This window comes from Acomys russatus, chromosome 13 (genome assembly GCF_903995435.1).
Source record: "Acomys russatus chromosome 13, mAcoRus1.1, whole genome shotgun sequence".
Lineage (NCBI taxonomy): Eukaryota > Metazoa > Chordata > Mammalia > Rodentia > Muridae > Acomys > Acomys russatus.
The window spans coordinates 699625-760572 of NC_067149.1; the positions used below are offsets into that span (position 1 = coordinate 699625).

The 60948-nt window shown below is 44.6% G+C and overlaps 2 protein-coding genes across 3 annotated transcripts; one reads left to right on the top strand and one right to left on the bottom strand.

Annotated features, from left to right (window-relative positions):
* Positions 1–652: 652 nt before the first annotated feature.
* Cd8a (CD8 subunit alpha) lies at positions 653–6052 on the top strand. Its single transcript, XM_051154646.1, has 5 exons — positions 653–768; positions 858–1217; positions 1727–1834; positions 2019–2220; positions 5935–6052. The coding sequence occupies exons 1-5, from the start codon at positions 723–725 to the stop codon at positions 6050–6052; spliced, it is 834 nt and encodes a 277-aa protein (XP_051010603.1). The 5' UTR covers positions 653–722.
* A 4286-nt stretch (positions 6053–10338) lies between these two features.
* On the bottom strand, positions 10339–58319 carry Rmnd5a (required for meiotic nuclear division 5 homolog A). 2 transcript variants are annotated; one of them, XM_051154694.1, is made up of 10 exons: positions 58056–58319; positions 43541–43683; positions 29617–29751; positions 28136–28236; positions 17619–17785; positions 16870–17035; positions 15451–15553; positions 13333–13487; positions 11659–11745; positions 10339–10560 (listed from the first exon to the last, which is right to left on the bottom strand). In XM_051154694.1, exons 1-9 carry the CDS (start codon positions 58195–58197, stop codon positions 11682–11684), a joined length of 1176 nt encoding a protein of 391 aa, XP_051010651.1. In that variant the 5' UTR covers positions 58198–58319; the 3' UTR covers positions 10339–10560; positions 11659–11681. The 2 variants fall into 2 exon arrangements, with proteins under 2 accessions (XP_051010651.1, XP_051010650.1); XM_051154693.1 differs by lacking the exon at positions 10339–10560 and having other exon boundaries at positions 11408–11745.
* Between the last annotated feature and the right edge of the window lie 2629 nt (positions 58320–60948).

The following is a 60948-nucleotide window of genomic DNA, read 5'->3' on the forward strand; positions in this document are numbered from 1 at the left end:
GCGACTGCACGGTGAGTTTTGCCCCTGGGAAGGAGGCAGGGAAGGGTACTGTCAGCAGCTAAGACTGCCGTCTGAGGTTCCAGGTGAACCGCCCCCTTGTCAGGCCCCTTGATGGTCCTTCTGGTTAGTGTCCAGTCTGCTTTTCTGGAATTGCTGTAAAGTCTTTTCCCACGCAACCTCCAGTCCTCATTGTACAGGCAAAAAAAGCACAACGGAGTATAAGAGACACTATTATGAGCAGACGTGGGAGAGCAGGAGGGTCTAGAGTTCAAGGCCAGCCTCTGCCACGGAGTGAATTTGAGGCAAACTTGGGCTACCCTAAGACCCTGTCTAAAATAAAAAGAAAAGAGTGGGCACTCCCCTCCCTTCCTGCCCTGTCACTCTCGTTTTATTTTATTAAGACTACTGTTTCTCCTTTCTCGTTTAGCCATTCTCAGCAATAGAGCGATTCCCAGGGACCTGTTCTCAAGCGGTTTTTGCTCCCAGCTGCTGTGCAAGGCTCCATCTCTGAGTTCCCAGGCCCCTGGAGGGTGATAACCTCAAAAGGGGGGCTAGCACCCTTCGGTGGGGCCTTCAAGTGACATCATAGCCTCAAAAGCGAAATCAGCTCTGTGGGAAGACGGCTAAGGGTGCAGTTTCCGCACCCATCACACCCCACTGTTCCTGGGCCCCTCCCCCTAGCGCCCTAGCTTGACCTAAGGTGCTGGTGAGGAGCACACATCATGGACTTACTGGTTACCTGCTTTGTGTTGCTGACCCTGCTGCTGGGTGAGTTGATGATCCCAGGGAGGGGAGGGGCTGGAGCATATTGAGGGAGCCCCCCACCCCACCCCAGCCTCTTTACCTGGCACTTGCAGAAGTCACCGGGATCCAGGAGATGTTCCAAATGTTGCCAACGAAATTGGACGCCCAACTTGGCCAGAAGCTGGAGCTGACATGCGAAGTGCGGCAGTCAACCACCGTGCAAGGATGCTCTTGGCTATTTCAGAGTCGCAGCTCCACCACCCCTAAACCCATCTTCATAGCATATACCTCTACGAGCCGGTTCAAGCTGGGCGAAAAGGTCGATGAGAAATTGTTCTCTGCCCGGAAGAGTGGCAGCAAGTACATCCTCACCCTGAGCAAGTTCAGCACAGAACACGAAGGCTATTACTTCTGCAGTGCCACCAGCAACTCGATGATGTACTTTAGTCCTCTCGTGCCGGTCTTTCTGCCAGGTCTGGACACCGAGGTCCCTTCTCCTTGGGTGATAGGGGTCACATCTGAAATCTTTTACACACAGATGCCCTCCCCTCCTCTTAAATCTCTAGAGGTCCCTTGGGGGCTACTTCCACACCGTCCCCATTTCACAGACCAGAAAACTGGTGCCCGGTGGGATTGGAAGTGACTCTTAATGGCCTGGATCTGGGATAGAGTTTAGATCTGTGTGTGTGTGTGTGTGTGTGTGTGTGTGTGTGTGTGTGTGTTAGCTTAGGGGTTGGAGGGGGGGATAGAGCTCCGGTATTGACTCCAGCTTTGGGTTGGTGGAGGGCCAGGGATGCTAAGCTGCTGTTCCAAGCATACTGACCCAAAGTCACACTTGGCTCCACGTGCGCAAGCAGGGGACTCCTTCCTCTAGCAGAAAACCAGGAAGAGGTTCCCTCTTGGGTAAAAAAGGCTAAGTGGGGAAAGGGCTGGTCCATTCACAACACCGGCCTGACTCGCAGGCACCCTGTTGCTCTTTCAGGGCCGTTCACCACCATACCAGTGAGGCGATCACCCACACCAGTCCCCCCTATCGGGACAACCCGGCCCCTGCGACCAGGAACTTGCCGACCCGTGGCTGGTGGCTCAGGTTAGGTGGCCTCATAGTCTGTGACTAGGGTGGGCAGACAGCCGCGGGGCGGGGGTGGGGGGTGCGGTTACTTGCCAAGGAAAATCCTGATCCTGGAGGGAGACCTGGACAAGGCGAAGTGCTGGGGGCGGGGCGGGGGCTGTCCCAGCGGGCTTCTAAATGTCACCCACTCGGATCTTGGCAGTGGAGTGGAAGGGACTGGATTTCGCCTGTGATATCTACATCTGGGCACCCTTGGCCGGAATCTGCGGGGTCCTTCTGTTATCCCTGGTCACCACTCTCATCTGCTGCCACAGTAAGTTCTGGAGAGTCCCCGCTGAGAGGAGTCTGCCTCATACCGGTGCTGTGTGCTCGCTCCAGATAGCTCTTGTAGAGATGAAGTTCAGGTTTGGGGGGGGGGGGGGGGGGGGCTCCAGCTGCCCTACAGGACCACAGGACCGGTGCAACAGGTTCTTTACTGAAGGCCAGAGACAGGCAGCCCCCCCCCCCCCCCCCCATGCTTTTTCCACCTTCTGGTAACTTCGGAATGCAGAACTCTATTCCAGGACTGCCTGGAGCAGCTAAATCTGTAGCTAGCACAGCCTGAATAGTGTAACCCCACCCCCACCCCCATCTCCAGGGAGAGTGCCCGTGTAGCCCTGAGATCTGATAGGATCCTCTGCCTCTCTCCATTTGTAAGTGCTTGGGAGTGCAGGCCTAGGCCTGGCGACTGTCAGAGGGCATTCACTCTCTCTTCTGCCTTGTCTAGGGAACAGAAGGCGTGTTTGCAAATGCTCCAGGTGAGTAAAGCCTCTGAACGTTAGGCCTGCCCACCCTGGGCAGCCATGGTCCCAGAGGCATGACAGGTGGTTCGGGAATCTTTCCCAGAGAGAGGTCATGGCAGTGAAGTCCTCAGCCAGTCCCTGAACAAGGACAACAGAAAGCTGGTAAGATATTGGAATTCATTCCTGAGAAGAGGAAGGAAGGACCGCGAAGGGTTGGAGGGAGAACAGTGAGCCTGGTGTGTTGTGGGGAATTTGCTCAGGCCATAAAGACAAAGCCTGCCAAGGGGGTTCATTCTTTTTATGCCCTGGGGTGTACTTGGCTGCGTTTGCAAGACAATCACTTAGCCTTACTTTTTCTGCCTCTTGCCCTAAAATCGGGAGGGGGGGCTATGCAAATTAGCTCCCTAGGCATTCCCTGGTCTGAGTCTCAGCTGAAAGGCAGGGGGGTTCTGGAGGAGTCACTTCGGTCTCTTGCCTGGTACTCAAAGAGCACCCACGTTTAGTGTGACTTTGAGGTTCAGCAGTCTGCTTGGCTGAGGGTGTAGCTCACACCCTTCTGGGTCCTCTGTTAGGGGGGTATGGGGATAAGACTCTGCCATTCCTGGGAGTCCCTCCAGGAACCCTAACTGGGCTGAGATCCTGCCTGAGAGTTGTGTGACCTAAGGCAGGTTCTCCAGCTTCTCCTGAGCAGTGCAGCCCCTTTGCATTAGGTGCTGCGAGGGCTGAAGACCAGGGTAGGCGAGATCATTCACCCATTCACGCTGGTACCCTAGGGACAAATTCTCAGAGCCATCAAAAACTGAGGAAGGTGTGTGTGTGTATGTGTGTGTGTGCGTGTGCGCGTGTGTGCGCACCAGCACTACAATAAAGAATCTGTGCTACAGTGATGGTTGGTTTTCTCCTGCCTCTCTTTCAGGCCCGTGGTCAGGCAGGGAGGCAAGCCCAGCCCTTCAGGGAAATTTGTGTAAAGCGGTGGCAGGGAGCGGCAACTACGTGACTTCAGGGATCTCTTCTTGCCAGAAATGGAGCCTTCCTTTTCCAATATCTCCCACCTTCCTGTGCATTGTTCTCTGTGTTGTTTTAGTGGGGGTGAGGTGGGGACAGCCCCTTTTTCTTTATGAATTCACTTTGGTACAAAATAAAACTATATAACGTCTACAGGACACCACAAGGGTGGCAGCACCGTCATTGCATATGCACAGTGAGGTAAAGAGCAGCTAGGAACACCAAAGCTAGCTCAGTCCTCAGGGTCACCCACTTCATGATCTGAATGACCTGGGGGTCTCAGCACCCACTTCATGATCTGGATCCCTGTCTGCCCATCATAGAGAAGAGGCTGAAGGTCAGCAGGAACAGCAGGCGAGAACCCACGCTGGCTGGTGCAGGGATCTTGCTCTCTGTTCTGGGATGTGCCCTTAGTGGCAAGCTTGTGCCTCTAACCACGAGTGAGCAGTGTGCTCCTGTGATCTGCTCAGCGCTGGTCATGAGCATCGGATGTCACACAGCAGTCCCTCCCCTACAGCCCCAGGGAGTGCTAGAATGGCTCCACACCCTGGTGGGCAGCGCACCTAGAATTCTGAGGTGGACACACTCATCTATTATGATTAGAAACGGCAGAGATAGGACCCTACAAACCTTAGTAAAAGACCCCGATATCTTCGCCACCTCCCTTTCTCTCTCCAATACTCAATGGCTACTCAGAAATCATTCCCGATTTGCTGTTAGCTTAATAGGATTTTCAGGACAAACTGATAACCATTACCCTAATGAAAAATGGGTTTCCGTGCCCCCCCCCCATCCCCGCTGCAGTGGCTGCCACTCTGGGTCTGCTTTTTTCCTCAGAGTATCCAGGCACCTGTGCACACTGCACTGGACTAGAGGAAATGAGGCTTAGCCAGTAAAGATGGCTTAGTCAGGACAAACACACTTCTCTGGAGACAGTTTTCATTGAAACAGCTCTTTATTGGGGTGGGGGACAAGTGTTATATAAGCCTTGGGGAGTGGGTGGGGTTTGGGGGGAGAGTGTACATTATTGGTTGGGACAAGGAGCTGGGAATGCTTCATTTGCATCAAGAGGAATTCCAGGTGCTTACTAGACATGCCCTTATAGAGAGGGAATTTAACCTGAAACCTGGCCACTGGCTTACACGGCCATCTCAAGGGCAGTAGAGCTGAGAGCTGAGAGCCTTACACGTGCCAGGACGCGCAGGCCCAGAGCAGGAAGGAAGCACTCTTTACTCCTGTTAGTCCCAGGATGATGTTCAGGGTTTAGACACATCTTGACCTCACTCTTGCTCCCCCCACCCCCACGCCACCTCGGGTTACATGGCTTTCCTGGCTCCACACTACACCACCTGGATGCATAGTACGTGGGAAGGACCTATACTGTTTCTGGCACTGCTACCAGACACAGGCCCCAAGACACATGCCATCATAGGAAACCAAAGTTTAGAGATGAGTGTTGGGCAGAAAGGCCACAGAATAAAGGAGCTTTGTTCATAACTTAGCTTTCCCACTCCTGGGACTTACGGGGGTCACAGATAAACACTAGAATAATAAGGGAGGTGGGCTAAGCAGAGGGGTGGACATTCCTATCTTTTCAGCAAGGAATTCCTGAAGCCAAGTGTCACTTTTTACAAAGACAATTATGAGTGTTCTGCCTGCATGGATGTGCACCACATATGCCTGGTGCCTGAGGTCAGAAGAGGGCATCAGATCTCTTTGAACTAGAGTTTACGGATGGTTGAGAGCCACCCTGTGGTTACTCCTCTGTAAGAGCAGCAAGTGCTCTTAATCATGGAGCCATCTCTCCAGGCTCTTTTCTCCTCACTGCTGCCATGGCCTGTGTTTAGTTACAGTGATTGGTGGATGTCATTAGCCTTCAGTGAGAGTTGGCAGGGGAGAAGAAACTGTCACTCAGTATCCATTTCCCCCATGGGGTAGCCAGGGTCGTTGAATACCAAGCTAGAGGGATAAGTTTGGCCAGGTCGGAGGGGTGTGATGTAGGTCCTTGGTCATTTGGTCATTGTGCAGCCAAAGAACACACACCTGGAAACAGCTTTGGAGAACTGGTCCCGTTTATTGGGGGAGGGGGGGTGGCCACACACACAAACCTTTATAGCAGACAGGGCGGGGTGTTAGAAGAAGATACTTCACCTGTAGACTCTGGGGCGGCAGGGTCTGGGGGGATAGACCTTTAAGGGGTGTCAGGGCAATAAATTCTGAATGGTGGGGGAATGGGTTTTGTGGCGCCAGGTTGGGAGGGGACGGTAGCTAACTCCTGCCATCCTCATGTTGGAGGCTCCCTGGGCTGAAGCTCAACCCTTTCCCCCACAGCCCTGGGCCATTACTGTCCCACAAGAAAACCGGCAAGTCTACCATGCATGAAGGCTGTATTGTAACAGGATCGGGCATTTCTCAAATGACCAACGTGTCGGTGTATGGAGGCAAATAGAGTCTGGCCCAACCCAGAGGCCAACGCGGCCAAAGGAAACAGATACAATACGAAGAAGGTGTTTTAATCAGCTTCAGTCACCGTCAGATGCCTGCAGCTCCAAGGGAAGAGCGTTTCAGCACACGTCCTTCACCTAAAGCAGCCTTGGCTACTGTTATCAACATGGCAAACATTATCTACAGAGTTGTAAGTTGCTAAGACATTGCCTAGACATACATATAACCACCAGTTATAACCAGTTATAACCAGTTCATAACCAGCATAACCAGCAGTTTTTAAGTCAACTAAGGCGTAGAGTTTATTTAGGACTTTTTTTCTCAATGATACTATACTGGTTAGTTCTTGTCAACGTGAAGAGGGAACCTCAATTAAGGTTTGCCTCCAAGAGACTGACCTGCAGGCATGGTGCTTTTGGTCATGGTGTTTGTAACAGCAATAGAAAAAACAAACAAAAAACCTAGGACAGAAACACAAATTATCTAAGGGAAACCAAAATTATGGTGGCACCAAGATTTTGCTCTGAAAGACCACCCAATGGCCGGGCTGCCTCTAGAGGTTTTCAGACTACTTCATGAGACAATTATTTTTCTTTAGTAACAATCTCAGTCTCTTTTTAAACGAGGCTAAATGGCTGGGGGTGGGGGTGGATGGTGGTGGCGCACCTTTATTCCAGTACTCGGCAGGCAGATCCCCGCATCCATGGCCAGCCTAGTCTACAGAGCAAATCCAGGACAGCCAAGGCTACATAGGGAATCCCTGTCTCAAAAAACCAAAACTAGGCAAAATGAACACAAATAAATTCTGTACAGATAGATGGCCTTAGTTTCTGAGGCCAGACGACGCAGCCTCTGCTTGGCCAGCAGTGCTGAGGTGCACCACCCCTTACCCCAGCGACTTGTTCTGCTCTGGACAAAGCACAGGATGGGATGAGGGACAGCAACCTGCAAATACCTCAAGCCCCAGAAGGTGCCCAGCCACCCGCTTTTCTCACACTGCTGGTGCTAAAAGGATGGCAGACATCCTCTTCTGATCCCTCCATGCATGCGGACACTGGGCAGATGCAGACACACGGGCTTTCTCTTCTCAGTGAGCACCTCCACATCCCACCCCTACTTCTGTCACCTGGCAAGTTCACAAACTGGCTCCACAAAACACTTCTTAAATGTGCAATTCTTTAATTTTAAAAAATATACATGGGAGAAGCCAAGTGTTTTACATAGGAATACACACACATTAACAAAGCATTTCTTATAGTTTTCCAAAACTCTTATTATATCAGTCCGAAATTTATAAATTAAACATATCAGAATTTTTAAGTTAAAATGAAATCCCTGAAACTACTGGATATGTTAGACTTCCCCCCTCCCCAGAAATCAAATGAGCAGAGAGTATCAGTCTGATTTGTTAATAAGGTTTATTGTTACCTTTATTGCCTATAATCTAGAAGATGCAATTTTATTGTGCCTTTGCAAACAGGATACATCTCTTAAAAAACTGATCAAAAATTTCCATACATATAGCTCTATATGATAGATTACAGTGCAACACTATTCATAATTATAGAAACACCATAGAACCAGGAGCATGGGGTAAGCCAAAGGAATACAATCCTGAGCCATCTGAGCAAGATGATCTGGTGAATCCTTAGTGTAGGTTAGAAAACATGGTGAAGAGATACATGCACGCTGCAGTCATGAGTACAACACGGCCAACAGCGGGAACTTGCAACCTGTGGGGTGGTGGTCAGTTTCCACACATGCACACTCACGCACACTCCTGTTCCTTCTGCTTCCCTCCCATGCCCGGTACATTCACTCCAGCCCCTTCCTGAAAGAAAAGTTCAGGCACTAAATCCTACAGGACCCCATACCACCTGGCTGTGAGTAGTTTAAGACAGCTACTAGAAAACCAGACCATGGAGCCAAGCACGTGCTGTAAGCGAGTATAGCTGCTTTTGCCTCTTTGGAAGTAAATGAAGCATATGCCTGCTACAGCCTTAAAATGTCTTTAAAAACAAAACTTTCTCTTCCTACATCTTAAAGTAAAATCCAACAGTGGAAAATTCACCCTAAAACTAAATGCCTCATCTGCTACTAAAATACATATGCCACTCTGTTTTTGGTATCTACTCAATTGTAAATCAGTATGGAAAGTTCATGAAGCTTGTACCTGCTTATGGGAAACACTGCAGTACCATGTACCCCATCAGCTGGCAGGCTTACGAGGCACCACGCCTACGGGTATGTGATCCTGGCCACATGTTCCCTGTGTGTTCCCCAAAACCACAGTGTTCTAGTGTTACCAAAGGTAACGTACGGACAGGTCAATGGTGACAAGTATTTGGTTTGTCTACACCACACACATCCTAGAGAAGAACCAGAACAAACCATGTCTCCCCTGAAGATAACCTGAGTCTGCTGACTAAACAGACAGACAGTGCGGCTGTCAGTCCATTGTATGAGGCTGAGCGGGGAAACCAGAGGGCTCTGTGTAGTCTGCCAGCAGCTTGTGTTGTGCAGATAAACCAAGAGCTCCTAGCTTTTGATACCCACTGTCCCAAAGGCTGATACCACTGAGGTGGGAACATACAGCACACAGCTACGGAGTGTGAGCTGTGCAGCCTGTGGGGCTGGCAACCTGCAGAGGAAGATGGGGGGTTCTCAACCCCACATGATTTGGTGTGGGTTTAATGTCTCCCTACATATTAGCTGCTGTGGGAAAAGTAAAAGGAAAAACTTCATAACTTTCTTATTTTCAATTAAATGCTCACACACTCACAAAATACTTACTCTATGAATATGAGGTGGCTCTTTTTCTTCAAATTTTTTAAAAATAAAGAGGCACCAATACCCGTTCATTTATGTATTAAAAGTCTCGTATAATCAATAAAACAGAAATGGCATCTGTGACGATCACACAAGAGAAAAAGATCAACACCAACCCTAGCCACTGTGGAGAGGCTCTGGTGACACCAGCATCTACAGATTGGCTGCTAAGGTTTTATTGGTTTAGCAGAGTCCCAAGGCTGCCTCTGTTCACAACCAGAAAAGGAAACGGCTCTCCAAGAAACTGTTGTGCGACTGTTTTCAATGCCTGCTGCCTGTGTGACTGACAATCGTCGTCTCTAGCATTACCTTCTCTAATAAGGCTCAAAGACACGGACGGCATCCTCCTGCCTGTGAGCATGACACTGGTGACGGCATGATCGGATGCCACTCTGAAGGAAGCTCTTGAGTGTAAGCATCCCAACACTGGACACTTCAGCATCTTTGGTCAAGGTCTGCCCTTTTCAAACCTGCCTCTGCTGCAGTCAGGCTCTCACAGATAAAGTCTACACATTAAAGATGAGCTCAAGACCTCATTCCCACGGTAAACTGTAAGATCAAGGTTCAGTTTTGGGGCCCTTGTCCGGCCTGCTCACAGAGGAAGCTGTAAGGTCAAACGCTTGTTAAAGCTCCTTCTTTTTAAGTTTCATGAGCATCACAACAGACTGCCAATGAGACTCCCAGCACCAGGAGGACCAGGCAAAGCCTTTGTCCTTAAAATGGCCTGAGCCAACTATGTGAAGGGACTTGCTTCCAAAACTATTTTCCACCAGCCTCAGGGGCATGTCTATATGACACAAAGCTTATATGAAGCCTAAATGTCATGTAGACATTTCTGGTGGGAAGGTCAAAATAAGTTATGGGGGGGGGTACCTAAAAACTAAATTTGGCTTAGAAATAACCAAGTTTAGGGGGGGAAAAAAAAGTCTGGCACGCTAGAATTTAATTCAAAGGAAAAAAAAAAAAACCATAGCAAATGAGTTTACACCCTCAATAGGACACTGCCTGGCACTATGCCTTTTCTCCCACAGTCTAGAAGCATCTCTGCTCTTCTTTCACTGCTTCATGGGGCACGAGGGACTTTACATAGCATCCTAACAGTGACGTAGAAGTCACTGTGAGCCAGGCTGAGTTTGAACAAAGCATGCACTCTGACCTGGACCAACCATGACCCCAGCTAACCTACATAGCACACAGGAGCATCCACGTGAAACCGGCCGCATGGTCATGTCACAGGCTTTTCCTGCAATATTACTCTTTCCCTTCACAGGTAAACGCCAGCTCTCCTAGGTAAACGCGTCAGAGAGACTGTCCAGGCTAGTGTGCCACTGTGAATGCTGGCAACTCCTAAACACCCCAGCACCAAAGCTATTTATCCCCATTCCTGTAAACCAACTCCATTTGTAGTTTAAAATAGGAAGAGTCACAGTTCTTGTTGCCTCTGTGTTTACAATTTTTTCATTTTTTTTTTCATGAACGTATTCCTATGTTGATGTTCAGATCTATATCAGATGAAATAAAGTTGTGAGATAGTTGGTGATTTCCGCACAGCACTCTTCAAGATGAAGTATTTTGTGGGTTTAAGTCAGAATTATGTCCATAGAAGTCTTTTCCACGTAGTTCCTCGTATGAGAATAACTCTTACACATGGCTCTTTCTGGGCAGTGCATTAAATGAAGATACCTCACAAAAGAAAAGATCATTATCTGTAGCCATTTGATTAATATACAGATTCACAGTCAGTGAGATGGGACACGGCAGAGGGGAGGCATGAACCGTGTACTAACACAGACAGCAGTAAACGAGATCCACGGACAGGAAGCTGCTAGCGTCCATCCTTAAGACCTGACGTGAGGAGCCTGGCAGCTGCACTGAGAACTGCAACATGCTTCTTCCCTTCCACACACGCACGGTTTTATGCTGGTGCACATATTTATATACACATGCACAACACTGCGTGTGTGTGATAGTAAACTAATGTGATACCCAGCCAAGTTTTACAGGCAGATTTCAAAGGGCAGGGTGCTAAGACTGAGAGCAACACCCTAACTTCAGAACTCCATTTATTTAAAAAAGCACCTCTTGGTAATAAAAGAAAAAACAAAACAAAACAAAACAGTAATATCTCTTTCATTCTCACACCAGCCTGATAAATTCGTGATGGGACTGTACGCAGGCAGCCTGCTGGGTTACAAGTAGAACTTGAATGCACGCGGCTGACTTTGAAGCAGGAGCTGGAGCAGAGAAAAACATCACAAAGCAATGCAAATTTGGAATTTATCACAGCTTTCTTCCTTAAGCCAAAAAAGAGAAACAAAACAAAAAAAGCAAATTTGTTTTATAACCACAATTCAATTTGTCAAACTCCTATGAATAATTTTCATTTAATTATGTATACATAACAAGAAAGAAAGTTCTTTCACAAACACTCTCAAGCTTACAATTATCAAGAAAACGACAGAAGTAAAAGCAGGAGGAATATTAGATACATGTCAGGAAGGTCAACTTCTGTTTCTGCTTTTCAGTTAAAAAAAAAAAAAATCACTATACAGTAAGTACAAAAACCTGCACTGAATGACAACAACTGCTGGTGTATTTACTTGATCAGAAACCAAGACCAAGAGTGGACAGAGCCCTATGTGACACCCTGTGGAGCGCTCCCTCCTGCGCCTAGCGTGCTGGCAGCTCTGGAGCACAGCTCATAACCGGGTCAGTCCGTGGGTAGCTGCAGTCAATGGAACACTCTTGTTTCAAATGTACCCATAATTTTGTTTCACTTACAAATTGCAAACAAACTCATTTCTTCAGAAAAATATCTGTTTGGCATCTCCTGGGCTCTGCTCCATTGGGCAATATGGACATTTTAATCTACACACAAGACAGAAAAGACTGAGTCAAGGAACAGCACCATCACTGAGCACCGCATTCCCACCTAAGTATACAGAGTGCATCTTAATACCCGCACACACAGCTGCCGCGTGGGCAAAAGCACAGCTTACCTGTTTATTTTGCCTGGAGGATTAACTATTAACCAGCCAGGCTTGGAAGGGCCCCAAAAAATAACACCTAAATCAGATCTTAACCCCAAGGCCCCTTCAATACTTAGTAATTGATAAAAAAAAAAAAAAGGTGTGCAGGTTAAATAAAGGCAATTTTTTGAAAACTGGTTCCTGAGTTTCAGAAGTAAATCTAATCTCACTCCACCAAGGTTTACATTGCACCTGACCCTGAGTGAACTTCAAATGTGTGGACTGTATAATCTATTAATGTATAATCACAGCAAGTCTGCTGTGAGCTGCTAAGCACACATTCAGAGCAGCCCACATGCCCTTCAGTGACAATGAACACTGGCTCCATGTGAACAAGGTCACCAGTGGGCTACACTGCCACGGTTTCTGTGTGGTCTGGGAAGGGTATAAACAGTTTCTTTCAGGCAACAGACCTCCCAGGGAAGGGTCTTCTCACAATGGGGCCAGAACCAACATCAGTGAAGACTACGCCAACTGCCAAGGCTAGAATACCTTTGATACCTATTTCTTTAAGTTGGGCTCATTAACTGTTTAAATTACAAATGTCTATGCACTTTGTACCATGATTACACTGGTAGGAATCCATCACATTTGGATAACACATTTTTTTCCTTCCTTCTCAATCTACAATAGCTATTGTTCTAAAAGCCCATTACTGATAGGTGTGGTGGCATACACCTTTAATCCCAGCAGAGAAACGGGATTTGAGTGTGAGGTCAGCACTGTACTTATTAATAGAAAACTGGTTAAGTAATTGTATTTCCATACTGCAAAGCAGTCTACCTTGGGGAGAGGGAGAGTAGGTTGACACAATCTCTCGTGGCTCAGGATCACCCCTCTAACTTGCTATGTAGTTGAGGATGATGTTGAACTCTGAGCTCTCCTGCCTCTCCCACTGAAGTGCTAGGATTATAAGCATGTACCGCCATGCCATGCTACTCTGTAACTTTAACAACAACAATAACAAAGGGCTCTTTTGCAGCATTTAAAAATAACCTCTAAATAAATCCCTAAGTGAGAAAGGGAAAGCACAGAATAGAAGGACATATATACATAGTAGAAAAATCTTAAAACCTTGGAGGGAGGACGTGCACACCCAAAGAATTAGAGCACACTTGTAAATCTAATCATCAAATCCCTGAGCAGGTTAAACTAACCAGAGATTAGATATAAAGCACTTCCTATGAATAGTTAAGAAACTCATTTCTAAATCTAGCTATGGCTGAGCATGGTGGTGCGGACAGACGTCTGAGTTTGAGGTTGGCCCAGTCTACACACCAGCCAGGGCTACACAGAGAAACCTGTTTCAGAAGCCTAAAAATGAATGAATGAACGAACAAACGTTTGATTTTAGCTGTATTCATTTGTCTTTATCTTATCTTCTCACAAGATGATTTATTTCATGTTTAAGAAGTCACATACTTACTTGCTACCATTAAACATTTTATTCAGGGCATCTCTTGATATAATATGACCACAAACCAACTTCATGGGTGGATTGTTATCTGTTGTTTGCTGACGAAGAATGGGACAGGCAAATATGGAGTGATACCAGCACTTTTTACCAAGGTCCACTTCAATCTGTTCCAAAAAGAAAAATGTACAAAAACTAGTTAAATTTCTGGCCTACAAAACTACACTACTACGTTTTTAACAAATTCTGAGGTCTGAGAGAATCAAACATGACACTTCTGAAGTTAATTATCTTTTTTTGGTGGTACCAGGCAGCAAACTAACAGCTTGGACCTTGAGTGGCCACCACTAAGCCACATCCCTGGCCTGAATACCTTGAAAATGTATCAGACAGACACTAAGGGTGAAACACCAGACCTCCAACTGTTCTGTAGGTAGCACCTGCTTAAGTGATAAACCCAGTGCAATAGTCCCTCCATGGGCAAGTCCAATACAGTTATCATCTGTGTGAGCTTCAGATCTGAGTTTCCTATGTAATTTGTGTGAAATGCTCCAGAGAAAACCTGAAGTAGGGAGGTAAACCAAGTCACACACATACACACACCCGCCCCAGCGGTGGGCATCTAATGGACGACTTCGCATATAGCCAGGCAGCCTTCAGGCCAGCACCCCATCCTACCTGCTGACACTCATCCCCTGTGCACGTGCTTTTCTTTCTTCCTTTCCCCTTCCTGCTTCTCTCTCTCTCTCTCTCTCCTCCCCCCTCTCCCGCCCCCTCTGCTTTTTGAGATAGGATCTCAGTAAGTTGCCCAGGCAGGTCTTTAATTTGTGGTCCTCCTGGCTCAGCCTGCCAAGTGCCTGGCATTACAGGCTCTGTCACCAATTCCAATTAAGCCAAATCTCAACAGTATCTTCTGTGATGTGTACATTAAAGTTCATAGCATTGTATCAGTATTGTGTTTTTGCCACAAATACATCATATAAAAGCTTGAAATCATCTAATACAGAGTAGCTGCTGCACACCAGAGCCTCCACAAATACATCTTTTTCCTTCCTTCTCAATCTATAATAGCTATTGTTCTAAAAGCCCATTACTGGTATGTGTGGTGGCACCTGCTTAAGGAATCGAGTTTTCTCATGTGCTCAAACAGAGCAGAGCGCTGCTTATGCCCTGACCGTGTGTGGAGCTGGGAGGCACCTGTGCCTTTAATTACAGACCATCTTCAACAAGCTCTTGAAGTTGGTGAAACCAACTGACAGGCAGGTTTACAGCTGAAAGAACAAGGTGACTGCAAGCAAACCTGTGTGCAGGTGTGAAAGCAGCTTAGTGTAGCCCTCTGGGGTCTGTGACATAATTGTGTCAGAAATGGTAAGTGTAGATTAAAGTTTTGGTGTCCACTGTTAGAGGTGCCAGAGGAAACACACACAATAAACTGTGCACCTCACATCATAACCATCATGGCAGCCATAATGTGTCTGTTACCTCTACACTTCAGGAGCCCACAAAGAAAAAGGGGCCTCCTTTTACAAATAAAGTACTGCCCACAAGTGTGCTCAGAACAGAACTGTGTGCTAACAGAATGCACAACTCTCCCCACATCTGAGGCCTGAGTTCATCAGCTTGCAACTGCAACCTGAAGTCAAAATGTTGGATACAGTCCTCCAGTGTCTCCAAAAGACACCAAGCCCCTCATAGCAACTGTCTTGTTTAGTTTTTTCGTGTTCAGACAGGGTTTTACTATGAGGCCTGACTCCTTGGAACTCACTATACAGGGTAGACTGGCCTCAAACTCACAAAGATCTGCATGCCTCTGCCTTCAGAGTGCTGGAATTAGTATGCACCATCACATCTTACAAATATTTTTATTTTAATTAGTTAACTGACTTGTTTCATTTTTGGAGTGGTGCTGGAGCTGGACCCAAAGCCTCAAGCCTGCTAGGCAAACTGTCTGCCACTGAGCTATACCCTCAACCTTGCTTTTCACCCAGGTTATGTGCATTAAAACAAAAACAAACCCAGCAAAACCTGTTGAATGGCGACAACAGCTAAATGGTATAATGAGCACTTTTAATTCTTCAAACATCCATCTTCTATAACAGGAAAGATAAATAAACTGTCAATAGAACTCACAGGTAATTCGTCTTTCTGGTTCCAAACTCCAGTACACTGCCTCTGCTCAATCACAGCTTTGATGTTAATTAGTGCGGGCAGTGCCACACAACCTGCTGAGAAACTGAGGGCAAAAGAGGAAGCATCAGTGCCAACTCCAAGGATGCTACATGCACAGAGCATGGAAAGTGGACAGGGTGCAGAGCAGCTATTCCTCTAAAAGAAAATAAATGGTTTTTCTCCCCCAGCCCCCAGCTCCCAGCCCTCAGATGTGGTTCCTGTAGTTACTATAATATAGTTCCCTTTACAATCAAAGCCCAAGCCCCTAGTGCTACCACATAACCTAACCTAACCAGTAATGGGAGAAATGAAGAAAAAGAGCAAACTTTTAAAAGATAGTTTTTTGACAGGTGGTTTAATTTCCACTTAATTCCTCAGTAATAACAACAACAACGGGCTTTGCGTGTGAGAAGAGGAGCGCCACCATGATAAGCCGATGACTCTCATCAGCTCCAGGAAGGCTGAGGAGTACGAGGACTACGTGCCGTTGCGCCTCCAGACACGGCGCTCTGTGCCTCCACGTTTAAAGGAGAAGAAATACTTCGGCACCTATCTTCTCTCTGAGCATGATTATGTAAAGTTATATGGATTAAACCTTCCAAAGTTTTTCCTCCAGTTTAAAAACAAACAAACAAACAAACAAAAACCACAAAAAACTACAATCTCATCACCAATCTCATCAGAAAAGCCTTTACAAGCTTAGAACCAAAAAATTTAAATTTTAGTGTGTAAAATCTTGACCTTCATCATTGGGTCAAAAGACACACATACTTGGCATCCCTGGTTTCCTTGAATGTGACAAGCTTACTTCATTCACTTGTAAAAATTAACTGTCAAAACCCAGAATGTGAGTAACTGTGGTTTTTGTTTTTGTGAATTCTGTCACTTAATGTTAGAAATTAAAACGTACTGATTAGTTTATTAAGATCACAATAAACATGCTAGAGTGTCTGTTGCAAATTAGTTCAAGTAAAATCTGTATTATGCAACAAGACAATTCATAACTCAACACACAGGTGCTTTGTCCCAAGACGAGTATCATACTGTGTTGTAAAACTAAATGCTTTATGCAAATGCCTTATTGTATCACAAAGAATGCTAAAAAGATATACAACCAAACATCAACTTAAAACTCACTTCCATTTCTGCATCATTTATGCAAATATCAGCAGTAGAAAAGGGTTTTGGACTCCCTGGTTCTAGGTCACACTTGGAGAACTGCTGGCCTAAAACTGTGTCACTGCCAACTGTGGTAAACCCAAGTGTCAACTATACACATCTCCAGAAAGACAACATAACTATTGGTTTAATCATAGAGGCATTAGGAAAAGCTGCACAAGCAAAGTCCCATTTCAGAGCAACCAGGGCCCGTTACTGCACCTGACACTGAGAGGAGACTCCACAGAGAGCCCCAGCAGGGCACAGGCATCCCGTGTAAAGATGTCACAGATGTCAGCCCACTGGTTTGCATCAAGTAGGTGAACATACGGTGAATTCTCAATGCCTTGTCTCAGGTACACAAGGCTTCCCATCAACACCTGAATGTCTAAAAGAAAAAGCATCCACAAAATGGAAGTGTACACAGTCATATCTGAAACAGCATACTTGTGAATAATGGTTGAGAAAGCTAATGTGTCTTATCCTAAAGTAATGTAAACATCTGGTCCCCAAGCCTAAGTGCAAAGTCTCACCCCCTAAACTAAGGGCACAGCATGGAGAGGGTGAGAAAAAGGAAGCACGGAATGCCATGCTTGCCAAAGAAGTACTCACGCTGACGTGACAGCATCCTTACATTATGGAGTCCCTAATTCTGCAAAGTCTCTGGCTTCAGTGCTGTGCTGCTGCTCAAGTGTTCCCAGTTATCCCAACAGTGTTAGTAACTAGCAAGTGTGTACGATGGACACAAGTGATGGCTATAGGCTCCTTCCAAACACTAACCCAAGCCATGCTAGTGGTGCTCATGTGTATTCCTAACATTCTGGAGGCTGACACAGGAGGATCACACATCTGAGAGCAGCCTGGGCTAGACAGAGGGACTGTACTCTCCCCACCTTCCCCATGCTCCCTCCGAAAAATTACCAAAAAAAAAAAAAAAAAAAAAAAAAAAAGCTGTCTGACTCCAGACTTACCTTTTTGATGATTTAGGGCAAATGGCTGGAAATTTTTCGCATATTGTAAGGCTTCTCGCTGATTTGTAGTTCCACCCATTAACAAGCTAATAAAATACAGTCGGTGTAGCTTAAATTCCAAGGAGCTGTTTTGGGCTATGAGCATTTCTCGGTTTGATACTGCCCACCTAAAAACAGAAAAGGATTTTTAAAGTAGTCAAGGGCATGAACAAGGTTTTTAAAAGCTGGTTGAAATCTACCATGAGAAAAGGGGGTCTGGCCTGCCATCTAGTGGCAGGCTGTGGCAGCATCAACCATTAGATGCATGAACAAAGGAAAACATACTAAGTTAGAATGGTAATTACTTTTTTTTTTTTTTTTTTTAAGATTTAGTATTATGTATACACTGCTCCGCCTGCATGTACACCTGCAGGCCAAAAGAGGGCATCAGATCACATTATAGATGGTTGTGAGCCACCATGTGGAAGTTGGGAATTGAACCTCTGGAAAAGCAGACAGTGCTCTTAACCTTTGAGCCATCTCTCCAGCCCTCTCCAGCCATTAATTACTTCTTTAACAAGGTATTATAGTAAAACTGGCTCTGGTATGTCACATAATACACTTGGATTTGCAGAAGGCCACCAATATTCTGAAGTTTAAGTCTTGAGATTCACCTAGATTGCATAGAGCCACCCCTTTCCCTATTAAACCAGCGTATTTGTAAATTAATCAAAATTCTGAAGGAAGAACCTCTGACTTTTTAAATTATACTCTCCCACTTATTTATGCTTTCATTCTTTACTGGAAGCACTCATCATGACCTTCACGTGGAAGTCAGAAAACAGCACATGAAATCACTTCTTTCCCTCCACCATAGGTGGAGGGCACTGAACCCAGGTGAGGCTTGGTGCAAGCTTTTACCTACTGCCCTACTTCCCCGTGAACCTGGAATCTCTTATGTTTAAACCTTGGTCAGACTTTATGCTAAGTTTAGCATTAAAGCCATCGAACACGGTGATGGCGTGCTTGTTTAACATACACAGAAAAAAGGGTTCAGACCCCAGTACTGCAACAACAGAAACACAGAAAAGCAGCAAACAGATATTATTCAAGGTTCTTGCAGTCTTTTAAAAGATTTATTTCTATTGTAAGTGTGTGTTTTGTCCCCTCAAAGGCCAAAAGAGGGCATTGGATCTCCCAGAACAGGAGTTTCAGACCGTTTTAGTCTGCCATGTGAGTGCTGGGATCTAAGTCCAGGTCTTCTGGAAGATCAACAAATAACCAATACTATGTCCACAAATGTCAAAAAGATTTGTATACGAGACTGGAGAGATGGCTCAGAGGTTAGGAACACTGGCTGCCCTTCCAGAGGTCCTGAGTTCAATTCCCAGCAACCACATGGTGGCTCACAACCATCTATAATGAGATCTGATGCCCTTTTCTGGCCTGCAGGTGTACATGCAGGCAGAACACTGAATCCATAATAATCAATAAATCTTTACATAAAATATTTGTATAGATAGAGTGTTACTAAGGGAAAGAACAGTATTCTGTTCTAAAACTCTGAAGTACCGTGAGAGAGGAGGCACCAGCAGCATTAGCAGGGACTAAGTCAGCTTCAAGTGGAACTACCATGTTGATAAAAACAGACATGTACCACTGCCAGCTGTTAAAACCAAGTCTCACAAACGCGACAAGGAAGCTTCACTGCTCATGTGGACATTTTTCAACTAACCCCATTCACTGAGGACCACTGGAATCTGAACCACATATGGATATAAAATGTGAGTAACTCTGGCTGGGAATGCATTTCTGTGGTAGAGTGCTTGCTCAGGATGCACAGGAACACGGGCTCAGTCTCCAGCACCATAGGGAAGGGAGGACAAAATAAAGGTGACATGAAATCTGAGCAACTCTTATTACACTGCACCTAACAGCCACTTCCTTAACTAACAATTTCCGGCAGCTCTCTTGTCCTTGTCTCAAGCTGCCTAACACTAACCAGTGAATGACAATTTGAGGGGATGAAACAAAAAATCAAAATTAACAAACAGACAAAAAAAAAAAAAAAAAAAAATCGTTCCACCAACTTTTAACATTTAGGGTGCACGTTAGGCAAATTCAAATTTTTTATAAAAGTAAAGGCTTTTAATCCAAAGAAGAAGTAAATGTGCCAACCACATACATTTACCCTTTTGACTTTGTTCATGCTAAACAATCAGCACTGAGGGATAACATGCGTGTGGTTTTTAATGGAATTGGCTGATCATGCTTAACATTACATATTCTAAGTCCATGCATTTTCCTGAAAATTTCGTAACTTCACCTTTCTTTAGAACTGAATAATATTCCATTATATATGTAATGTACTTTCATTATCCATTTATCTGTTAGACAAGGCTGGTCCATTTTCTAGCTACAATGATAAGCATGAAGGTGTACATAAGCCTGTGGGAGCACATAAGCCTGCCGGCGCAGGGCTCTGTGTGTATGCCCAGCTGTGGGATTCAGGCTTTTAGTAAGTTTACAAATTTTGTGTTGGACCATAGTTCTTTTAGGACACACGCAGCCCGAGGACTGTGTCAGCTTTCTGTTCACAGTTCAGGACTGAAGCTACTATGCCTGGGCTTTTACTTTACACCACAGCTTCCTATAGGTTGAGGGTTCATACTAGCATCACTTTGCTTCTGTTAAAGGACATGTAAATGTCACAACCCTTTAGCCATTGCATTCTCCAAATGAGGAAACCTTTGGGCTTCTTTCATAAACACCCCGCCCCCCCAATAATGGTACTTACTGACTACATCAGTGTCCATCCACACTGACTCACCCAGCAAGCTCTAGTCTGCTTAGTCTGTGACAAGGCTTGTAAAGTTAAGGCTCTGTATGAATAATTTCCATCGCCCCATAGATAACAACATGAGTCTGCTCTACTGCTCCCTCTCCTCTCCTGAATTTGCTGCTTGGGATGGGTGTCTATTTCTGGTAACAATGAAAGAAGAACGCCTCTGGCCACGCCTCAAAGCATGCACTCCTACACCCTTTTCCAGCTAAAGACTACAAACACCCTCCCTTTCTAGACTTCCTCAGGACGACTTGTCCACGCTTCCTTTTTTTCCCCTCTTGGGAATGACTAACAAAACTCAGCCCTATACGTAGGTGCTTAATGGGAGCTATTAATAGTACAATAATACAATCCAAGTGCCTTTAAAATTCATAGAACGGCAAACAACACAAAAACTAATTCAGGGGGAAAAAAGCTAGCAGTTTCATAACTTCACTGTGGTATGATCAGCCCTCTCTTGGTGTGGCCCCAGCTTCTCACTGCCCCCCTCGGCTTTTCCTCCTGCCCCATCTGTGTTCTGCCGGCCCAGCCCACAACAGCACTCTCAACCAGGGATCCTCACTGTCACAGCTAACTAGGATCCAAAGCATGAACACCCACCCCAAAGACAAGACTAGTTGGCTACATCAAGAAACACCTCCACTATCCCAGCCCCAAACACATGCATGACCAGCAGAGACAGCAAACAAACAAACAAACCTAAGGCAATCGGCCCTGAGAAATGCAATTTAATTGACAGACAAGCCGGGGCTTCAAAATTCCAACTATGAGTATGTTAAAGAGGGTATGAATAAATGCCTCAACAAAGACCGTGAAAATACAAACAGAATGAAATGAAAACATCAAGACATGTACATAGAAAACAGAATCACTAAAGAAAACTCAAATAATAAGGAAGTCAAACAAAACCCTCAGAGGTAAGCCCCGCCAACAGATTACAAGACATGAAAGAGAAGAGAATTTCAGGTCTTGAGGACAAAGCAGAAGAAATGGATAACTCAGTCAAAAAAAAGAAAAAAATGATAAATCCAAAAAGATTCAGGCACAAAACACCCAGGAAATCTGAGACACTACGAAAACAGCAAATCTATAAACAGTAAGAAGAAGCAGGAGAAGAAACCTGTGTCAAAGGCAAGTAAGATAAGTTTTAACAGAAGAAGAAAATTGGCCCATCTAAAGAAGGAGGCGTCTGTCAAAGTAGAAACACACAAAACACCAAATAGACAGGACCAGAAAAGAATTGCCATGGCACATAAGAAACAAAACACTAAACATAGAGGAAAAACTTTCTCAAAAGAAAGAAAGAAAGAAGCCGGGTGGTGGTGGCACACATCTTTAATCCCAGCACTTGGGAGGAGGCAGAGGCCAGCCTGCTCTACAGAGTGAGTCCAGGACAGCCAAGGCTACACAGAGAAAGAAAAGAACAGAACAGAAAAGAAAAGAAAAAAAAAAGAAAAAGAAAAGAAAGAAAGAGCAAGGAATAAAGAATAAATCACATATACAGGCAGGCGTGACTTCTTAACGGAGACTATGAAAAGCCAAAGGACCTGGGCAGATGGTTCTATAAACTAAGAGACCACAGACACCAACCTAGGCTCCTATACCTATTATAATTATCACTCACAATTGAGAAAGAAAGAAAAAAAACATTCCATAATAAAATTAAATTTAAGCAATTTCTGTCTAATAATCCAGATCTACAGATTGCACTAGAAGGAAAACCTCAGTCTGCTGAGGTTAACTACATTCAAGGAGACCAAAGAATAAATAACCCCAGAAGAAAAGATAAAAAAGAGTGTGTGGGCAAACAACTCACATCACAACAACAAACCAGAGTCAATAAATACTGATTGCTCTCAAAAATCAATGGCCTCAACTACCCCAATAAAAAGACACAGACTAACAGACTGGATTAGAAAACAGGATCGAGGGGCTGGAGAAACGGCTCTGGCTCTGCGGTTAAAATCACTGGTTGCTCTTGTGGAGGACCTGGGTTTGGTTCCCAGCACCCACATGGTGGTCACAACCATCTGTAACTCCATTTCCAGGAGATCCAATGCCCTCTTCTGACTTCCATGGGCACCACCAAACACGCACACAGTGCACAGGCACACAGGCAAGCAAAACACACAAAATAAAATGAATAAATCAAAAAGGAGGAATGGAAAAAAGCATTTCAAGCAAATAAACCCAAGAAGCAGCAAGTGTGGCTATTCTGATATCTGATGAAACAGACTTCAAAATCAACCTAATCAAAGAGTTAGGGAACGACATTTTATACTCATGAAAGGGAAAAAAGCCACCAAGAGGATGTGGCAATTCTGAACATCTGCACCCAACACAAAGGAACCCAAGTTCATAAAAGAAACACCACTACAAAACAAACCATTAACTATTTTTTTCTTAAAGGACTCATAGTCATACATGGTGGCACATGCCTGTAATCCCAGCACTAAGGAGGCTAAAGTCAGCATGAGCCACACCGCATTAGTTAGAAATTTTGTTTCAAAAAGAACAGGGGGGAGGCGAAGAGGGAGACTGGAGGATTACACATGTCTGTGTACTTAGAATACAACAAGCTGGCCACCCATCCCAGTACTTAGGAGGCAGAAGCAGGACAATCAGAAATTCAAGGTCAACCCAAGCTATCTAAGACCCCCATAGGAACAGAAAATATTAAAACAAAATAATAACACACACTCTCTGCTTTTCCTTAGGAACAGGCTTGGAACTTCCTACAGCCTTTCACCAGCAGTAAATTTAAAAGTTGTTATCACCTCAAATGTTTTCTCTTCCTTTCCAGGCTCCCTACCGCATCATCTTCTGTAAGCCTGTCACCTACCACCTCATCACACTGTTTTCTGAGACAGAAGGTCCACATTGGCCTTTAACTTCTTAACATAAGAGGATAGCCTTGAACTCCTGACCTTGCCTTCATCTTCCAAGTGCTGGGATTACAGGTGTGAGCTCCATATTCCACTCTTCGTATCTAATTAAAGTGTTCTTCCTCCATCACAGCGTATAGGCAGAATTAGTTTTAAATGGATCACCTTTCTTTTTCTGTCTTCTCAGAATTAAGGCCAATTAATTGGGTAAGAAGAAGAAAATCAAACTCTATGGGGAAAAAAACCCAACTTGTTCAACCTTGGATGCCCTTCTCCTGTCCCTCAGGAGAACTGTGTTTTCTCTGTCTGTGGCTACTGAGAGCCGCCTGAAATGAAAGGCTGCACACCTGTGAGAAGCTGTGAACTGAAGAATAAGAAATGAACACCAGAAACTATTTAAAATTTAAAAAATACTGTATGTGTATGGATTTTTTTGGGTACTTGTGCATGCCTGGTTCCGAAAGAGGCCAGAAGAGGGAGCTAAATCCCCGGGACTGGGGCTACTGAAGGTTTCAGTCACCATGTGGGTGCCAATAATTGAATCCAGATCCTCTGGAAAAGCAAGTGAGTTCTAACTTGTCAACCATCTTTCCAACCACAACTAGAAATTAATCCTATACCCTCAAGTTTGTAATTCCAATCTCTGATCATCAGGTAGAGTTTATTCATTCATACTATAGTTTCTCTTACATTTGATGAGGATTTTCTTATCCATAAGACCATTAACCAAACACTGTATCATGAAAGCATCAAGGCAGTTTCATCTCATATATTTCTGACTTTTCTTTGCACTCCTACCTAATTTATGGCCTGGGGAGACTCAGTAGCCTGCCTGGTACCATTGACAGCCTGTCCCATATAAAACCCTTCTGCAATATAAACTAAGACATCATTTCCTCCTCTTATAATTTATTTTTATTTTATATGAATTGTTGTTTTGCCTGCATGTATGTCTGTATGAGGGTGTCAGATCTTGGTGTTACAGTTATGAGCTGTCTTGTGGGTGGCTGAGAGTTGAGCCCTGGTCCACTGGAAGAACACTAGTGCTCTTAACTGCTGAGCCATCACCCTTCATTTTCCTGCCCCGCCCTCCTTTTCGAGACAAGGTTTCTTCTCTGTGTCACCTTGGCTGTCCTACACTCACTTTATAGACAAGGCTGGCCTCGAACTCACAGGGATCTGCCTGCCTCTGCCTCCCGAGTGCTGGGATTAACTCCTGGCCTCATTCCCTCTCTTATGTGAAGAATTCTGCAACCTTTATTTTCTCTCTTTCTCCTTATATGCCACTTGGTTATTTTTGATTCCTCAAGTTGTACGTGGATGGTCTGCACTAACAAGAGGTAGTAGGGAATGCTCTCACAGGAACTGGGAAATCATTTTATGGTCTAAGATGGTCGGTCAGTATGATCGCTAAGATGCCCTGAGACTCAAAAAGGTAAGTAAAACTCAGGTATAACCTCAAACAAAATACTAAGCAGCTATTTTAGACTTAGACACACACACACACACACACACACACACACACACACACACCATGGGGGGGGATGATGTAGAGCAGTATACAACCATATGTAAAATCGACATATACAATATATACCACTGAAGACTTATGGATGCACAAGAAAAAGTTAATGGTGACTCCATATGTGGTGAGAGACTGGGTGACTTACAGACAGACAGGGAGGGAGATTCCTCACTGTATTTTTACTTTACTGTAGCTTTTGATTTAAAAAACAAAACAAAACAACAAAACCCTGATCCATGTATTACCTATTTGGAATAATCAACGTTAACCCTAAACTCAAACATAAGGGTTTCATATAAAATAAAGACTTAATAATGTAATGTTTTTGAAGTGAGACCAGCATCAGGATTTTAACTTGTAAATATTAAAATTTTTCTCCAATAATCTCTTGTTCTGTTTTCACAGCTATGGAGTACAAATTAAACCATCTTCCACTTGTAGCTGTCTATGAGCTAGTCTCAGAGCCAGACAATCCCACAGAGGACGAAGGGGAGGGGGAGGAAGAAGAAACTATTTCTAAGAGTACAAAGCTGATGTCAGATCCCAGCCGTTTCAAAGTGACCAAGGTGATATTCTTTCTGATGCTTCAGCTTCTCTGGACACAGCCCTTTGCTTCTGAATGTCAGTTACTGGCTTAACTCCAAAGACAGGACAGTTTCCAACTACTTAGCATTTCCCTCTCCAAAAGGAGAAGTTGTGAGTTCACAGCTCACACTAAGGCTAAAAGCAGTGTGCACAGTCAGTGAACACCCTAACAAGCAAATGAAGATATGATGCTTCCCTGAAGAACAACTAATCACTGCAGAGCTGGGGACTCAACATACTTTTGTACCTGGGCTCCCTCACTCTTCTTCACCTAAGAGTACATGCCAAATTTTGCAAATAAAAGGTTATAGATGCTTGGTTAAATTTATCTTCTAGGTATGTCACAATTAAGAACAAACCCCCTCAAAACACAAAACATGCCAAAAATGTTGTCGCAGCGCTTGGGATACAAAGAAACAGAAAAACAAAAAGCAAAACAAAACAACAGAAGTTCAAGACTAGCATTGCTATAAATAATACCCCCTCTCAAAAACCAAACTATAACCAATAATGCCCTATACTGCTATACAAAGGTAACACACACCTTACAAAGGCACACAGTTAGAAATAGATTTAGAACTGAGATCACTTATATTTTTAATTTACACAGACATCATATAACACACATTAACACAAGAACCCTCTACCTGTTCATATGGGCTGGTTCCAGAAATATACAATTTTTAAAAAATAACTGATCAAAATAGATTAATAAGGTAATTTCCATCCCAAACCCAAAATATAAATACCACATGGGTTATTCTCAACCATTAACACTGATTTCAAATATTCTAAGTATTTGATTATCTTTTTTTATTTTGTTTTTGTTTTTGTTTTTCGAGACAGGGTGTCTCTGTGTAGCCTTGGCTGTGCTGGACTCGCTTTGTAGACCAGGCTGGCCTCGATCTCACAGCGATCCACCTGCCTCTGCCTCCCGAGTGCTGGGATTAAAGGCGTGCGCCACCACGCCCGGCTGATTATCTTTTTTTAAATCTTCACTTTGTTATTTATTATAAACATCCTAGTAATCTTCACACTAAAAATTTTACAATGGAGTCAGAGACTTTTGCATGAGACAAATAACTTGCTCCCTCTTTTGTATGACCCATGCCAAGACCAAGCACTTTACATTTTTAAAGTTAAAAAAAATAAGAAAATATGACAAAAATCTCATGTGGCCCACAAACCCTAAAATACTTATTATTTGGCCGTCTGTGCAAGTCTGTCAACTGTCTTCGTGATTTTGCTCATGTTGTGAAGAGACACCACGACCAAGGCAACTTGTAAAATAAAGCATTTAATTAGAAGCTGCTTACAGTGTCAGAGGGTGAACTCATGGCCGGCATGGCACGGATCAAGGCAGCAGGCAGGCAGGAAGTGAAAGACTACCCCCAGTAAAAGACAAGCCTCCTACAAAAAGGCCCACGACTCCCCCAGCAACACACCTCCTGATCCTCAAATGTATGATGGTTTTGTGCACTGTGTATTCAAATGCTGATTTCTGCACTCAGAGATCTGGTTGCAGCCCAGACACTGGCACTGTCATTTCTAAGAAGCACCTCTTGTCTCGATGTTGTGTAAAAATTGTTCTCCATCACCTCTGAGTGGTCAATAAAGAGCTGAACAGCCTATCGATAGAAGGAGAGTTAAGGCTGGGCTTGCAATCCCAGGAGTGCCAGCCAGGTAGAAGAGAAGACACGGATGGAGCAGGAGTGGCCAGGGCAGGACTAGTGGGGCCTGTGGCTAGGAAACAGGCCAGGCCAGCACAGTCAGGTTAGAGTGGATGAGTATCTGCCCAGCAACAGTGCCTGACTCTTATTAATAAATGTAACAGGTCTCCGTGTCATTATTTGGGGGCTAGAGCAAGTGTAGCAAAAACCATTTAATTTAACATATGTAGCCTATAGAGGCCACTGTTATTCAAACCACACACCAACCTGTTTTAACAATTACTCAGGTATATTTTGGATAACTCAAGTAAATGACATGTTCAAAGTAAATCATCAAAATCCATAGTAATTCATTTGTGCATTACCCTGGGTTTAATCCATCGCCCCATGAACACCCAAGCATAGGGATCTGGGTCCAGGGCATGATTCAGCCAGTTACTGTGTTTGCTGGCTTGCTACAGGGGCCTGATGACGGGAGTTCAATCCCTAGAACCCACAGTGGAAGAAAGAACTTACTCCCAAAGTTGTCCTCTGACCTCCACACATGCACTGTGGCACCCATGAGCCTGCATTCTCTTATCTTTGACACACGTTCTGTGCGTGTGCGCCTGTGTCTCACACACAGATGTTTTTATATAGAATTTTTGTTCTGTTCATGAATATCACTTAAATCATCTCTCAGGGTGACAGCACGGTACCCAGCACATTACGGAGGCACAAGTATCACATAAAGATTGCCCAATCAATGGTGTGTCAGTTATACTACTGAATTACCCAAAGAGCTGTCGCAGCACAGACAAGGAAACCCTTTCTCTTCTGGAAACATGTTCACTTGTTAAGTTCAGCAGGCTGCCATGTTCTAGTATTGTACAGCCCATATTTGACTTGGTTAAAAGAAATGCCACTGTTCTTTCTCAAATCCTCTGAAGTCCACCCCAGGTAAAACAGACCTTTCTAAACAGCTCACATGTGTTTTAGACATAAATGTTCTAACAGAGGTTCCCTCACAGTACCTAACAATAACTTACTCAAGAGCAGGCCTCAGAACTCTGACTTTTAATGCTTCTAATATTCGATTCAACTCCACAAATGGTTCTTTCTGACTTGGGTCCACAGACAGACCCGATTCCTGGAAGGAAAGAAAAACAAACAAAACTCCTTAGTATATTCATTCACAGAGGAAAAAGCTGACCTAGACTTTAAAATGCAGGGCTGTCAATGCTCATTTTCTCTTAGCATATACTTCTATGGCAGAAACAGTGACTATACTTTTGTCGAATCTGAGCTGAGCACACTGTCGTGGGCTATAGGTAGGTGTGGGTGTGGGTGTGGGTGTGGGTGTGGGTGTGGCTCTGCACATTCAGGCCGGTGGGCACACACGCGCTCTTCCTTAGGATACACGGTGAAGCTGCAGATCTGGCCAAAAGAGGAGGAGGGCCCACAGCAAACTGCAGAGCTACAAGGAGCCTGAGAGCTTACGGGGCAGGAGCTATGAGCCTTTCCTGCTACTTCTCTTTCTGCACAAGAAAAACAGACCTTTTGTGAAGCTGTTATCTTGAGGCTGTTATCTGAAAACAAATCAGTCTTCAATGATAACTTGTAAAACTCATATGGAGGGACGGGGACACACACGCCCCTCTTAAAAGGTACAAAGAAAGACCTAAGTACCATTTATTTAAATTGTTGCAAATAGAAAAGGCTTGGATTATAGACTGGTTTATGATTCACTTTAAATGATTTTATCTTTTGAGTTCTTCATTTTTTAAATAAGAAATGCAACAGAATGGAGTTTGGAGATAGGGACAAGAGAATGACCCGCAGCCCCGTCAACAGGCTCCCACGGCCTAGGCACACTCCCTGACTCTGCAAATCTCCCCCTCCCCTGTGTAAGACAACAGTGACTGCTGCTTCAGTGCAGCAGAAAGGAGTAAGCAGGCTGTGGTTTGGAGGAAACACACAGTACACAGCAGCTACCGCTACCACGGCCTCGTGGTGCTCCTAACAGACAAGAGATGAGCAATGCCCACCTCAAGAAAATATCAGTTTGAAATTAATTTGATATAGTTTTACTAGGTCAGAAAAGCAAACATTAATATCTTTGTTTCTTTCCTCTTCTCTGTTATATTAACATTCTCTATCAAAAGAAAACAGGAGCAGGATAAATGGCATGCCAATAACTATAGCGCTGGGGAGGCTGGAACAGCCAGCCTGAGCCACACAGGAAAAGTAGTGTCACTTTTGATACTCTGACTCATGACTAGGAACCAACCTACCAGCTTCAGAATAAAGAAACAACAATTTGGATGTGAAACTTTAGTTTCGTGATTCAGGTTAAACTGTACACTAAGAACTTAGTAATTTCCTAGCCAAATGACTTAGCCATGGTACTTAAAATATCACAACGCTATATATACAGTTGGAGGCACATACAAGGTCCCATCCGCAGACCATGCGAGCTCCACAGCACGGCCCCATTTGCCTGCCCTGCGCCTTGGCGGCACGTGCTTACCTGGCAGAGCTCCTCGGCTACATCCAGCATTCCTTGTCGGAAGAAGTGCTCCACCATCACCTCATTGAGAAGCCGTTGGCTGTCCGCCTGCCAGCAGCCATCTATCCCCACACTGCTAATGTCAGAATCAAAATTCTGGAGGGAAAATACAAAAGAATGCGTTCACTCAGGGGAATTACTGCTACAATAAACAAGAACATTAAAAAACTTGGGAAATTTGATAGATTTAACACTGAATTCAGTGAAATTGAAACCAATAAACCAATTTTTTTCTGGTTATTATACTATAGCGGTATTTTCAGAAGCATTCTCTCATCTGTTAAAAGCACGCTCAATACAGGAATGTCTGTAATGTGACAGACAGAAACACACACACACACACACACACACACACACACACACATACCTCCATCAACACAGGACTGCTAAATAAACCAAGGCACAACACAACAACTGCAGTTCCAAGGCTGGGACTGAGGAAACAAGCGGTGAAAAGAGCAGTTACCATTACTAGGCCTACACTTACTTGAGCTATGGATATAGTTCTGACCCCACAGAGCATATTACAGATTTTCAAAACTGAAATAAGGTAGACTAGCTACTTAGAAGTGCAATCCAGACAACCGCGGCTGGGCGGTGGTGGTCGGGGAACTTTAATTCAGAACATGGCTGCTCTAGCAGGAGATCACGTCCAAAGCCTTCTAGGTCTGTGGGACCCAACTGGAATACAAACACTCATTTAATCCAGAAAGGAGAGGCAGATAGATCTGAGCTCAAGGGCAGCCTGGTATAGAGCAAGTATCAGGTAAAGAGAAGCTCAGGTCCAGGCGTGGTGGCACACGCCTTTAATCCCAAACAATGAAAGTGAAGTTAGTTTGTAGAAGGGAAGCACCCATGTTTGAAAGTGATGTCTAATTGAGTAGCAGAAAAAGTGACAAATCAGAGAAAGATTTGATAAAATAGGATATACTAAACTGAGAACAGAAAGGGAAAGGGAGCTTAAGGAGGCAGCACAGAGAATGAGAGGAGGAGGCAGTTCTCCCAGGAGAGTTTGACAGCGAGAGGCTGAATGAGAGAACAAGCTGACACAGGAGAAGACAGAACGAGCCAGGGAATGAGAAGGAGCCAGGAAATTAGAGCAGATTGTCGGAGTTAGTTTAAGGCCAAGCAGAGCAATTCAGAGGCCAAGAGAAAAGCCAGATTGAATAAGTCAGCTGGGAGAGGAGTTTGAGCCAGCTGAGGTAGACCAGCCAGCCCAGAGCTCAGTAGACACAAGAAAGGGTGAGCTTCGCCAGGGCAGTGGTGGTGCACGACTTTAATCCCAGCACTTGGGAGGCAGAGGCAGTGGATCTCTGAGTTTGAGGCTAGCCTGGTCTACTGAGCTCCAGGACAGCCAAGGCTAAAAAGAGAAACCTTGCCTCGAAAAGTACAAAAAAAAAGGGGGGGGGGGCACGAAAAGAAAGGGTGAGCTTATTAAGCAGTAAGTCTTAGGCCTAGGATAGATTGCAGAGGCAGGCAGATCTCTGAGTTCCGGGCCAGTCTAGTCTACAGAATTACTTCCAGGAAAGAAAAAATCTGCCTCAAAAAACAAACAAACAAAAAAAGAGTGAAGAAAGAACAAATCTGTGTCATGGTCTCAAGGTTTTCTGTCTAGTTTGTTTTTGCCTCCCTTGCCTTGCCTAAGAGCATTACCCTTTACTAAGTCTCTATTGCTTAAATGTTTAAAGCTACACAACATCATCTGGATATAACTGAAACCACAATTCTAGGGAACCATTGCTTAACTAGCCCAACCAATAGATACTAGTTTATAAAATATAAAAAACAGACTAGGGAAATTTGCAACAGCAATGCAAACAACCTACTATTTACAATGACCAAGAAAGTGCCATTTTCTAAAATTAAGCACATTTTCCCATAGTGATCTTTCCTATTTTCAGGTGTCAATGCAGAAGTCCAAGTAAATTCATCAAAAATCTAGAATCACTCAGGCAAAATGAAAGCCAAAACCACCGGACTATTATGTCTTAATTTTACTTTTATTGTAATAGGACTTTTATTTACTCTTTGACAATTCCATGAATGTATATGATATATCTGTACCATATTCAATCCCATCCACTCTCTCACTGCACTGCTAGACCACTTCTTCCTAGTAAGCGCCCTCCTACTTTATGACTCAGGAGTTGAACTGGGGTAACTTGCATGAACTCGACAGTGAGGCTATTTACTGGAATGTAGACAATTTAACAGTGAAGAAAGATGACTCCCCTTCCTCTGGAAGCCATTAAGTGCCAGAAGCTCCTCGGCTAGGAGCCTCAGGAGCCGCCCCCCCCCCCCCATTATTTCCTAATAGAAGCCCTTGTACTAGAACTTACCCAGTGGAAACCACAAGTATCCTAATGCTAAAGCAATGCACATAAGAACTTACAGGTCCACAGCACAATGAACCACAATCAGCTATAAAATTTTTGAGTTTTGGAGATAGAGGTTGAAAAGAAAGAAGGGGACATAGAAATGTACAGGGAAGATAGCTCAATTGTCACTCACAAGATTATTTTTATTTTATTTTATTTTATTTATTTATTGGGTTTTTTTTTTTTTTTTTTTTTTTTTTTTTTTGGTTTTTCGAGGCAGGGTCTCTCTGTGTAGCCTTGGCTGTCCTGGACTCACTTTGTAGACCAGGCTGGCCTCGAACTCACAGCGATCCGCCTGCCTCTGCCTCCCGAGTGCTGGGATTAAAGGCGTGCGCCACCACGCCCGGCTTAAGATTATTTTTAATTTGCTGGTAAAGAATTCAAATGTAATTATTCTTCTCCACACACACTATATATGTGTGTGTGTGTTTGTGTATATGTATGTGTGTGTGTATGTATGTATGTATATATATTTTTTTTCTACTCTAATATGAGTACCCATATAACTCAATTATAATACAACGTTTACTTCCAATACTTTGAAAGTGCTAAAATTAAATTTGAAAATTTTTTGAAAGTTTTTGAGTTTTACTTCTAATTATCAGAGATCCTACATTTTAGGGTTGACTCGTGGCAGACCACAGATACTTTTAAACAAAGCAATTTATATCTTGTGTGCTGTGTGTAACAACCAGAACACTGGAGTGGTGGTATTTTGCTTTTCTTCTGGACTGAACTAGAAATCCACAGAATAATGGGGCTATTTTACTCCCCCAAAGGCCATTCAAATGAGTAAAACAATGATGTAATTTACCTCAAACTCAGAATCTGCCCATAATTCTCCACGTGCCTAAGCTTATAATAAGCAGTAACCACCCTGACTGAGTTACACCCCTCACTGATCTGTGAACAAACACAGCCCCCGGGGTGCTAGTCTAATAATTACTTCTCAACCTTATCAACCTCCTATAAATTTCTCATCAGGTATTTAATTCCCCAGGAAAGAAAACAATCATGGAAAATAAAAACGCTTCCAAAGATTTTTTTCCAAAAATATTTTTTACTTAATATATATAATCAGTTTGCTTGTTTTTTGAAAACCCGGTCTTATGTAGGCCAGGCTGACATCAATCACACTATGTAATAAAAGATGATCTTAAGCCGGGAGTGGGGGCGCATGCCTTTTAATCCCAGCACTCAGGAGGCAGAGGTAGGCGGATCGCTGTGAGTTCGAGGCCAGCCTGGTTGACAAAGTGAGTCCAGGACAGCCAGGGCTACACAGAGAAACTGTATCTCAGAAACGGCCGCCCCCCCAAAAAGATGATCTTTTACATAAAGTCTTGGGAGCCAGATGCTGGAGTAAAGCCTGCTAGCTCAGAGAAGCAGAGAAAGCACCCCCAGCTGACCTTCCCCCTCAACTAAGGCCCAAAAAAGAGAAAAAGGAACCTCTCCCTGCCCACACCATCTCAAAAACCGCTCAAAAATCAATGGCTCTCTCTCCTACTTCCTGGGCACCTCTCTGTCCTCCTGTCTGCCTCTTACTATGTCCCCTCCCTGTCAACTGGTTGCTTGTCCACCTCTTGACTTTATTTACTCCTGTCTTGGATTAAAGGTGTGTGCTAGGGCTGAGCTACAGAACTAGAAACAGAGCTTTCCACTGCACAACACAATCGCGGGTTTACAGTGTGATCAAATATCCTGCAACACATAAGCTCCTGACCTCCTACCTCCCTCCCAGTGCAGACTATGATTACACACACACCATGTCTAGCATATCAGTTTTAATAGTTACTGCTGAATGACTACACGTCCCAGATTCTCCTTAGGACTACAGAGGTCACTTCTGCCCACAGGCATTTTGACCATCCACACCTGTGGATAATGAAGATGTACCCTTGTCCTGAATAAACAAGGCCCCCGCCTAAGGTCAGACCAAGCCTCTCTTTATACAGCTGCTTTTAAAATAATTTAACAGTTGCCACCAACAGTATCTGCTCAAATAATAAAATTCTTTGGGTAATTAATTTCCTTGAGATACATACCAAAAAAATAAATGTGGATTACTGAAAAGACTTTTAAAACAGTCTAGTATTTAAACAATGTTACGGAGTTTTACAAGGATGTCCTTTTACCTTCTAAAACTTACTATGGTTACTACTACAGGGGTAAGGAAAAAAAAAAAAAAAAAAAAAACCAACAGCCCTTACAGTAGGAATTATCTTTAATCACATGAAACTTTATAACATAGCTGTTCATTTTGGAAAGCAAACAGGAACAATGCATGTTTCTGAGTTCCCTTCTACCACTGAGCTTTCACTTTAAACAACTAAGGAAGACAGAAAAACATTTCACAGCTTATGTTCTGGTTGCATGTAATAAAAATGAAAGCCAAAATTATGAATGGATGTTGAGGGGATGCAAAGCAAGTCAACTCCCTTTGTTATAATGCAAATTCTTACTCACTATTGCATCAGACCTGGCACTCCTTCCAGCTTCTGGTTACTAGGTGACCAAACACATTTACACCGCCACCCAGGAAATCAGCAGCACTGTAAGCCAGCAGAGGCACTAATGTGAAGACACACCTGACTACTAATAGCAGCACGGGCTGTACATTTTCCTTTCATATTCTAAAAGCAATAAGAACCAACTACACACATCACCTGGAAAGCAGAGGCCAGAGGATCTTGAGTTCAGAGTCACCCTGGGTTACACAGCAAGACCCTGTTTCAAACTAAAACACAAAAAATATGCCAGGTATGGTGGCGCACACCTTTAATTCCAACACTTGGGAGGCTGAGGTTGGCAGATCTCTGAGTTCAAGGCCAGCCTGGTCTACAGAGTGAATTCCAGGACAACTAGGGCTACCCAGAGAAACCATGTCTTGAAAAACAATAAAGAAAGGAGAACCCTGGCATGGTGTTCTTCTACAAGAAGGAAGGACTCAAACAACCAAAAAAGGAAAAGCACAGTGCAGGATGCAATAAAGCTTAAAGAAAAGAAAGAGACGATGTTGTTTGCACTGTTGAGTGTGGGTGACCTGGGTGGAAGGGTGCACACAACTCCTCCGAGAGCTCCCATGGGGGCGGCAGCAGGCTTTCTGAGGCAGGGAAGGTGTCTGGTGTTCACAGAGCAGTTGACTGAAGCAGGAATAGACCTCAAGACAGCCCCCTGGGAGCTCTCCTTTCCTGCCTCAGATGGCCTGCTGCCACTTCCCGGGAAGCTGTCCATGATGACGACAACCTTTCCTGCTTCAGCCTTCACAATGGACTCTTTGTAAATTTTGTACACATTTTAAGCTTTATTATCCCTCAAGGCAGAAAATTGGCCCAACCTGCCCACCCCCAATCCCCATAACTTCTGTAACTGCCATCTCTAGCCCCTCAGTAGGACTCACTGGATGAGAAGTCTGGACAAACATCCACCAAGCCCTGAGCTTCTCCCAGCTGAGGCGTGAAATCCCATCAATCCACACTCTGGAAATCCCTGCCCCAGAAAGCTCCACCCCCTAAGAAACTCTATAAAAAACACTGTAGACATGGAGGCAGGCGACAGGAAGGAGTTGGTTGAGGCAGCACCAATAGGAGCTACCATCATTTTGTCTCCACAGCTCCAAGGAAGGCAGGAGGGACCCACTGCCCTGAGGCAGGAAGAAGGAGGACTGACAGGGAGAGTGGCTTTAAATTGTAGTGGCCTGATGCTCCAGGGCTAACTAAACTAGCTCTTGGGGGTGGTGATACTGTGGGGTGAAGGACTGAAGGGAGTGAGAACAGTGGGCTTCCCACAGCTTGGGGAAGGTAGGCTATCACAAGGCTGGGGCTGGGGGTAGTGTTAGGCACAGAGAAATCCCTAAATGAGAAGAGCAAGAAGAGAGAGCAAGCAAGCCCTGGCAGAGGCACCAAGCTGGCCGAGGCCGCTGAGGCAGTGGTGGCAGCCTCAATCCGGCTGCTGCCGCTCAGCAGGAGAATCCCTACAGACAGCTCACTAAATCTGGGGACGCACAAAAATACTTCATCATGAAGCCATGAGACCTAAACAGAGTATGTACACTATCTCTTTAGCCATCTTATGAATACAATCAAATAGGCTCAAAGTCAGTTTTTCATTACTCTCCTAAATACCTTCATACATAAATCATAGGTACTGAGCAGTCCAATGGTAAAACAGTATTTGCTTTTATTCCTTCCATCTACTCTGAAGAAATCCTGGCATATGAGCCCAACGATAGGTTACTGTTGCACCCACAAGGAACTGGTTTTCTTTCTCAACATCTAGTTAGTCTGAGTTAGGAAGGAGAGACTCCAAAGGACTCCTAACAGAGTAAGAACACCTGCACTGGGAGAAGACGGCTGGCTACCTTCAAACTCAACTCACAAAGATTACATTCAGAAAAGTATGGATGGAAGCAAACCCTCCAAGTGAAAAGACAAGTCATCCAAGAGGAAAACTATGAACAAAAGAACACAAAATCCATATGAAGTCATCCTAATGGACACATGAGAAAAGATGCCCCATCTCAAAAGATCGTAAAGGCAAAGTGAGTATGACCAAACCACAACCACCTGATTAATTTTCAAAGGTTTTGAAATCTGGCAATTGCAAGTGTGATGAGAAATGAGGGAACAAGACTGTCACATATGCGGGGCGGTGGTGGTGCACGCCTTTAATCCCAGCATTTGGGAGGCAGATCTCCATGAGTTCAAGGCCAGCCTGGTCTACAGAGCAAGTTCCAGGACAGCTAGAGCTGTTACTCAGAGAAGCCCTGTCTCAAAAAAACAAAACCAAACAAAAGAATAAGACTGCCACACATGCTGAGCAGGACTGTAAACTGGTGTAAACCCTAAGGGACAACCTGGCAGCACCCTGTAAAGCTGGTAGTAAGGTGCAAGACCTATGAGGAAAGAAGTGTGTACTGGGCATATACTAGACAGTGCTCTGCACACACTGTGGCTGGCGAGTGAACTTGGCAGCGTAGCGTCATCACCAGCGTAGGAGGAACTCTAGATACCAACACTATCTTCTGTGACACCCCATCACTTCCTCCGTACAATACCCATGCTTGTACCTCTGCTTTGGCTTTCAATGTTAAAAGACTCATACCAGCCAATTTTTACTTTATAAGCACAAAGACATACTAAGCCACACTACACACTGAGCCTCTATGAAGATAAACAGCCTCCTGCCTGTTTCTCCCCTATCCCTCAAGGACTGCACATCTCAGCCTGATGCCCCATTGTCTCTTGTTAGAACAGAAGAGAGAAATATCAGTGACTTACTCTCCGAAAGACAGCAAACACCCTTTCAGATTCTACAAGGAGAGGAGAGAGATTCCTATGCATTGGGCAGGCACTCCAAAGGCACTTTAGTGACGTTTACATCACTTCTTCCAAGGAATCCTAGTTGAAAAAGGTTCTTTCAAGTCTCAGATCTGGGTTTTAATCTCAACTCTCTGCATTTGTCACTGGCTCTAACATAACCATCAATTTTCATATCCATACTCAGGACAGCAGTTGTTGGGATTCAAATTAAGTTAAACGGTTGTTCAAAAGATGTCAATAGCTGGGCAGTGGTGGCACACGCCTTTAATCCCAGCACCTGGGAGGCAGAGACAGGTGGATCCCTGTGAGTTGGAGGCCAGCCTAGTCTACAGAGCGAGTCTAGGACAGCCAAGGCTACACAGTGAAATCCTGTCTCAAAAAACCACCACCAACAACAAAAAGCTGTCAATAATATAAACAAAATGTTCTATCAATAAATATTTAACATGTAAAAGGTGAATCTCAGTTGGCCCTTCCCACCAATTCTGATGCCACATTTAAAATAATCTCACTAGAAAACAAAGTTTTGTTTGTTGAGACAGGGTTTCTCTGTGTAGCCTTGGCTGTCCTAGGCAAACTTTGTAGACCAGGCTGGCCTCAAACTCAAGAGATCCTCCTGCCTCTGCCTCCCTGAGTGCTAGAACTACAGGAGTGCGCCATTGCGCACAGCTAAAAACACCCACTTTAAAAGTTTTATTAGTGTTGCTGTTGTACATACGATATGGCTGTGAAAACAGGTGGATACATGAGTGCCATGGCATATATAAGGAGGGCAAAGGGCAGCTTGCAGGAGGAAATCAGCTCTCTTTTCCCAACATGATTTCCAGAGATCAAATTCAGGCCACTAGGCTTGTTCATTTTGCACTTTTATCTACTGAGCCATTAGAAAATGTAAACAAAAACCAAGCCAGGCCAGGTGGTGCACATCTGTAATCCTAGCCACTCTGGGGGCAGAGGCAGGTCTGTCTCAAAACAAAACAAAACAAATTCACCAGGCAGTGGTAGTGCACACCGTTAATCCCAACAGTCAGGAGGCAGAGGCAGGTGGATCTCTGAATGCGAGGCCAACCTGGTGTTACAAAGTGAGTTCTAGGACAGCCAGGTTTACACAGAGAGAAACTCTGTCTTGAAGGGAAAAAAAAAATTTAACTCAAAAATCACTTAAATTGGGTGTGGTAATAAATCTGTTTAATCCCAGAACCTGGAAAGTAGAGGGAGGAGGGGGATACTGAGGAGTTCAAGGCCAGCCCAGGTTACACAGCTGAGACTTTATCTTAAACTAACACTAACACTAGCACTTGAATCCAGTTACAGCCTAGACATGCTTGTACAATTTACTGTACAGGTCTGCTCGTGGCTTGTGGCTCTTGGCCTAACATGCCATAGGTGCTAGACCAAGCATTTCCTCTTCAATCTTCCTGATCAGGTAAAGTGGAAATCCTCCAGTCCAGAGGAATCCTCTGAGGCCTGGCTACCAAGCTTTAGGCTTTCTTTTGTGTCCTGTACTATAATCCAATAAATGGTTATCATCTGTATAATGTAGCTTCATTCAGTTTGGAACAGGATTTTATTTTCTTTTTTAATTTAGGCTTATAACCCAGAGCAGATGATGTAATATGACAGATGGCAGAGAAAGCAGGCTAAGAGGGGCAGAGGCAGTGTGATTCCACATCAGTGCTCAGCGGGCAGGAGCCACAGATCACCTGGTTAGGATGCTGGGTTCAGATAAAGACTTCTTTTTACGCAGGCAAGCTGGATTTAAGCAAAGTGGTGGGCGGAGGGACAGCTTCAGAGATGCTCCCTCCTCTTTTGGCACCTGTGCTTTGTCTCCCACCTCAGATCAGATTCCTTCCAGGACCACTAATACTATCTAACCTCATATCCTCCCAGACTCCCTGCCCTAATTAGGGTTACTATTGTTGTGAGGAACACTATGGCCAAAGCAAGTGGGGGGCGGGATGGTTTATTTGGCTTACACCTTCACACTTCACACCACAATTTATCATCAAAGTCAGTCAGGACAAAACTCAAAACAGGGCAGGGACCGGACAGCAGGAGCTGATGCAGAGGCCAGGGAAGCTTGCTCTGCATGGCTTGCTCAACCAGGCCAGCAGTGGCTGGACGTCACTAATTAAGAAAATGCCCAGCAGGCTTGCCTGAAGCTTGATCTTATGGAGGCATCTTCTAAATTGAGGTGCCCTCCTCTCAGATGACTCCAGCTTGTGTCAAGCTGACATAAAACCAGTCAGCACACTCCCTTCCCTAAGGCTCTAATGAAAAAACAACAAACTTGAGAGGGAAAACCCTGAAAATTTCCACAGCAGTGTACACACCCGGCTGGGAAAGAGCCATCCTCAGAACAAGCACTGTGACCCAAGTGGCCAAGAAACAGACTATAGCACTCCTACTGAAACCAAGCCATTTCAAAAGCAACAATTTCCATCTTGACCAAAAGTCAAAATACTTTACTACACCTTAATAAATTTCAGCATGGCAGAATGCAGTATTTTTTATTAATATTCTTAGTTATTTGAGGTAGGGAGTAATTTGGTATATCTTCCTTACTTTTTAATCACCACTTCCTCTTTATAATTTTGTCAGCTATCGATTCTTTCACTAATTCTAAAAACCTTTCCAATATACAAATCACATTTGTACTTCAGAACTCAACTTAGCTTTTTCTTCTTAATCAGAGACAATTATCTACTCTTCTTAATTTCCTTGTTTCTCTTCTTTTGTTTTTTGTTGTTTTTCGAGACAGGGTTTCCTCTGTGTAGCCTTGGCTGTCCTAGACTCACTTTGTAGACCAGGCTGGCCTCGAACTCACAGCGATCCGCCTGCCTCTGCCTCTCGAGTGCTGGGATTAAAGGCCACCACGCCCGGCTCCTGTTCCTCTTCTTAATAACACTTCTCTACAACAGAAGGATGCATTCATCACACACTACAACTTTAAAGTTAGTCTATATTCAGCCTCGCCCGTGCTTTAAGCTAAACAAGATCTAATTGTGTTACAGCCAGCCCTGAAACCAGTCACACTGACATAAAAGGCAGTTCCAGCTGATTACCTCAACTATTTAAAGCATATTAACTATTTCACTTCTTATACTGTCATTCTTTAAAATCAGCAGCAGTTTGCTTCCCCGATGTTAGCTGCTCCACCTAGTGGCAGAAAACCAGTTGTGCAACACAGAAACTTTAACCATCATTTCACCCCAACAGCCCTGATTTCACGTAAAGTTTAACAAATTCTCAGTTGGAAACACTTTGCACACCTCGGTCTGCCCTCCAGCGGCATGCTGTTTCCTCATAAGTAAATGAGAACAACATACTAGCATCATGAGACACTTAACTCATGTAAAGCCCTCAGCTACCACCTCCCCACCCCTGACTACTACTTATTTTCATCCTATACACACCAAGCTAATCCTCCCCTGCTTTCACCACCTTCTGTGTTTCCTTTTGGTCACCTGCTAGATAAAATTCAGATGAAATTCGTAGTCCCTCAATCTTTACCAACCTGATCTTTCTTCAGTCTCAGGAAGAGAACTTACACTAACCTTCAATCTTTAACATGTGTTGCTCTTTGTTATCTATCCTAATAGAAAATCTTGCTTCATTGCTGTCTTCTTCCAAGTCATATTTAAGATACTAACTCTGCAAACCTAGATTAGCTAAAAGTACAATCTTTCCTTTACGGTTCCACAAACATCCTTCACATAACCCTAAACAGAATTTCTAAAAAGTAGGGGGTTGAAAATTAAAAACAGGGCAACATGCGATTTGTTTTTTTTTTTAATGAGTGAATTAAACTAAAACTAGAACAAAACAAAAACCACAGTACCCAAGGGCTAAAATACTTTAATAGCCAACACAGTAAAGTAAAAACGTAAAGGTTTTTATGTTCTCAATAATAAAAAGCTAGAACATTCCTTTGATAATACAAACTTTTTTCTGCTTACATTTTCAGGGAATAAAAGAATTTAATACTAAAAAGAAAAACAAAACAAACTCCTCTTAAAACATTAAAGGTAAAAGATTACCACTTAGGGCTTTAAAGATGTAGTAAAGTTTCTCACTCCCCCCTACCCACTTGTCAAACACCCTAAGCATAGAGAAATACACACTACAAGTGACACAGGCTTTTAGAAGAAAGGAGTTTATCCTCAGGTGGCCTGTCTGTGACTTTACCATCCCCTCAAGTCTTCTGAGAAAGGAACCAACGATTACCTTGCAGGCTTCCACTGCAGACTAGAACTGTCCCAGGTCTTACTTGTACAAATACACAAACATGCCTAGTTGATGATGTCTGTCTGGTCCAACCTTTAACTGTGCCTTTCCCTTTAAGAAAAGCCATAATTGATTTTCCTCTATGCTGTTCCAAAACCCTATGTTTTGAATCTGTAGAAATTACATTCTCATTCCCGTTCATACAGTTTAATAGTCAATTGTTTACTTTAGACTGTTCACTGTTAAGTATGCTTTTTAAAACAGTAAATCCAGCCCGATCCCAGAAGCCAACTGTTTCCCTGTCACCTTGCAAAGGGGGGAGCATGTGCCCATAAAATGGCATTCATAGGCAGCTAGACAGCATTCCCTCTATTGCTCAGGGCAGTCTGCCCTACAATCCTTGGACCACAATGGTTTCAGCTTTATCATAGTTACTCACCACCAGTATCTGAATGTACATCACCCTTACGAAGAGCTTCCCAGAGCTTGCATACATTTGTGAATCAAGTTAAGTGTGTCGGACTTAACAAGCGAGCAGAGTCTTACGTAATAACAGCCTGCAGACATTCCTGGTGTATACACGAAGCCTCTTCACAACATCTAGAAACATGGAGTCGGAAACCAGCTTCCTCTCCGGGCAACACAGTGGATGCCAAAAATACAGGGAGTATGTGCTGAAAGATGCCTGAAAATTGAGCTCTACTCTCTAAGCCTTCCTCTGTGGCTCTGAGCTACAGCAAGTATTTAGAGTACCTATGAACTGCTGCAGTTTTCTGTGCTGGATGAAAAGACTCTATGTAGTCAGAACCCTGATTTAGGCACCACTAAGCCTAGCCTTTCGATATTTTTACTCTATACAGTATTTTTTAACAGTGGGACTGCTTATGAGTTTCTTGGACATACTTTTCAGATTACAGCAGCCTCTATGCTATGTTGCCATCACTGTCCATATAGGTTAAGTGACTCAGGCATGTTCAGGAGGTATGCTTGCTACAAATTCTCCACTAAAATTCTCCCACCTCTTTTCAAAAGTTTATAATATATAGTAAAACAGAAATGGCTACGGCCAGTCACACTCTCCTAACAGGTGGAATAGACAGACACCAGACAGAAGCCCTGGGCAGTTCCTCTTAAACTTCATCAGGGCTGCCCATGGGTAAGACAGCTTCAGCGCTAAAAATGGAAACCACTTATGAGTTAACTACTAAGCCAAGGATGGCTTATTCGAAAATGTCAGAAGGAAAAAAAAAAAAAAATCACCCAACAAAAGTGGCTTGCCTGGCTCCCTAGCTACCAAATCCTGAATAGAAGACAACACTAAAGAACAGCGCCCAGCCTGCCCACAGGAAGGCAAGTGCTAGGCCAGGCGGGAGGGGCAGATTCACCAGGGTATTATTGTAATCATCCCACAACACAGCCAGGTCACAGCCAGGGGCGCACTCAGGAAGCAGCAAAGCGTATTCCTATAAACAAACTCCCACACAGTGGTGTACAATTTTTCTGCAATTTTATTCATCAGGACAGTAAATGGAACAGTAAAGCTACAAAGGAAAGAATTTCATTGCTTTATTTTTATTTCTGTTTCTCGAAAGACACCAACAGGGAACTTTTAACAAGGACAATACAGTAAACAAGACCTGCAAAGGTTATTAGAAACAAAGAAGAAAGGAACGGCACAAAGTAATTCAAGAAAGCAAAGGGTGTCAAAATGCTGGTAAAGAAGAATGTCAGAAACACAAAACAGCTCCTCTCTGACTGGTGAGGGCTCATTAGCTAAGAGCACTTTCTGCCGATCTTAATGACCTGAGTTTGAAGCAAGGGACCCGCATGGTAGACAAAGAAAACTGACTCTCGAGTTCTCTGTTGACCTCCATTTGCATGCATACACACACACATACAGACAAGTAACCAGTTACTAAAATCAAATTTAAAAACAAAAAAACAACTTCTTCAATTCCATACCTTATCAATGGCTTTTCCAACTCGAGAAACACTGCTATGGATGTCTTTGTGGTCAGAGGCCAACTTCTGGACAGTGTCCTTTATTCTTTTGCAGCACTGTGTTAGAACAAGTGAAAGTGTCCCTGATAATTCAGCATCTTGACCTATTAAAAAAAAAAGGGAATTTTGGTCTCACATAAAGACAAGAAAAATCAGTATTTTTTTGAAGCCAGAGTCATAAGTATCATTTTTCAACATTAAGAAATAACTGAATTTATTTATTTTTAGAAATTAAAATTTTACTGTGAAACAAACTATTTCCACAATATCATTACCATCATGCTGGATCTACTCATGTCTAAGTAATCCACTACGGGGGAGGTTAGAAAGCAGTGGAGCAGCACTCAAGCACCCTTGCCCTGCAACTTACCTGCTGGTTCAAGACACAACCGCCACTGTAAGGCAAATAAGACAGCGTGACAAAACATCACTGCTGTAAGGGGCACAATGAACGGACATTGTACATGATGTAAGTAGCTTGAGAGGAAAGGAAGCAACAACGTGAGACCCAGTGCAGTTACATGGCAGGTAACGCCCGTAACCTCAGCACACAGGTGAGCTAAGGCAAAAGGTCACAACTGTGAGGCCAACCTGGGCAGCCTCACACAGAATACACACACCTAGAATACTGGCAGAACAGCCAACAGGCCACTGTGTCTAATGATGACTTCTGGCTGGGGAAACAGCAGAAACGGGTCTAAAAGACAAGGAGCTCCTGCTTTTGTAGGCTCATTTTTGTGCTGTAAAGACTGATTTTTTACTATGAGTGACAGAACGAATGAGCCACTACAATGTCTTAAGCAGAGAAGGCGGACATTTTAACATGACCACTCTGATTGGCAAGAGGAACGCAAGAACAGACTCGGGACAGTAAGCTGGGAAGCTGCAGGAGCAACCCAGCTGACAGCTGGCAGTGGCTTGGCCTATACTTTTTGACTGGTCAGGAGGAGGGGAAGCCTCACAGCTGCCTCAAAGGTTTTAAACTGAGCCAGGTACAAAGACGGTGTTGCCAGCCAGTGAGATAAAACAGACAAGGATGAGCACGTCTGAGAACCAGGAAACAGGCATTTGTTAAACTGGAGGTGTTGCCCTGGGCACACACGGGAGACGACTGGGTGGGTGTGCAGGCCTGGAGCTCAAGATCAGAGTCAAAACTAGAGAGACACATTTGAACAACTACAGCGTACAAATGATCCCTAAGCTATGAAACTAAACAAAAGTACAACACAGGTCCGCACAAGTGGAGAAAGGCAGATAGGAAGGAGAACCTAAACAGACTAAGCAGACTTCTTAAGTCTAACTGAGGGGAGGAAAATCAAGTATGGTGCTGGGGAAACCTAGTGAGACTAAAGGAAACCTGCCAAGGTACAAGGAATAAACAACCATGTTAAAAACACTGCTAAGTCAAGTGAGCTGTAACTGAACACTAGCCATGGGATTTATAGCACAGAGGTCACACCCACATGAGTAGATTCTCCAAAGTTTCAAGAAACCCTACAAGGTTGCAGACCATGGAAAGGAATACAGTAGTAACGCAGCCACCGAGGCATGAACAAGCAGTGCTCATGGTGTCCAATCAGGACTGGGCAGCCCAGGCGGAAATACCCTCATCTCTAAACACAATCACAAACTTTAAGCCAGACAATTGCCACTTCTAACAAAGTGTCTACCCTGCTCCTTTGCAACAGTGAGGGGCATCTGGTCAGCATGAGCTCCTACCCAGCCGTGCGCTCCTCCTCCTCCACACACGGCCTTTCTGCACACGCACCCCCTCCTCACCCCTCCTCACCCCTGCTCTCTCCTGCATTCCTCTGGCACTAGTTTATACAATCTAACAATTTTGTATGCATGCTGACATTTGTCTCAACTATCCCCAAGGTGAGTCAAGGCTCTTACTGCAAATTATATATGTACCCTTGTAAGAAAACAAATTTATTCTGGATCTTGGATTAACCAATGGTTTTTTAAATTAATTTATTCATATTACATCTTGATTGTTAGCCCTTCCCCTGTTTCCTCCCATTCTTCCCTCCCTCCCACTTCTCCCCTTCTACCAAACATGACATCAAAAGCATAAGCAACCAAAAGAAAATAACTAACTGTGACCTCATTAAAAGTAAAAGTTTCAGTGCTGGTGTGCCTGTGGTCCCAGCACTTGTAAAGTAGAATTAAAATCAAGAGTTCAAAGCTAGCCTTGGCCACATGAAACTGTGTCAGGAAGCTGGGGGGGGGGGGGAGAACAGAATGGGAGAGAATATTTGTAAGTCATACTCTTAATATGTCAAGAACAAAGCTAAATTTACAAGGAAACACAATGCATCAGATGGGGTGTGACTCGGCGGTGGGCCATCTGCCTGGCTTGTGTTAAGGTTAATGGGTACAGCCCTCAATACAGCAAAACAGTAAGACAAAAACACAACTCTTCCAACCCAACAACAGCATGACAATTCAATTTAAAATGACCCGAAATGGAGGGTAGGTGGATGGCTTACAGTCAAGCGCTTGCTACACAAGCTTGAGGACCACAATCTCCCACATAAAAAGCGGGGTGCAGCAGCACACACCTGCAGCCCCAGTGCCGGGGAGGCGGAGACTGAAGGGTCCCTGGGTGTGAGCTCCAGGTTCAGTCAGAGAGCTGGGGCCGTCACGCACTACATGAAGATGGGTCAGTAGCAATGTCCCACCTGTATGATGAAAGGGAAGAGGCTTCCTACAGCATTCTCAGACACACTCCTGCAGTTCAGCAATGCCTATCTGGAAGCTCAAGAAAGCATTATGGGATAACCTAAAGGAAAGCCCTGTTCAGAGAGGATCCACTAATGTATTTTCAAATGGACTCAGCAGAAAGCAGTCGAAGGTAAAAACAGGCTTGAAAACCACTAACATGGCCAGACTCTCAGACACAAGATCAAGTTCTACGCTCTAATGGGAGTCTTAAATGTTTTTCTGCTCTTTCCATGGAAACACAACCTGCTTCTGGAACTCTCCTGTGAAGAAATTTAATTAATTTACTTGCTAGATATAAAAAGGAAATAATACGACAACCATCTTCACCGTAACTAAAGTATAGCCCAGGGGCTGGAGAGATGGCTCAGTGGCTAAGAGCACTGACTGCTCTTGCAGAGGTCATGAGTTCAATTCCCAGCAACCACATGGTGGCTCACAACCTATAATGTGACCTGATGCCCTCTTCTGGCCTGCAGAGGTACAAGCAGGCAGAGCACTGTACACTAGATAGACAGACAGACAGACAGACAGACAAGACAGACTGCCCGACGGACGGACGGACGGACGGACGATCCACTGGTGGCCACTTGTCACGCAGGATAAATTCCCTGAACCCCATATGCATGCACAACAAATGAGGCACTGCCACCATCCCAGTGACATGTCTAACATGACTTCATTAAATGAGCATGAGCATTAATTAGTATATTAAGCCAAGCAAACCATCACACACAATGGGTGAGTTAAAAAATCATTTCTGCTCAGGACACAGAGGCAGGGGAATCTGTGAGTTTGAGGTCAGCCTGGTCTACAACAGGACAGCCAGAACTATAAGAGAAACCCTGTCTTGAAAAAAAAGAAAGAAAGAAAGAAAGAAAGAAAGAAAGAAAGAAAGAAAGAAAAAAGAAAGAAAGAAAGAAAGAAAAATCATTTCTGTAACTGTAGGGTACAGCTCAGTGACAGGGCACTTGCCTAGCATATAATATTCTCACTACAAGGGGGGGGGCCTTAAAACCCCTTAAATGTAACAGAATAGCACCTTTAAAATGAGCTACCACACCTGGCCAGCACCTTTTATTTCAGAAATAGATTTTTCAGAAACTGAAGTCAGGGCCTCCTCCAAAACCAGACACTCACCAACTGAACTAGACCTAATGAATCACCGTGTTTCTGTGATGCCTAGCTAAGAGTCCAGGGCTCCCTGCGGACTTCCACTTCAGGATTTATGTCTGCTAGTTTTATAGAAACTATGTTAGAAAAATGTCTGTTTCACCATCATCCTGTGCTTCGCAGGCAGGGTTTTACGCTTCATTGCAAATACCCGTCTACCATTCCCATAACATTAATTGAAGACAGGAAGCACAGCGCCTAAGCCTAACATGTAGCCATGGTGACTGGCATGTCACTGGCATGTAATAACTTGTTTTGGTGGTAGTGGAGGCAGTTTTGTTTTTCTTTTTGAGACAGGGTCTTGTTTTTCACCCAGACTGGCCCCAAACTCACACTCCTCCTGATTCTATCTCCAAAGTACTAGGATTATAAAGGGTGCATCATAACACCTGGCTCAATAATCCTTTATAGAATGAATATAAAAATAAATTTAACATTAGAGTCCAATTTCAAGTCCAGTATAAGAGACTCTGTTTGCAGTTTCACAAACAGCAGTTTGCAGGTCCTCTGGCTTCTTGCAGAACGTTTAGTGCCTTCTACACAACAGCACTGTGGCCTACCTTTTCCAAATCCAACATAAGCCAGAAATAATGGTACAGTGCCCCCTCTCCCTGTGAGCTCACCGAGAATATCCCACAGAACCTTCACACGCATGCACGTGTCACACATTGCTTCTCTCTCCTCCCTATCTCCTCTAGAACTATTGGCTTATGTGTGCGCACATTCTCACTTCCAAATACGGCACAGCAAGCCCCTTGCTCCTCTACAGTCATACGCTCTCTCTCTCTTCCCAACACCTGCTACTACCACACAGCAGGAACTTACATGTATGTATTCTGACATAAGCCATTTTTGAATTAGCATCTTCATTTGTAAAATAAAAAGACTTCAAGTTATGTTAAAGATACATAGACACCCGTCTCAATTTCCGTTTATCAAAGAGCTTCCCAGGCTGGTGAAAAGCTCGGTTTATAAAGGTGCTTGCTGCCTGATGACTTTGATCCATGGAACCCACATAAAGGTGGGAAAGAGCTGACTCCAAGTCATCCTGTCATCAGCACGTGTACGTACGTGTACACACACACACACACACACACTAGTAATTTTCTTCACATAAAGGTGGGAAAGAGCTGACTCCAAAAGTTATCCTTTCATCAACACGTGTACATGTACACACACACACACACATACACACACACACAAATTAGTAATTTTCTTAAAAAAAAAGTACTTCCTAATAGCTAAACATAGTAAATATCTTAAAGAGATATCTCACAAAGCTAAAATTATAAATTTTCTAGCTATAGCCTGGTTTTGATAAACTACCAATGCACGTTTAGTATTTCCTACCATTTATTTGCTCTGTATTTCCCCTTACTCGTCACAAAGCTAAGAAACCCATATGGCCAACTGCAGTTATATTCACTCTCATTTTGACCCATCTAAATTCAATCAAATCAAACTGACAACTGACAAAACGACATCTAAAGTCCTACTCAGTGTTTGAACTCTCAAATTTGTTTGATACGTATTTTCATATGAGATGGTGTGATGCTACACTACTGCACAAGCACACGCTGTTGAGAGAAATATAGCACTGTCAAAAACACGCTGGCAATGAACAGCATCCAAACACAGAAGACTGGGCATCTGCTCATCAGCTAACAACAAAAGTTCTAATTAGTCTATAAGGGAGCTTAAAGGTATCAATGTCCCATCAAGGACAGGCTGCCCAGTAGTCATATTAGATAAGACCCTTTATAGTTGAGAGCATCATAAAACCTGAGCAGCAAAAAAACCACAAAAAAGTACTGCTAATACCCAAGAAAGTTATGACTCAGATTTTCAGTCTAAAATCTACTGCCTATGACCAAAATATTTTGGTAAAAATGAACTATAAGATTTCCTAGATATCACAACCCCTATTTATATATTTTTATGAATATGTTAGAGGCAGAAAATACATATTAATTTATATATTACATATACTACATTTGAGCTCTTCTAAGTTATTTTTACCTTCACAAAATGGTGGTTTTTCGAGACAGGGTTTCTCTGTGTAGCCTTGGCCATCATGGACTCGCTTTGTAGACCAGGCTGGCCTCGAACTCACAGCGATCCGCCTGCCTCTGCCTCCCGAGTGCTGGGATTAAAGGCGTGCACCACCACGCCCGGCTTAAAAATGGACAGATCTTAAAAGAATTAAATAGGAAACAAGTTAGGATGCAGAGAAATAAACTCCATTTAGAAAACATAATACTAACTACACCTAAATGAAAACCCAGACCTCATAAATTTGCATTTCAGAATTCAATAAAAATTAGCTCCTAAAAATTAAGACAAAACAAACCAACAACTGCACAGGGCTAGAATGTAAAGAGTAATTACTCAACATACACAAAGTCTTAGGTTCAACCCCAAGCACAGGATGGAGAGTCATTCGCTTGTGATACTAGCCCTGGCATGGAGGTGGGTAGCAAAGGACAGCCGTACATCAAGTCATCCTAGGCTGCCTAGCAAGTTCCAGTCGGGCCTAGATATGAGACTGCCTATGGAAGGACGGACGGACTATAGATAGGTAAATACATAAATAGATAGATGGGCAGATGAAAAGACAGAGATAAATGTTTAGAATATGAATCCAAACAAGTCGAAAGAATACCAGGTATCATTAAGAAGACTAGAGGGGGATTTTTTTATGGTATCCCATTCTTTTAGAAAAAAATTTTTGGAAACCTTTTATTTTTGTTTGTTTGTTTGTTTGTTTTTGTTTTTTCAAGACAAGGTCTCACTGTGTGGCTCTAGCTAGCCTAGAACTCACTACGTAGATGAGGATGGCCTTGAACTCACAAATGCTGAGACTAAAGGTGTGTGAGACTAAAGACTCCCAGCTGAGAGTCTCAGTATTTAAAAATAAAATGAGAAACAATCCAACAGCCTCATTTTTTTAATTATAGAAAAAGGGAGGAATGTTAGGATTCTGCTTCAGGCCGCCTACCTGTGATGGCGTTGCCTACCTCCCATTGGGCGTGGGCCTGCCCAAGACTGTAAAAGGCCAAACCCTCCTCATGGCTCTCTCTTTTCTTCCTACCTCCCTCTCTTCTCTGTCTCTCTGTTTCTCTTTCGAGTTCCCCTCCCACCTTTCCTTCTCTCTCCATGCTCATATAATAAACCTCATATAATATAAAAAACAAATAAATAAATAAAGGAGACCAAAACAAAATCCCAAAAATGTCAAAGGGGGGGAAATTATGGCATTTAGATTCAATTAATATGAGTGTCAAGCCTTGGCTAGCAGTGTTCCCTAACATTACTAGTTTCTAAATAGCTTAAGAATTTTAGCCGGGTGTGGTGGCGCACGCCTTTAATCCCAGCACTCAGGAGGCAGAGGCAGGTGGATCACTGTGAGTTCCAGGTCAGCCTGGTCTACAAAGCAAGCCCAGGACAACCAAGGCTACACAGAGAAACCCTGTCTTGGGGAAAAAAAAAAAAAAAAAGAAAAAGAAAAAGAAAAAGGTTCAAGATGCGAACAAGAACAGAGGAAAGTCTCCCTCCCCAGCACCCTTGTCTTGCCACCCTCTTCTGGTTCTCCATCCGTTTTCCTGCTTCCCATATTCCCACATTATTAAAACGTATGAAGAGCTGGGCACAGTGGTACACACCTGTCATCTCAGCAGAGTTTGAGGCCACCCTGGTCTACAAAGTGAGTCTAGGACAGCCAGGGCTACGCTGAGAAACCCTGTGTGTTTGGGGGGGGGGGATTGCTACAAAAAGTACGAAGAAGCACTGTCCTAAACAGACTTCTTTTTCTACCACTCACCAGTTTGTGGTCTACACAGATGGTCTTGCATTACAGGGCATTGCTATTGCTAAAACTCATGCCAGTCTCATCTCCCAAATTAGATATAATATTCATAGATACTTGTCCTTTGTAACTTACCTAAGATAGGCTATTTCTGGGATATCCCTGACCTGTGTTACTATCCAGAATTAGAAGACACCTAAAAGATAAAATGATCTTAGAAATGATTTTATTTATATCAAACATTAAACAAGTCCCCAATGGTGCATGAGCTAAGACCCACTGAAGCCCACTGCTGCAGGATGCTTTATCCCGCTGTGATCCCTGAGACTGTGAACTGTAAAACCTGTCTTTTATTTAGTGTGGTTGAGCCCTAACACACACCTTTAATCCAAGAACTGTGTTTATTGTAAAACAGGTGATTAAGGTGTGGTCCAGCCAGCCCTAGCACACACCTTTAATCCAAGAGCTATCTGTACACTGGAAATTAACCCTAGGTTAAGAGGTGGAGCAAGAATCCAGCTAACAGGGATTAAAGAGTAGGAGGGACTTTGAGTTGAAGGGTATTTAAAACAGTGGAGAAGTAGAAGGTACTCCTGGGCTTTTAGTTTTTAGCTCTTGAGCTCCTTGGCCTTTAGCTTTTTAAGCTCTGAGCTAGCAAGCCTTTGGCCTCAAGTTTTTTGGCCTTTTCCTTCTGGGCTGTGAGCTGAGCTAGAGAGCCCTCTGGGCCTTTTCCACAGGGGTGTGAGCCGAGGAGGAAGGGCAGCTGGGTTCTTTCTCTGCCTCTCTGAGCTCCCAGGTTTTCACCCCAGCATCTGGCTGCTCAGCTTTTATTGGTAAAATAGAACATTTGGGATTTTCATTTAAATCAACAGCTTACAGACAAGGTCATTTTAACGGCTCAGTACTTAGAATTATATGAACACAGTAGGACACAAGGTTAAAGCTGGGCAGCAAAGGCTGGGCTAGTCACCAACACTTCCAGGGAACAGTACGGTTGATTTAACTCAGAGTTCTTCCATTTTCATCAACTTATGTTATGGGCAATGTGCCTGTCTCAAGCTCCTCTTGTGAAGAATGGGACACCAAGGCTCTGTAACTCCAGACACAGGCAGGATGAGCAGCGCACAAGGTGCCCAGGACCACAAACTCCACTCTAGTTACTGATTAAGGAGAAAGGACAGAAAATAACAAAAAAAAAAAAAGAGGGGGGGGGAATATTGGGAGATTTTGCAGGCCATGTTCCTGTCTTTTGAGCTCAATTGGCCATCTTTATCTCTATGTGGGAAAAACGTCTCTGAACATGCAAGTAATCATGGAATGCACAGGTAAATGACAGAAGACACTTTCTGGTGGCGTCTTTTGTGTCTTAGGAGCCAGCCTTGCTTATGGAGTCTATTTAGTCATACGTCTAAACTTTTCACTTTAAATTAAAATTCTTATGCCACCTCAAACCCAAACGATACTTGATAACACACAAATCTAAATGAACAACGTTCCAAATAACGAAGAATTGTCTCCTCCATAAGCCTAGGTGGGACTGGCTAGCCAAAGCTAAATCCGCTTCTAAGCCCAACTGCAAACACACTGACCTTTTATTTCTCTACTTAAAATAGCCTGAGTAGCTTGGCAACCCATCTATTCTGCTTTTACTCTGCTTGAACAAAGGTACAGCTATCCACCCAAACTTTTATTTATGACCCATTCAAATGCCACTTTCCACACTAGATGTAAGTGTAGACCACACGGCACTCAATTCAAAGCTCAGAAGTCACTCTTCTCAAGAGTATCTTACTAATATTTAGCACAATCTCAACAAATGGGCCCTGTTTATGTGATCTACCCGGAGTTAACTAAAAAGCAAGGCTAAATTAATCTAACAGGCCCTAACTAATTACTTCTGCCTGTAATTTACACTTGACACAGGCAGGTCCCGCTTAGCATGCAACACTTCTATATACAAATATGCATACTTTTCTATATGTATTTGTAATATACAAAGCTCAGTTCCTAAAATGGAAGCTTCTGCAAAAACATTCAATTTTCAATCTTTGGTTTCTGTCTACTAATACAATAGTATATTATACCTAAATAGTTTACATTTAGACGTTGGTGGTCTAAATGTGAATTTACAATGTCATATCCATATTTTTTTCGTACTCACTTGCCTAATTACACTCTCAGACTTATTAAAACAAGGAAGAGCTTTAACACTCATTAACTAAATGTTCAGCTATTTTCTGACTCACTATTAAGATCATATAGGAGTCATAGTTTAAGTTTCAAAATTACAAACACACACACACACACACACACACACACACACACACACACACAGTTTTAAGATGCTACTCTAAGGGCGGGCAAGAAGGCTCAGCTAAAGGCTTGTTGCGACGCTTGATGACCTAGGTTTGATTCCTGGGACCCACATGATGGAAACAGAGAACTGACTCCTCCAAGTTGTCCTGTGCCGCCTGCGTGTTCTGTGACACTCTCCTACACCTACCCACACATCTCAAGTAAATAGATGCAATGGGCTGCTTAAGATTTTTTTATGTGTTCATTACTCTGCATACAACAGTGTCGTTAACCAGCTCACAACATGTATTTACAGTGTGTGTAACTACACAGACAGTGCCATTTTTAAAAAGTGACACATTACCCTACTGCCCCCAATTTTTTTTTTGAGGTGTTAGGCAAGCAATCTACCATTGAGTGTAATTTCCCCAATTCTTTCTTAACCTTTCTGAATACAAGTGTCTCTGCCTGTCAGTGGGGTAACGAGGAGTCCTAGAACAACAATGGTGGGAAGCTTGTTCCCAGAAAGCCTTTTTATTTTGGATTCAAACCATTTGCATATATTATCTGTTCAAACAAATGAAATTTAGGTTTGAAAATGCACAAGAACTCCTTCTAAGGACGCAGTGGTCAAGATCTTGCCTAGAACTCATAAGATCCTGGGTTTGAGTCCCAGCACAGCCAAATTCCTCTCAGTAATGGTAATAAAAATAACCAAAAAATAATCGGCACACCCTTAACTCTTACAATTATAATTTCCCCAACTACATTTTAAGCATATTGTGAAGCTGTTACAAAATTGTTTCAGTCTCTTTCTGTTTTGCTTTTCTTTGGAGACAGGGTTTCTCTCTGTAGCCTTGGCTGTCCTGGACTCACTTTGTAGACCAGGTTGGCCTCGAACTCAGGAGGTCACCTTCCTCTGCCTCCCAAGTGCTGGGATCACAGGCGTGCGCCACCATGGCCAGTTTTCAGCCTCTTTTCTGCTTTTCATTCCTCACAAAATGCTAACAACAACAACAACAAAAAAAAAATGTTGATGTGTTTGCCACTAGGGAAAAACTGAAAGGGGTGGGCAGTTAATGAAAGTGAACTTCAATCAAAATAATTCAGGCTACGCAGCAGAGCTCAATACAATTCTCAAACTTCTGATAAAGTAGGTTAAAAAGTGGTCTCACCACCCCAGACCAAGGCACCGGTCCCCGTTCCCATTTGCCATGAACACTATGTCTGTCCCTTTCACCTTGGGCGCCCACTGAGGCCCTATCCAAGGCAACAAAGAGAAGCTTCATGAAAAGGAAGGGCCCAGTTCATCCAGACCTCTCTAAGCTCTCTGGCCTCTGTTGACCACTCACGCTCTAGCTGCCCTAGAACCACCCAAACTCTAGAACTGTGTTTCTTTCTCACAGTCATGCCCCACTATTACCCCTCTAGCAGTAGCTGGGCATTCAAAAAAAGGGCAAAAAAATCTTTCCCACCCCTTTCCAGGCTGATGAGTTCATCGGAGACAGATAGAGTGGCAGAGCATAAGCTAATTCACCAGATGTGAGTGACAATCCACACTGCCCTCACTCTCCGTACTAAGAAAGCTACTTTTTAAAAAGACTAGTTCCAGGCTAGTCCTCTAGGGGTGTCGTCTAAGCCCTGGAGTGAGGGTGAGACAAGGTGGGAGAGCTCACTAGCCCCATTTAAGGACAACGGTTTCCGACACATAGTTTTCTAACTATGCTCATTTATTATAGCTGTCTGTGATCCCTTTTACCTCAATCACCCCACTACAGACTTGAAGTAAACTTAAGAAACTATGGCTTTTAAACTGGACTAATCTCCCGATACTGGTAAAAGATGCTCTGAAACAGGAAGTCACCTACCATATGATGCAATGATCCAATCTGGCAAGCTGTTTACAATCCCCAAGGTTCTACTTTACTCATTCTCTTCTTTCAGGAATATTACCTACCACTCATAAGCTTAAGATCCAGAGGACCCTGAAAGAAGACTACAATTGGAGCCTGTCTCTCAAATCACAATACCCTCCAGATTACCCAACAGGTGTATGCCAAGCCTTAAAACAGAGGTAAACTCTGCTTCCAGTAGACATACCTCTGGAAGGCGTACACTTAAGATTCAATTTAATATCCACTGCCCATCACCTGCATTAATCCTTAATTTAGAAATTAGCTGCTTCAGAGAGCCCACAACCAAACACCAAAGCATGTTTGTTGTTTGTTTGTTTGTTTGGGGCCAGGGTCCAAGACAGAGTTTCTCTGTGTAGCCCTGGCTGTCCTGGACTCATTCTGTAGACCAGGCTGGCCTCAAACTCACAGACTCTTGCCTCTGCCTCCCCGAGTGCTGGGATTAAAGGCATGCGCCACCAACCCAGCTCCATCTGTATCTTCACTAAAAAGAACACCAATAGAAAGAAAAGAGTATCTCAGAAACCAGACCTACTATTTATATATATTTTTCATATTTTTAACTACCTTTCATCACTTAATCCTATCCAACTTATTAAAGTTGAATTGAGAGATGCCACTGAGGACTGGCATCTGTTACATGTGTAACAGCACAAAAAAGAAGCTAAACAGCAAAATAACACTATGTATTATAATAGCAGGGCATCCGTGGCTGCCACCCCTCACACTACAGGTTTGTGAAAAGTTCCCCTACCAAGCAGGGAGACCTAACTTTCCAATTAGGTAATTTTTACAACCATTTTATCCATCTGGGACTGGCTGTAACTTCCCTAGAACAAGCCTCACAATCACACCTCTCTTCTCCTACATCCCCTCTTCCAGAAGGGACTCTGCTCTCCATCTTTTCTTTCTCAAAGAACCCTTCAACCTCTGATCTGGTCTCCAAAAAGGAGACATTCCTGCCACCTCTCCAGGTGAAGGCCCTATATTCACTCTCTTTCCCTTCTGGCTTCTCCCTTTCTGATGAAAAGACAAAGATGTCCTCCACGGAAAGGGGGTGTGGTGTCCTTAAGGACTGACTATCTTCCACCTCACTATGCACTATATTTTTCTTAGCCAGAAATAATCTGGTTTGTCCACGAAATAGTCAAGTGACGACTAAGCAGCCTCTCTTCTCTCTTTCTGCCCTTCTAACTTCTGCTCTACCTTGGTTGTGTTTACAGCCTAAGATCTTTCATCTTGAATGCTATGATCTCCTCCACTGTCCTCTTAGAAATGTCTGAAAACAGAGGTGGCACACTGGTAACTCCAACACTGGAAAGATGAAGACAGGAGGACTAGAAGTTCAAAGCTGGATCGGGCCATACAGTGAGATTCTACCTCAGACCACTACACACAAAAGAAACCTACCATTTTAGTCTCACGTGTATCCCAAGACCTTTGCTCTATCTTCATCAAACCCTTGAGCATGTATCTCAGGAATCAAAATTCACCAGATTTCCTCACACCCCACCGTATTCCGTATCAACTATATCACCACCACCAATTAAGTCCAATAATCTTTTCACATGCAGCCATCAACATGCGTTCCATATATTTACAGAGAAGCGATTGCTACGGTTAAAATAGTCCCCCCACCCCGCCATATTAATATTCCAACCACAATAGTTCCAGCTTAACTCTTGTCAAGAGTTCCAAAGTGACAGCTGTGTCAGAAGTTGTCACACTCCTTTACCAGGGAGGAACAGTCACACACAACTGAAATGTGTGGGAAAGGAAGGAAGGCGTAGAGGGAAGGAGAGAGGCACGCCTAACACTGCCTCAACCTCACCTGCTCCATCTGCATTTCTCCCTGACCAGCAAACATATCCCTTTAATTTCTGATCAGGCCACAAACTGACAAGGGCCCGGCCTCTTGAATGAATCCATTACGTTACAAATTCTTTACCTCTGATTCAAAAAGGGTCAGCATCATGGCTCCAAAGTAGCAGACCTTTAAATGTTATTTTTAAAACACAAAAACCCTTCTTTCTCCACAAGTTAGCCCTGGCATCTATCCTCCAAGACGCGGGGCAATTAATGAAGTAATCTAGGCAAAAAGCACTTTTTACGAAAAACCCGTTGTCTGAAAGGACTATTAACAAGTACAAACTGGACTGGGTAAGGCAAGTAACTAACAACTCGAAGGAGGCTCCGGCGGGAGCGCCGAACGGTTTGACACCGCCAGCTTCCCAGGAATGGAGTTCAGACGAGCTGCCTGCCGGCTCGCATCAGTCCAACTCAGAAGTTGCAGGAAGCGGCCGATGTGGAAACTCAACAGCTAAGAACACTCAACTCTCTAAACGCAGAAGCGCCAAGGAGAAAAGTCTCCGAGAGCGAGGAACTGGACAGAGTCCCGCGCGGACCCCCGCCCGAGCCGTGCGCGGCGGACCGCTTCCCCCCCGCCAAGGCCCCCGCGTTTCCGGGTGGGCCCGCCGCGCGAGACAGGGAAAGTGGCCGCGGCCTGGGGACCAGCCCACGTCAGCGCGGGGCCCCGACCCCCGCGCGCCCACGCGGCCGCCCTCACCGTGGCTCTGCAGGATCTCGTGCTTGAGGCCGCCGGTGTAGTCGATGAGCTCCTCCAGGCCGCGTTCGCACAGCTGCCCGTAGCCCGAGAACTTGTGCAGCACCTTCTCCAGCTCGCGCTCCACCGTCACGCACTGATCCATGCCGGAGAGCGCGGCGCTCGGTTCCCCGGCGCCCGGGGGTCCGCAGTCGTTCGGCCCGGGCCCCACCGAGGCCGCGTCCTGCTCCTCGTCCCCCAAGGCGGCGGGCGGCGCGGGAAGCTGAGGCAAGGCGGGCGCGCTAGCCGCGGCGGCGCCGGGGGAGCCCCGCGCAGCCCGTGCCCGCCCGCCCCATGGCGCCCGGCCCCGCCGCTCGCGCTCGCTCGCTCGCCCGCCCTACCCGGCGCCGCGTCCCGCGCCCTCCGCCTCCTGGCTCGCCGCGTTCGGCCGCCCCCCGCCCCGGCGGCGCCGCCGATTGTTTTTGTTTTCACGGGAACCGGCCGATGACCTGGTTCTCCCGGGCGGCACCAAGAGCCGCGGCCCGGGAGGGGGTCGAGCCTCCCTCACGAGCGAAGGAGGAGGAGGAGGCAGCGGCGCGGGCCGTACCAAGCGCGGGCTCGGCGCGGGGTGCGGTGGGGAGCGACGGGGCGAGCGCGGGCGGAGGGACGCGCCGGCGTTCGGAAGGTGCGGGCCGCACCACGCGGGAGGCGGGGAGGGAGCGGCGCGCCGAGGGCGGAGCGAGCGGCGCAATTGGCCCGCGCGGCTGAACTGGGAACTTTAGCCAGAGCGTCAGCTTCGCGGCCGGTAAACAAGAGGGTGGAAACCGTCCCCGGCCGCCCCGCCCAGAAGCGGAAGACCGACCAATGGACGCAAGACGAGACGGACGCCATCCAATCCCTGGCCGAGGCGTAAAGCTTCAGCCAATCCGGGCTGAGGGGCCAAACCAACGCGGTCGCTGTTGGAGGGGGGCGGCTTGGGGAGCGGAGAGGAGAGCTTTCTCCTCCCGGGAAGCCGCCAGGGGAAACCAGACAGAAACCGACAGGGCGGATTTCTGCAGGACTTCGCCCCAGTCGCAATTTGCGTTATCTCCTCATGGCACCTTGACCAAAATTCCGGCACCGAGGCCCTCCTCCCGGGACGGAAAGCAGTCCGTCCGGCCACCTCCGGGCGGAGGGTCCGGGTGGGGTCGCTCACCCGGTGGAAGGTGGCGGCTCTTCTAAGGATGGCCGGCGTCCAGCGTTCCCTAGCTCGCTTCGCCGACGCCCCTCGGCCTGCGAGTGGCCTTCCCTGTCACTTTGTCCACGTGCCGGGCGTCTTGGCTGCGGTCACGAACATGCGTGGGCGAGCTGAGCCACCTGGCCCTTGCTCTTGCCCTTACCTTGGCTCGGGGCTTTGCCCTGGTTTACCACGGTTCTGGCCTTGGCCTGTGCCCTCTTGCTAACCAGGCTTCTTACCTCGCTAGCTTTTCGCCAAGTCCCTGCCTCACAGCCTCTGCACTTGCCCAATAGCTGGGCTGGGGCTGGGAGAGTCCACTTTTCCTGGTCCTGAAATTCACAGCCAGCTTGTCTGCTATAGCATCCCCACCTCCACCATGATTGTGTCACCTCTGCCTCCCCGAATTTTCTCCACCAGTCCACCGTTTATCTTATTTTTTTTTTTCTCACATCACTTGTCAAAGTCTGAAATAATTGTTTGGAGTTTTGCTTGCACCACTTAAACTGTGAAGGACAACCCTTTTGTTGTGCCCTGTTTGTTGCCATAGTGGACAGTCTGTTTTCCTTTAATTAAGGTAGTAATTTTTTTTTCTTCTTCTTGAAGTTCAATTTCCGTTTTTAGAATGTGGACCCAAGAGAGAGGAAAACAGACTTCCCTGGGTGGTTAGACTAATGGGATAATATATGTGATGGCCTGCTAAGATAACCGGTGCTGGGTATTTGCGAGCCCCAGCTGTTGATATTTCTACCCTTCATCACGCCACTTGCTCTTAACCCTCCTTCTTGGCAGATAGCCCTGATCCCTGCTTCTTGAAGATAAAAGCCGTTTAGCTCCAGCAACCTTGCCATTCTCCGCAAAAGGTTTTCTTAGCTACCATCCATTTTGTGAAAGTGCCCAGGCACCCGAGGGAACAAAAGACCGTCTTTTCTAAAGCAAGCCCAAGGGCACTTGGAGTCACCTTCCTACTGTCTGGATCGCCCTTGCCACGCTGTGCTTTGGTTCTTCCTTCCAGCTTCGGGACTGGAATGGAGCTGACTTAGCCCAATGTCTGAGCAACCTTCACTTGACCCCTCTGAAGCTATTTCTTTCTGTCTTTAGCTGCCACACTGCCCAGACAAATCTGCACCTGTTCCTCCCCTTTGTCAAAGATCTCCTTGATAATCTCAGTCACCGTCACTGCCCCCACCACCCTTTTTTCCCCACTTCTTTTCCTCTCCTTTTTTCTAGAGGTTGTTATGAGATAATCCATGCGAGGCCTTCAACATAATGCCTGGCGTAGGTAAGAGCTATTATTAGCCACCATTCAAAAGCAACAATGATTCTTCGTTAACGGCAGCTTCAGATCCAGTGAGCTGTATGATGCCAAGTGTTACCTGTCTGGGCCCCATCCCAGCTGAGCACAGCACATTCCTGTCCCACCCCATACTGTTTACATATCATAAGCGTTCAAATTTGTCTCTTCCAGTAACAGGACAAATTGTATATAGTGATAATGCCTGAGCCTGCATATATACCAACCCCATGTAGCTACGTAAGTTAAAATTTATGTGAAATAAAAAATATGCTTTCACTGTACTATCCGTACTTTAGACTGTCGGTAAGCTAACCATAAGTAATGGCTACTGTGCTAATCAGTACAGAATGACCATTTCCCTGCCTATTGAAGGTTCTAATAGCTTATTGAGACCATGAAAACAGTAA

What these genes read in the sequence shown, in the direction of transcription:
- Cd8a (XM_051154646.1), top strand. Translation starts at nt 723, where the DNA reads ATGGACTTACTGGTTACCTGCTTTGTGTTGCTGACCCTGCTGCTGG. An exon ending in CGTGCCGGTCTTTCTGCCAG is followed by an intron (nt 1,218 to 1,726) that starts GTCTGGACACCG and finishes TTGCTCTTTCAG; the next exon opens with GGCCGTTCACCACCATACCA. An exon ending in CTTGTAGAGATGAAGTTCAG is followed by an intron (nt 2,221 to 5,934) that starts GTTTGGGGGGGG and finishes TTTCCCCCACAG; the next exon opens with CCCTGGGCCATTACTGTCCC.
- Rmnd5a (XM_051154694.1), bottom strand. Translation starts at nt 58,197, where the DNA reads ATGGATCAGTGCGTGACGGTGGAGCGCGAGCTGGAGAAGGTGCTGCAC. An exon ending in TGCCCTAAATCATCAAAAAG is followed by an intron (nt 17,036 to 17,618) that starts GTAAGTCTGGAG and finishes TTTTTCTTTTAG; the next exon opens with ACATTCAGGTGTTGATGGGA. An exon ending in AAAATGTTTAATGGTAGCAA is followed by an intron (nt 11,746 to 13,332) that starts GTAAGTATGTGA and finishes TCTTGTGTGTAG; the next exon opens with ATTAAAATGTCCATATTGCC.